The sequence below is a fragment of the Mauremys reevesii genome, linkage group 1 (genome assembly GCF_016161935.1).
Source record: "Mauremys reevesii isolate NIE-2019 linkage group 1, ASM1616193v1, whole genome shotgun sequence".
Lineage (NCBI taxonomy): Eukaryota > Metazoa > Chordata > Testudines > Geoemydidae > Mauremys > Mauremys reevesii.
In genome coordinates, this window is record NC_052623.1 from 107598228 (window position 1) to 107670316 (window position 72089).

Genomic DNA, 72089 nt, shown 5'->3' on the forward strand with positions numbered 1-72089 from the left:
CAGCCCAGAGCCCCCTCCTGAACCATGAACTCCTCATTTCTGGCCCCACCCCAGAGCCTGCACCTCCAACCAGAGCCCTCACCCCCCTGCTGCACCCCAACCCAATTTGTGAGCATTCATGGCCTGCCATGCAATTTCAATTCCCAGATGTGGCCCTTGGGCTAAAAAGTTTGCCTACCTCTGCCCTAGCTACTGAACCTGGCCCTTGTTGCTGCCAGCTCTGACTGGCAGAAGGGTTACAATAAAAAGAAAGCATGGAAAGAAGAAGTGGGACCCTTCCTAAGCACTGAGGATGAGGTGAAGATTAAAGATAATATAGGCATGGCCCAACATTTAAACAAATACTTTGCCTCAGCTCTTAGTAAGGATAATGAGAAGCTTAGGAATAGTGACAGGGTGGTTAATGGAAATGAGGATATGGAAGTAGAAATGACCACATCCGAGGTGTAAGTCAAAATCAAAGAGCTTAATGTGATTAAATTGGTGGGCCCAAGAATATTAATGGAATTGGCATATGAATTTGCAAACCCATGGTAAGAATTTTTAAGAAAGGGAATAAAAGTGATCTGGGAAACGACAGGCCTGTTAGTTTGACCTCAACTGTTTGGAACAAATTTGACAGAAAAAGTAGTGAAGGTAAATTTTAAATAGGATAAAATACAATATGGTTTGTAGTTTGTGCTTTGAGAAGACACCTGATTTTTTTTAAACGAAGGAAATGTAATAGATCTCATCTACTTAGATTTCAGTAAGGCATTTGATACCATTCCATGCGGGAAATTATTAGTTAAATTGGAGAAGATGGAGATCAATATGAAAATTAAAAGGTGGATAAGGAACTGGTTAAAGGGTAGTTACAATGTGTCACACTGGAAGGTGAACTGTCAGGCTGAAGGGAGGTTACTAGTGGAGTTCCTCAGGGGACCCATCTTGGGGCCTAGCTTATTTAACATTTTTATTAATAACCTTGGCATTAAAAAGTGGGGGTGTGCTAATAAAATTTGCAGATGACACAAATTTGGGAGGTTTTGCCAATATGGAGGAGGACCAGAATATTATGCCAAAAGATCTGGATGACCTTGAAAACTGGAGTAATAGAACTGGGATGATATTTAATAGTGAAAAGTGGTAGGTCATGCACTTAGGGACTGACAAGATTTTTTTCTATAAGTTGGGGTCTTAGCAGTTGGAAGTGACAGAGGAGGACAAAGACCTGGGTGTATTGGTTGATCATAGGATGACTATAAGCCACCAATGTGATGTGGCCGTGTGAAAAATGAAGGGGAGGGGGAAGCTCCCTTTTATGGACACCCAGCCAGCCAATTAGCTGTAAGTGCCTCTTGGTGGCTGTTCTCTGCTTGCTTTACCTGTAAAGGGTTTAAAAAGTCCCCCAGGTAAAGGAAAGGGAGTGGGCACCTGACCAGAAGAGCCAACAGGAAGGCTAGAACTTTTTAAAATGGGGAAAAAAACTTCCTCTTTTTGTCTGTTGTTGTTCTCTGGGAAAGAGGGAACAGAGAGCAGTTACGCTATGAGAAGCTTTAAGCCAGGTATGATCATAGATCATCAGATCATACTTAGAACTACTAATCTGGAACCCCAAATGAGTAAGTAGATCAGGAATGTTTAGAAAGACATGATTAGGTTTATTTCTGTTTATTTCTTATGGCTATTGGCCTCCTCTGTGCTAACCCCAGATGCTTTTGTTTGCTTGTAACCTTTAAGCTGAACCCCCAAAAAGCTGTTTTGGGTGCTTAATTTTTGGAATTGCTCTTTTAAAATCTAGCACAAGCCTAAATTCTGGATGTATTTTCTTTCTTTTTGTTTTTAATAAAATTTACCCTTTTAAAGAACAGGATTAGATTTTTGGTGTTCTAAGACGTTTGTGCATCTGTTGTTTAATTAGCTGGTGATAACAGCTAATTTCCTTTGTTTTCTTTCTCAGCTCTTCCCTTGGGGGGGGGGGTAAAAGGACTTGAGAGTACCCCACAGGAAGGAATTCCCAAGTGCGCCTTCCTGGGTTCCAAAAAGGGCTTTTGCATTTGGGCGGTGGCAGCATTTACCAAGCCAAGGACAGAAAAAAGCTATAACCTTGGGAGTTTAATACAAGCCTGGAGTGGTGAGTATTAATTTTTAAAAATCCTTGTGGGCCCCCACCTTCTTCACTTGAAATGCCAGAGTAGAGAATCAGCTTTGACAGGCCATGAAAAAGGCTAATGCAGTCCTAGGATGCATCAGAGGAGGTATTTCCAGGACAGACAGGGAAGTGTTAGTATCATTATACCAACCTCATTTGGAATGTGTGCAGAAACCTACCATATTGTTTTACCTAACCAAAAGAGGGCTGAGGGCAGATATGATTGGCTCTATAAATACATCAGAGGATAAATACCAAGCAAGGGGAGAAGTTATTTAAATTAAGCATCAATGTCAAAACAAGAACTAATCACTAATGGATATAAACTGGCCATCAATAAGTTTAGGCTTGAAATTAGACAAAGGTTTCTAACCATCAGAGGAGTGAAGTTCTGGAACAGCCTTCCAAGGGGAGTAGCAGGAGCAAAAAACCTAACCGGCTTCAAGACTATGCTTGGTAACTTTATGGAGGGGGTGGTATGAAGAGACTGGCTACATGCCATTGTAGACAATCTGCTACTGCAAAAGCAAGTATCTCCAACAGCCAGTGATGGGTCACTGGAAGGAGAGGGCTCTGACTTACTACAGAGAATTCTTTCCCAGGTGTCTGCCTGCTGGGTATTACCCACATGCTCCTGGTTTAACTGACTGCCATATTTGGGGTCAGAAAGGAATTTTCCCCAGGGTCAGACTGGCAAAGACCCTAGGGATTTTTCACCTTCCTTTGCAGCATGGGGCATTGGTCACTTGCAGGTTTAAACTAGTGTAAATGATGGCTTCTCTGCAATTTGAAGTCTTTAAATCAGGGGTTGGCAACCTCTGGCACGCGGCTCGCCGGGGTAAGCACCCTGGTGAGCCGGGCCAGTTTGTTTACCTGCCACATCGGCAGGTTTGGCCGATCGCAGCTCCCATTGGCTGTGGTTTGCCATCCCAGGCCAATGGGGGGGACAGGAAGCAGTGCAGGAGAGGGATGTGCTGGCCACTGCTTCCCACCACCCCCATTGGCCTGGGACGGCGAACCGCAGCCAGTAGGAGCCGCGATCCACTGAATCTGCCAACGCAGCAGGTAAACAAACTGGCCCAGCCCTCCAGGGTGCTTACCCTGGTGAGCCACATGCCAGAGGTTGCCGACCACTGCTTTAAATCATGATTTGAGGACTTCAGTAACTAAGCCAGAGGTTAGGGGTCTATTCCAGGAGTGGGTGGGTGATGTTCTGTGGCCTGCAATGTGCAGGAGGTCAGACTAGATAATCACAATGGTGCCTTCTGATCTTAAAGTGTATGAATCTATGAATAGCTTGACCTCCCTAAACTACAATCACCTGGCTTTGGATAATATTCTAAGCCCTTCATTTTGGCTATTTCAGACCAAAGGATTGAAATGGCATTATATAAAATTAATTGTTCATTTGAAAGTGGTTCATCAGTCTCACTCGCCAGAAGGGCACCCATAAAATATTTCTATGATTTATGTTCCTGTTTCATATTACCAGCAGCTTGAATAGCACCAGCTAATCTTATTGCATGCACAGAACAATGATAGACTTGCCTTGTCCATGGAATAGGGTGACCAAATGTCCTGATTTTATAGGGACAGTCACAATATTTGGGGATTTTTCTTATATAGGTGCCTATTACCCTCCCCAACCCACACACACACACTCTCTGTGCTATCTGGTCACCCTAGCATGGAATGAAATTGCAGAGCCATAGTGTTTTTTTAATATTGCCTGTAATTTGATATGGGCATAGCTTGTAGTTTCTACATCTGAGAGAAGTAGGGGTTTGTATCTATGTAGCAGCTTGGACAGGAAAATATCCTTCACTTCAGTCAGCTGATAAAATGCAATGTCATAAGGTGACTGTATTGTTGCAGTGTAACTAGATGGTTTTGCTTTAAGATTCATTTTACTCAAGGAGGAAAAAGGCATGCGAATGATAAACTGCATCCTTAGCAATCAAGTCTTCCACAGGTATTCTGTGCAACATGTCATCATCTCCTCTTTGAAGCACAGCCTCCCTTAGATTGGTTTCTCTCTCCAGTATTTCTGTTTTCTGAAGTTTCCTGTGTATTTTTCCTCAAGCAAACAATGTAACAGGACCAATTGCTAGAGGATGTGCTTGTTCTGGTGGTTATATGATGATCATTTAACAATATCAGATTCAGAGTGTCTTTTTTCCTGGGTTCAGTACAACTCTGACATGTGCAAAGTTTGACTAGATTGGGTATTTCCGAAAGCAAGCCCTATGATAGAGGACTGGTGGCACATCATCTACACTAGAAAACTCAGCTAGTGGCCATGAATGCAATTCATCTCTCCTGCCCATACCACAGAATTCTGTCCAGCACTGGTGGCTTCTGACAGCTTTACATTCTCTTGATTTTCTTGAAAATAACATATTTTTCAAAGTTTATGGAAAGTGTCTTTCTCTTTGATGTAAGCTTTAAGGGGCTTGTATTCTCCATGTCTTCATATGCTCTAACTTACCTGTAGAGGTAAGGTTCCTGAAGTTTGTTGTTAGAATTACCACAACCACCATTCTTCATTTTGTACAAGGATGCAGACTTGTACTAAATTAGATGTATATGTTAGTATTAAAATTACCATTTTTGTTTAGTGATCACTTTGATGGAAGCTCAATATGAAGCTGCATATTGTCACCTCGAACACTAATACTAAGCTGTGCGTAAGTATCACTGAATTAAAAAGCTGCTTTCTAAAATATTTCAAAGGCTAGTATTGCATGAATAGGCAATTACAAATTACAGCCTTTTTCCAGGAAGACTAGATGCTACATTGTATGTCCAAAAGTTTACCAATGGAGAAGCATTACATTAGGAAGTTACATATATTTGTATCTACCCACTACGCAGTACAAACTATGGGCGCACTACTGAACCTGGTGCCCAATCTTCACTGTGAGACTGATCTGGTCAGCAAATTTCAATGGGAAATATAGAAACCTATTATAATTACTTGTGAGATACTTTTACAATTAAGAATATGAAATCTTAAAACATTTCATGTTAGTACTTAGCAAAGTGTTGATATTTTCCATTTTTTGCCAAATACAAAGCAGTTTTAACATTTCTAAAAAAAATACTTGCCCATGCAAAGCCAATAAGAATCTTTCAATACATTATAATTGGTAGCTTTGACCAAAAGCCACCACATTAAGGTGTTGAAATCAGAGGTGGATTATGGTTTTGTGGGGTCCTGAGCCAGGTAAAGTGGGGGCCCCTCCCAACCCCTTCTGCCTGCAGTGCCTCCCTTCTGTGTTCCTGCCAGGGAAATGGGGTCAGAGCATAGGGACTTGTCCCGCTCCGCCCAGCGCTCCAACCAGGGTGCAGGGGTTTTCCCTGCTCTGCCCGCCTGCCCGCCTGGAGCGCTGGGTGGACAGAGCGGATCAGGGCACGGGGGTGCCCATTTTCAGGGGGGCCCCCAATTAGCCAGGGCCCCTGGGCATAGGCCCTGCTGGTCCAGTGGCTAATCCACCACTGGTTGAAATTAACTTAAACAGCAAAAAACAGTCATGATGCAGTGTTTCTGGACTTAGCTCCACATCAGACTTCATTTAAAAGTATATAAAATAAGATTTCAAATTATATATCATGTGAGTGTGTGAAGGGCAGGTACATGGAACTCCCAAAATATGGCCCTTTATGGAGAATTGCCACATGTGTCTATGTACTAAAGTATATACCCTATATGTCTCTGCTCGCCCAAGCAATTCTTGGCTTCCCATCTACACTGCTACTTTTAGTAGTGTAGTGTCTCACTGCCTCACTGCTCCTGGAGCCTTTCCCCCAGAAGAGACTTGGGCAGCAGAGAAAGGCTTGAATGGAGGGGTTGCCTCTGAGGTTTTTTCCCCACTTCTTTCCCACTGCCACAGTCTTTCCTCACTGCAGTGAAAGGCTCTGGCAGTGAGGAGCTGCTGAATCCTTTCCCTGATGCCTTTCCTTTGCCAGAGCTTTTCTCTGACACCTTTAACTACATACCAGTGTGGACATGGTGTGCTTTTCACTACAGCGTTCAGTTACGTGTACACTACACACTGCTTGAATTAGTGGGTAGCATAGATGTAGCCTCAGACTGAGGCACTCACCTACAGTGCTGATGGCTGTAGTATAAAAACCTACGTATGAAATAAAATTAGACAAGAAAAGACAAATTGTTCTTGAGTCTTGACCTTTGCAAGTCTGTGATGTTTCCAAGCCAAAGTCAAACAACTCTGGACTTTTGCTCATTAAAATCCATAATCAAACAGTTAGTGCAGCCCACTTAGGACTTGGTCTATTTCCCATTTGCAGCCCACTTAGGACTTGGTCTATTTCCCATTGAATCAGTGGTGGTTGGATCAAGGCCTCAATGAGCTCCACAGTTTGCTTTTGCAATTCTCCCATTTTTGATGGGTTCCTGAAAAGTGAAAGGAACAAGATAAGCTGTTAAAAGTTTAGGAATGATATCTTCAAACGTACACATTTTGCCTCTATAACTTTTATCTTCAGAATCCAACTCATGGCTCCACGTACCATAATCAATGTATTAATTGTCTGTCTGTTTCTTCTTTTCAAAAAGGCAGGTTTCCTTCAGTCACAATCAAATGTATTGCTAAGGAGGTGACTTTGTTATTTACAATGATCTGCTTGAATAATTTTTCCCCTTACTATATATACATGCAAGCAGATCACTGTAAATTCTAAAGTTACCTCCTTTACCAATATATTAGATTTTCTCGATCTACTTCAGTTGTGCATTAGTACATTCTCCTGCCCTGATATCATTTCCATTCTTATTTTCACATGGCTTTTGTTCAAATTAACCCAACATGGAGCATTGGTGTCCAATTCATTCCACATTTTTGTACAAAATGGCATAACTTAAAAGTGGTCTTTTCATGGGAAGGCGGAGTTTGAGGCATGTCTCTCCATAGTCTTATAGCCAGTCTAGTAGCTAGACATGTAGCCAATTACATCCTTGTGGTGCATTTGTCTTTGGGTTATCACAACCTCTGCCCCACAACTTATTGAATAAACAGCGTTCCAGTTGATATGATATCTCCAAGGAACAGAAATGCAGATCCACCTGGTTGGTTGATATCCTCTGGGCTGTGTTCCCTGTAAGCTGAGTGGTTGGGTGGCCACTCAGGAGAGATTCAAGTGCCACCCAGTTGATTACCAGAGCGCAGACATCTAACAGCATGTGTTCAGGTCCATCCGTCCTGCCGTTGTTTTTCAGCCACGTTGTTCCATCCTGCAGCTGCTCCTGGGACCCTCCTGCTGGCTGCGCAGTGTGGGTGGGAGAAGGGGGACCGATGTCACAGGATTCCCCTCCCCTCGCACCTTACCCCATCTCCACAGAGCAGGGGAGAGTGGACAGCCTGGCTCAAGACTCAGAGCTGCTGCATGCTGCAGTCTGAGGTCTGAATGGTGAGTGAGTAGTGCCTTTCTTAAAGAGACAGCGCAGTTTCTGAGACTTCCTCAGCAGACAGCACACACAGTCTCTCTTTATCTCTCTCTCTCTCTCCCCCCTATCCATGTACCCCATCTCCGCAGAGCAGGGGAGGGGAGATAGGGCTCAGGAGTCAGGACAGAGCAGGAGAGATTTCTGTCAGTGCCTTAAAGAGACAGTGCATGGCATCTCTCGGAAACTTTTCTAGCAGCCAGCACACACACTGTCTCTGTCTCTGTCTCAGACACACACACACACACACACACACACACACACACACACACACACACACACACACACACACAAAGTGTCTCTGGGTCACACACACTCTGGGGCACATAACAAAATTTATTCCACACAAGGATGGAAAAAATTAGGGGGAACATTGCCTCTCGGTTGTCTTTAACTTTGGCCTGAACTTCCCTCCCCTCCTCCATTGGAGCTTGTAAGAAGCCCTTTCAGAAACAGTAGAAAAGTGTGTGATTTTTGTGGACTTCAACAATTCATCTCTGTCCACAGTTCATTCCACGATAGGTCACTGAGCATCATTGTCAAGAAAAACTTAACAAGTTTGCCAGAACTACAGGTAGTGGAAACCTTTTTATTCTATTTAGAATAAGTACTATTTTATGTCAAATTGGTTTAATATATTAAATATGTCTTTCATATAGGGATTCTGGTTATGGTATATTGTTTGGTGAGCCTCTCCATTGCTGCTTATACTCCATCTCATCCCATTTGGGTAATAACCGGAATCTTTAAGCACTGCAAATATCACCTGGCACTGCCTTCACTAACATTTGCATAAAAATGCCATGTTCAAGTCTCTGAACATAGGCTTCTAATTATCTCACTATTTTATTTAACCAGATATCTTCCATATTTCCATAAATGGTTATTTTAGCATTTGTATTTTTTACCTTTCTAACCCTGAAATCTCTACTGCTTCTTTATTTTCTCAGAGCACTGTGTCTGAAAATTCCATCCTCATTGCCAGGTCTCTTTATGCTTCTCTCCACACAAAGAATAAAAACATGTATTCACTGCTCTGTATTTCAGATTAAGAAAAAAACACCACATATAACTTAACAAAACAGTTCTCTGTGGGTTTCCAGCCACTGACTATAGTAATGCAGTGGTTCTCAAAGCCAGTCCGCCGCTTGTTCAGGAAAAGCGCCTAGTGGGCCGGGCCAGTTTGTTTACCTGCCATGTCCACAGGTTCGGCCAATTGCAGCTCCACTGGCCGTGGTTCGCTGCTCCAGGCCAATGGGCTGTGGGAAGAGGCGTGGACAGAGGGATGTGCTCGCTGCCCTTCCTGCAAACCCCATTTGCCTGGAGCAGCGAACCGCGGCCAGTGGGAGCAGCGATCGGCCGAACCTGCGGATGCAGCAGGGAAACAAACCAGCCCAGCCTGCCAGGGACTTTCCCTGAACAAGCAGCGGCCCAGCTTTGAGAACCACTAATGTAATGGTCTAAATTAAAAATGCATATACTCTCCTGTTCCTATTATCCAGCTGCTCTGCATTGACTTGTGCTATCAAGAGTCATTCAGATCCAGTAGTGATTTGTTAATACAGAGGATGAAAGGAGCATGTCACAGAAAAAGTGGAACTTGAAGTATTAGGTAGAATGTCAACTCTTTTTGGCTATCACTTTTGTTATGAGAATAGCATGGTTAACAGGATTCAATAAAATTTGACATGATAGGTAAGAATTAGAGGTGGGTGAAAAATTTTACTCGCCACTTTCTGTAAAAGTGCAGATTCAGGTCATCTAAAATATTTTGTGTGTTAATGGCAATTTCACTGAATTGTTTTGGTTTTAGAAAATTTTTCTGGAAATGTCAAGTGTCCTCTGATTTTGTGGGTTAGATTCTCAAGGGAACTTAGAGACAGAGGAGGCAGTGCTGCCCGTCCCTATCCTACTCATGTAGGAGATCTAGGTTTGAATCTTCGCTCTGAAGCAGGGACTTGAACACAGTTCTCTTCTATCCCAAGTAAATGGCCTAACCACCAGGCTATTGGTGGGTGAAATGTGCTCAATCTCTCTTATGGAAGCTGTTCAACTTGGTACAAATAACCAAATATTCACTGGAGCAGGAACTCGAACCTGAGTCCCATCCATCCCCTCACCCCCGTGAGTGCCCTAAGCACCAGGCTATAAAGTTATTCTTATTCTGGCACAGAGAGTCGGGGAGTTATCATCATTCCATCCTCAGTTTGGTGACTGGCCCCAAGGCCCCCTGGTGCATCTACCTTTAATTTCCTTTTCTTTTATTTAAACAAACAAACAAACAAACAAACAGTTAAAGATCTCCCAAATCAGAATTAAGTGAAACATTTTCTTTGGCCCAAAACAAGTCCTTTCCAACTTTGTTTAGCCAAAACATCTCAGGGGAAATGGGTTTCAACTGACCAGGAACAATAATTTTCCAGTTTTCTGGACCTGCCAGCAAACTGAAAATCAATTATTCACACAACTCTAGTAAGAATAGCTTGTTTAATTCTGCCAAATTAGTGCGGAAAGTCACTGAAAGGCTAGAAAGTCTCTCTCATTTGAGTATTTCTCAGAGTAGTTTTGTAGTAAAGCATTCCACAGTAAGTATACTAAAATAGTCTCTTAGTAACATTCAGCCAAAGTAAAGTGTTCAAGCTTTCTAGATCAGGTTGGGACTTTACCTATTATATCTGGAGGAACAGAACAGTAGCAGTCAGTGTTATCCATAAGAGGAAGGGAAGGGGTAGACAAATTGCACTTTGAAAATCTGCATTAGTAAAAGCAGCAAAGAGTCCTGTGGCACCTTATAGACTAACTGACATATTGGAGCATAAGCTCTCGTGGGTGAATACCCACTTTGTCGGATGCATGCATCTTTGCTTTTACGGATCCAGACTAACACGGCTACCCCTCTGATACATTAGTAAAAGAAATTATTGTTCACTGAAACTAGGTCCTTAAACAGAAAATAAATTCTGGAGATGTAAAGCTAATAAATACATTTCCACCAATAAGTTCTTGGAATGTATTGGGGACAACTTTTTGTTTCAAAAAAATGAAGGAAGTAACCAGAGGGATAGCCATTTTAGACTTGCTTCAGACTAACAGGGAGGAATTGGTTGTGAATCTGAAGGTGGAAGGTAATTTGAGTGAAAGGGGTCATGAAATGGTGATTTCATGATCATAAGGAAAGAAGGGAGTGAGAGCAGCAGAATAAGAATTAAAAAAAAGACTTCTGGAAAAAAGCAGACTTTCAAAAACTCAGAACTGGTAGGCAAGGTCCCATGGGAAGAAAATTTAAGAGGAAAAGGAGTTCAGGAGAGCTGGTAGTTTTAGGGTGATCAGATGTCCCGATTTTATAGGGACAGTCCCGATATTTGGGGCCTTTTCCTATATAGGCTTCTATTACCCCCCACCTACTGTCCCGATTTTTCACACTTGCTATCTGGTCACCCTAGATAGTTTCTCAATATTAAATGCACAACTGCAAGCTATTCCAATCTGAAGGAAAGACAGGAGGAATAGTAAGAGGCAAATATGATTCTTTAATGACCTGAAAAATCAAAAAGGAATCCTTCAAAATGTGGAAACATGGTCAAAAGAGACGTACAAAAGAATAGAAAAAGTATCAGAAAATCAGAAATGCAACAGCACAAAATATGTTACACCTAGCTAGGGACATAGAAGGTGTGACAGTGTACCCCATAAAGCTTTATGGGAAGAGGGTGCTCATAAATTTATGTATGATATAACTGGAATAGAGCTTTGCTACATATGCCATGTAACATATCTATGTAAAGGTTATGTTCATCCTAGTTGTATGCAGGCACCATTTGTGTGTTCAAAGTTATGAACATTGACTGTATAATTGCTTGATTTCTAAGTAGCCTTAGTTAGAACATTTGGTCACTTCTTGGGAAAGGAATGTGCTCAATCAAGAAGCATTTAACAGACAAAAGAGCTTGGAAGACTCCAATCCACATAAGAAGTCTACCTGAGGACATTCAAGGTAGCATGTGGGTAATGACTGTTGCCTGCAAGTCCTGAGTCATGCATGGGCATGTGACTTGCCTATGTGATTCCAAATCTCCATTTTGTGACTGGATTCTACACAGGGTGAGGAGGGGGTCTCCACCCACAAGAGAGAATCTATTTAAACCCCTGGGAGACCCATCCATTTTGTCTTCAGCTGGCTAAAGAAGGAGCCTCTCCACCCCCCCTGGAACAAAGGACAGTAACTACAGAGGGTGTGAGTGATTGCTGGACCCAGGCTAAAAGGAGATTAGCCTGTAAAAGGGAGCATTCTGGAACTGGTGAGGATCCTATCTGTATTTAGTTTGATTAGACATATCCAACCCATCACAGAAGGTAATAAGAAAAGGTTCTTTGAATGCATTAGAAGAAAGCAAAAGCAAAAGCAACATGTAGGTCATCTACTTAGATGGGAAGAAGAACTAATAAGTGGTGACATAGAATCATAGGGCTGGAAGGGACCTCTGAAGGTCATCTAGTCCAACCCCCTGCTCAAAGTAGGACCAATCTCCAGACAGATTTTTACCCCAATTCCTTAAATGGCCCCTCTCAAGGATTGAACTCACAACCCTGGGTTTAGAAAGCCAATGCTCAAACCACTGAGCTATTATTCCCCAGGCTGAGCTGTTCAAAAAGGTTAATGGTGACCAAATGTTCAACAATTAAATATTAACAACAAGTTGGAAGGAACACAGACCAAAATAGGGAAAGATACATTTAAAGAATATTTAATTTTAGATGTAGTCAAGTTAGCAGGATCTGATTAAATTCATCCTAGAGTACTTAAAGAACTAGCTGAAGCAATCTCAGAAATAAGCAATTATCTCCGAGAACTCCCGGAGGACAGATGAACTCCCAGAGACTGGAGATGGCAAACATAATACCTATCTTTAAAGAGGAAAACAAAGGACTGAACACCATAACTTTAATACGCGGAAAGATACTGGAACAAATTTTTAAACAATCAGATTGTAAGCACTTACAGGATAATAGGGTTGTAGGAAATAGCCAGCATGGATTTTTCAAGAACAAATCATGCCAAACCAACTTAAATCCCTTCATTGACAGAGGTGCCAGCCTAGTGGATAGGGAAGCAGTAGATATGATATATCATGATTTTAGCAAGGCTTTTGATACTTGACAGCAAACTAGGGAATTATGGTCTAGATAAAATTACTACAAGGTGGGTGCACAACAGGTTGGAAGATCATAATTAAAGAGTAGTTACTAACAGTTTGCTGTCAACCTGGGAGAAAGTGTCCAGTGGGGTCCCACAGGGGTCAGTCCTGCATCTGGTACTAATCAATAATCTCTATTTACTTGGTTAAAGGAGTGGAGAGTATTACAAAGTTTGCAGATGGCATCAAATTTTGAGGGATGGCAAACACTTTGGAAGACAGGATTAAATATAAAATGAGCTTGACAAATTGGAGAACTGGTTGAAATCAACAACATGATTGCCACCTGTGTTGTCTAGGAACTATGTGAGAAGCAGCAAAGATGATATCTGCCTGCTTTTGTTAAGTTAGCTTTGTGGCCTCATTCCCATTTTAGTGGGAGATGGTGGACATTTTGAAAGAAAGAAAATCTTTATGGAATTCTATGAAGAAAATTATTCTTCAGCCTCTGCTTAAAGAGAAACTTTCAGTTAAATAGAATAAAAGAGACCATTAGTTCTCATTTTAAAAAATAATTCAGTTATCTCTCTTGTTGTTTATTTTAACTACCTGGGAAATTGGAAGACTCAGCACTACTCCATTAACATCATTAGAGAAAGAAATTAAATTGTCTAACACTAAGTACTAATTTTTAAAGGACCCATTATTAATTAAATTTCACTCAAATTAATTAACAATTTGTAAATTCTCAGAAAACTCATTGTGTAGTCACAGAGTAAGCATTATAATTTTGAGGAGGATATTTTTCCTTGATAACAAAAAGATTGAACCCTTGCTTGAAAAACAAAACACAACTTCCTTACCTATGGTGCCACAACTGGCACCTCCATAATAAAGACCAGATTTTCAAAATCTGCTCTTCTTTTTGTCACCTAATACATACTAGTAATAGCACATGGAATTTTATGGGTCATAAGACTTCAGCACTAAGTCGCTAAGTCACTCACTTTTGAAAAAGAGACAAGTGGTTTCAAAATTTTTACCCTCGGTATCCTAGGGTACCTGGAAAACAGGTAGTTAGACAGCTACGATTCTAAAGTAACACCTGCAAGTAATTTAGGATATGAAATTGCACCCACAGTTATTTACTGTGGAAAATTATGAGTAGGAAAAGAGAGGCCAGTTAAGACTGAAATGAAAATAAGTCCTTACGGGTGATTTTTTCACACACACACACACACACACACACACACACACACACACACACACACACACACACACACACACACACACCCTCATCAGGATAAGAATAAAAGATGTAACCTGGTCCTATAGACATGTAACTCCTTTGGGGTTTAGAGAGCATGGCCCCTTTAAATATTTTTCCTAAGGGGGGAGTGGGAGCAGTGAGAGAAACAGGCCTCCCCAAGCAAAAAAAAAATTTGGCCGCTCCCCCGCCCCTTTTTTTTTTTCTTTTACACATAGAATCATAGAATATCAGGGTTGGAAGGGACCTCAGGAGGTTATCTAGTCCATCCCCCTGCTCAAGGCAGGACCAACCCCCAACTAAATCATCCCTGAAAGCCAGCCTGACCCATGTCAAGCCTGATCTTAAAAACCTCTAAGGAAGGAGATTCCACCACCTCCCTAGGTAACCCATTCTAGTGCTTCACCCCCTGCTAGTGAAAAAGTTTTTCCTAATATCCAACCTAAATCTCCCCCACCGTAACTTGACACCATTACTCCTTGTTCCGTCATCTGCTACCACTGAGAACAGTCTAGATCCATCCTCTTTGGAACCCCCTTTCAGGTAGTTGAAAGCAGCTATCAAATCCTCCCTCATTCTTCTCTTCTGCAGATTAAACAATCCCAGTTCCCTCAGCCTCTTCTCACAAGTCATGTGTTCGAGACCCTTAATCATTTTTGTTGCCCTCCACTGGCCTCTTTCCAATTTTTCCACATCCTTCTTGTAGTGTGGTCTCAAAACTGGAGACAGAACTCCAGATGAGGCCTCACCAATGTTGAATAGAGGGGAATGATCATGTCCCTCAATCTGCTGGCAATGCCCCTACTATACAGCCCAAAATGCCGTTAGCCTTCTTGGCAACAAGGGCACATTGTTGACTTATATCCAGCTTCTCATCCACTGTAACCCCTTTTCTGCAGAACTGCTGCCTAGCCACTTGGTCCCTAGTCTGTAGCAATGCATGGGATTCTTCCATCCTAACTACAGGACTCTGCACTTGTCCTTGTTGAACCTCATCAGGTTTCTTTTGGCCCAATCCTCTAATTTGTCTAGGTCCCTCTGTTTCCTATCCCTACCCTCCAGCATATCTACCACTCCTCCCAGTTTAGTGTCATCTGCAAACTTGCTGAGAGTGAAGTCCATGCCATTCTCCAGATCATTAATGAAGATATTGAACAAAACCGGCCCTTGGGGCACTCCACTTGATACCGGCTGCCAGCTAGACATGGAGCCATTGATCACTACCCATTGATCCATTCATCCACCCCATACTTCTTTAATTTGCCGGCAAGAATACTGTGGGAGACCATACCAAAATGTTTGCTAAAGTCAAGTAATAACACATCCACTGCTTTCCCCTCATCCACAGACCCAGTTATCTCATCATAGAAGGCAATTAGTTTAGTCAGGTGACTTGCCCTTGGTGAATCCATGCTGACTGTTCCTGATCACTTTCCTCTCCTCTAAGTGCTTCAGAATTGATTCCTTGAGGACCGGCTCCATGATTTTTCCAGGGACTAAGGTGAGGCTGACTGGCCTGTAAATTGGATCCTCCCCAGATCCTCCTTCTTCCCTTTTTTAAAGATGGGCACTAGATTAGCCTTTTTCCAGTCATATGGGACCTCCCCTGATTGCCATGAGTTTTGATGAATACTCACTTATGTGATCTGCCTCCAGGAGGTAAATCTTGTTAATTTGAAGCTAGAACTACAGAGCCACAGTATTCTAAAATATACCAAATCAGTTTTAACCGTATCTTTTCACAGTTTTTTGAATGCCATCATTTACATTTACTTTATGCCTGAAATAATTGCTTGTTATTTAACAGCCCCTTGAGCTCAGAAATGGAAATATTGGCTTACTGCTAGCACTGACAGTTTTTCAAGTCTCTTCAAGAGATGCACATTTTTCTCTTTCCTTTTAAATCTTCTCTAATGCAATCAAGTTTCAGCATTTTGCGGTGTATTACGTTCCAGCCAATTTATTTTGTTCTTGCATGCCTTTGTGTTAGCTTTCAAATTCATACCTAAACATCCTGGAGGCAAGATTGGTCATGACAAGCTAATTTTCTCCCCCAAGGAAGAGTTTGGGAGACATGACATGCTGCAGGTCTTTCAGAGCATTTTTCCCCCCATAGTGCCATCATTTATAATTTATGTTGTGGTAGCACCTGAAAGACCCAATCAAGATCAGTGCCCCATTCTACCAGGCACTCTACACACAACAAAATGATGGCCTCTTCCCTAAGAGATTATAAGTCAAATCAGTGTTCACCATGTGGTGAAATTGCATTTGACCTTAAAGTGTGTTGGCCACTTTGAGAGGCAGCTTGACTAGCTAGAGGAGAACAGGGATAATGCCATTGTTAGCAGGGCTTGCTCCAGGCACCAGCGAAGGAAGCAAATGCTTGGGCCAGCCAGCCAGTGGAAAGGGAAGGCACGTCTGGGTCTTCAGTGGCAGGTCCCTCAGTCCGTCTCAGAGCAAAAGGCCCACCGCCGAATTGCCGCCAAAGAATAAAGTGATACAATTGAGCTGCTGCTGAAGTGCCATCACCCGGGGCTTTATCTTTTTTTCTTTTTTTCCTGCTTCGCCATTTGGGGTGGCGAAAAAGCTGGAGCCAGCCCTGATTGTTAGGAGGATTCTCCCTATTTTCCTTGTAACCATAACTGTCTGGTGATACACAACTCTCAGTTCTGGGCTTGATGCTAAATCACTGACGTAAATAAAAGGTTTTCCAAAGACTTCTGTAATAGCAGCCCATTATTGCTTTGGATTACAGCTTCCCACTTGTTCTGGATGGCAAAATTCAAATGGATGGCAATTTATGAAAAAGACCTATATAAACTATCACCCATATGTAAGTTATTTAGAAAACTTCAAATTTGCACTAGGAATCTTCAGAGTAAAATTGAGTTCTATGGATTTGGGGACCCATCTTGCCGTACTCAGGCAAAACTCCTCCTCTAGTCAGACAGCGCTTTTCCTAAATTAGATAACATCTTTGCTCCTTGTGATTTCATTATTTATAATGTGCTAGTATATTAGTGTGTCTATGGACAATATTCATGGGCGGCAGGTTTGTATAATTTTTGGTGGTGCTCAAAATGGGTCCAAGTCCCCCACCTCACACACACACACACCTGCCTAAGGATCTGGAAGGAAGTTTGGGTGTGGGACAGGGTTTGGGGTGCAGGCTCTGGGAGGAAGTTTGGGTCTGGGAGGGGTGCGGGCTCTGGGACAGAGTTTGGGTGCTTGGTGCAGGCTCTGGGCTGGGGCAGGGGGTTGTGGTGCAGGAGGAGGTGTGGGGCATGGGACAGGGCTGGGGATGAGGAGTTTGGGGTGCAGCAGGCAGGCAGCATCCCTCTCTGGCCTCCCTCCCCAGCCCTCTTCCTGCCAGCAGCAGCAAGCTCTAGGGGAGGGGAAGGGGGGGTTTCCACCCCAGCCCCCCCAGTACAACATTCACCCAAGCCCCCCCAGGCTGCTGCTCAGGAGGTCCAGCCAGGATAAGCCCCCCCCACTCAGAGTAGATGTGCCTCCTCCCCTCCTCCCTCCGCCCTCCAACCCCATCTCAACCTACCCCCAGCGCCACTCCCTTGTAGCTGGCAGCAGCTGGCAAGGGAGCACAGTGTGGAGCTGCAGGGGGCAGCTGCCTGCTGCTCAGGGCAGGCAGGGATGCTTGGGGGAGGCATGAGGGGGTGGCAGGCAGGGCTGGGGGAGAGACCCGGCCCTGAACATTGGTGGAGCCAGGTCCCCGGGGCCCTGAATTTGCTAGAGTCCGGGCACCACGGACCCATAAAACACGCTGCCCCTGACAATATTCTCTTTCCAGAAACTGAGAATCGGTTACTAAGACATGCATAAGAAACACACTAATGATCGGGGGTAGGTTTCCATTTCCCCCTCCCTCACCCTTTGCAGAAACTCTCAAGTACATTCAAATTCCAAAGACCTTTTTTTATGCCTTCAATTGAAATAGGTAAACTATTCAGTTTGGGGAAAAAAATCTCTTGTTTTGAAAAATAAGTACACTTAAATATATTGTGTTATATTCTATACTGCAAAAAGATAAAAGTAGACATGTTTTGTTTTCATTAATCACCTCTAAATTTGTGTTGGAATTACTCTTTTTACAGTATTCTTTAACATTTTCTTTCCTATAAATAATATTATAGCTTGTAAAATCTGGCCATTTCCCCAGATTTAGGGTAAACTACATCATGACTAGGTTTGGTCCAACTCCTCCGTTAACTTTGCTATGTTCATTATCAAAATAATATACAGGTGAGACTGAAAAATGTGTTAGTTTGACCAAAAATAAATAGATATGGGTGGCTCACTATCTTCAGTCCGCAATTTTATTTTCCTGTATTTACTATAGGAATGTCTTTGAATGTTACAAGTACTGAGGATAGTGAACTGTAAGTCTTATACGTTATTTAACAAGTTTTTAAGTATAACTGCCATATCGCCTCCATCTGCATTATCTAATCAACAAATACCCACTTTTTATAATGAAGATTTAGGGATATAGTCTTTCTTTATCTTTCAGGTTAACAAACAGTGAAGGCCATAAGAAAACTCTGGTTTCTATAGCCCAATGCAGTCCACTTCTAAGTCAGACAAAACAATGACAACACGCCATTCTGGTGATCTCTCTGATTCACTGGCCACCTCGGCAGCACCAAATCGACCTAAGGCCCAAGTCCTGGCCCTATTCTACAGAGCACTCAATGAATTGGGCCTTGACTACCTCAGAGGTCATGTTTTTTACTCTGACCCACCATGACAGCTGCAGCCCCTCAGGATCTTTGGCAAACAGAGCCTAGGGTTGGTTCTTGGGCACTGCCAGGACAAGGAATTCCATTCCATCAGAAATCAGAATAAGCTTTGAATTGTAGCACCTTCAGAGTGAAAGTAAGATCCCATCTCATCATTTGTCTCCTTGCAGTTACGTCAGAATAACCCAGCCACATTCCCTTGGAAAATAAACAAAGAGCAAAGCTAATATTATACTTTTCTTGTACACTCAGATGATGTAAGGAGACTAGTGGTTACGTGAGGAATTTGCTTTACAGAATTCTATTAGCAACCAGATACCATGACGTTGCACATAATATAAATGCATAGATTAAATATGGAGGCAGGCTTATGTTTCCATTTCATTTTAATACCAAACCTTCTACCAGTGTGTACTCGTGCAGCAGTTTCCATAGGAAAATTCGCCACAGAGAAAAACATGCCATGGCTATCAAATGCTTCTAAGTTCCCCCCGACACCTTCATTCCCTCTAGATCCATCAAGCTCCAGCTCCACAGATTCCAGTGCCTTTCTGCTCCATTTTGCGGCCTTCTGCACCACGTAAGAGCCTCAAGCTTTTTCCTGCTCTCACCCAGATTTCTGTTCCATATATTTATTGTGCTTGATCATATTCTTTAGGGTTATCACAGATAAACCTGTAAGCTAACAAACTTTCCCACTTCCTGCAGTATGAGACAAATGTCTATATTTATCTTTCCCTTTGTGTTATTTCACAGCCAGTTCTTCTGTGTTTCTTCTTGAATATAAGTGTTAAACATATCTAGGGTTTTGTAGCCTGCAATCTTGGCAATATATTAACTCTTCATTTCTTTCTCCAACACAAGCCTCAAATAATACAGAACTGCATCTGTTCTCTTTTGTCCTGAATCAACGTCAATAACTTTATTAGCATGACAAAAGCTTATGAGTAATTCCAAAGTCAAAATATCAAGCATGTGTGTGCATGACATGGCTCTTGGGAGTGGAGAGGATTCTGTATTTTTCTTATATGTTCATTGAGTTCTCTCATTATAAACACTGTAGTGAGCTTTCTCAGAATCGCTGTGACTATTCAGTTATTCACAGAAAATAAACAACTTTTTCCTCGGTGTGAGCTGCAGTTTGAGCAGACAGTTCATTGCCTCTCGGTTTTCAGTTGCTCTCACTATTTTTCAAATGACATAATCTGTCATCAGAAATGTATTTATGTTTGCTGTATCATCTTTTTTTTTTTTTGGTATTTACCTCGTCTTAATTAACTCCACCTGGCTTGAGACTCTGCCTTTCAACAGTCAGCATCAATGCCATTGTACAAGCACAGCAGGAGAAAGCCACAAATCTAGTGAAATTAAATCACTCACCATAGAAACATCGTGAACAATAGCATGAGAACATGAAACTAACCAATCATGTTAAGGCACATGGAAGAGTGGAAAAAAAGTTGCAACAAAGATAAGTGCATGGCAGCAGCAACCAATGCACAAAAAAGAGGGAAAAAAATCTTCAAAAAAGAATATCTCTCTGACAAGCCATTTTCCCCCTACCTCCTCTCATTCTATAACCTTCACCACCCCCAATACAGGTGAAAAAATAAAACAATTGAGGTTCTGGTCAGAGCAACAATACAGAAGTAATTTATACTTTACAAACGTTACATCTTTGGGGTCTAATCCAGCCCCATGCTGAGTACTGCTAATGCAGCTGAGTCCCCCCTCCTCCCACAGGAGGAATTCAGCATCTCAGAATCAGGGCCTTACAGGCCTTCTCCTACTATCTTTGGAATCAATGGCAAAACTCGTATTGATTGCAGTGGTGCAGGGTTAGGCCTATAGTGTGAGGGAAAGAAAAATATATGGTGGGCAGGTTGATTATAAATGTAGGTTTTTTTATGTAAAGTGTTTTTAAACAGAGGAAGGAGGCCGCAACTGCGAAGTGCAGGAACCTAGAATAAGATGCAATGCCCTGAATCTCAGGAAAACAAAAGCCATTTAAAAATGAATACCCTTTTTGATTACCCATTTCTCACTTCCCACCCAAATGTATTACAAATGTTTTTGAAAAAAAAAATTGTGCTGATTTTGCTTATTGTTCTGTTGTTTCTAGATAACTTAACCATTTAAACTCAGGGCGGTGCAAGGATGTTTCGTGCCATAGGCGAAACTTCCACATTGCGTCTCCCCCCCCCCCCCAGCCCTGTGGCAGATCTCTGCTCCCCTCTCCACTCTAAGGCACTCCCCCACACCGGCAGCTCCCCAACCCCCCGCCCTGAGGCACCCCCCCTGCAGCAGCTCCCCCCTCCTCCCTGTGGCCCCCCTCCCGGCGGCAGCTCCCCCTGGCCCAGGGAGCCGTACGGCAGCTCCCTGCCTCAGCTCACCTCTGCTCCACCTCCTCTCCGAGCATGCTGTGGCCGCTCCACTTCTCCTGCCTCCCAGGCTTGTGGCGCCAATCAGCTGTTTGGCGCCGCAAGCCTGGGAGGGAGAGAAGCAGAGCAGGGTGGTGTGCTCCGGGGAGGAGGCGGAGCAGAGGTGAGCTGGGGTGGGGAGTTTCCCTGTGTGCTGCTCCCGCCCCCCCTTACTTGCTGCAGGCAGCCCTCCCCGCACCGCCCTGCCCCACCTCCCTCTGCCTATTGTCGACGACGACTGGGGTGGCCGAAGATCCGGCCGCCGCCAAAGGACCCGAAATGCCCCCCAAATGCTAGTGCCCTAGGCGACCACCTAGGTCACCTAATGGGTTGCGCCAGCCCTGCTTAAACTGTAGCCTCATTGTGATGAAAGGAGACTAGTACTCACAGATAAAAGAAGGCATTAAATGCACAAATCTAAGGTTTATTCTTTCCCTTTAAAAGGAATGTGAAAAATTTCTTTACATACTACAGACATGCTTATTTTAGCACTTGATTATGTTGCACCAAGTCACATTATGGGCCAGTTTTTGCCAGACTTATTCATATTGATAGTAACTTAGTCTGCCAATAGTCCTACTGATATCGTTCAGACAATGTGAGTAAGGCTGGCAGAATTTGGCTCTAAATTACTATGCAGCCCTCAGCACCCACGCACTGTCTCTTGCCATTTTGACAATCATTGTGTATTCATTTTTGCTGATTTTTCCAAATCAGCAGATACTATGGACATTAATATATGGCACATATTTCTAATTCTATTTTATTGCAGAAGAAATGTAGTAATAGGCTCTGATGCCTGTTTACATTTCTCTTGTAGTCTGCATGTCTCCAGAGTCCCTAAAGAGAAGAAAAGAAGAGAAGCACACAAGTTACTAGAACTGCACAAGGTATTTGTAACTAGTATTTCATTCAGGAATTTGGCTATTTCTTCTTTCAGAGTAGATCTTGTTTTCCTCAAAGATGTTGGTTGTTCAATTACTGGTTTTGCAGATATATTAACTCTACTGACTGATCACAAATTTCTGGCATGAATACTCATGCCTGTCAGTATACAATTTGGGTTCCCCAAATATTAATGCATATTACTTTGAAATTCATAGTCTATGACAATTTGTGCCAGTAAAATTTGGTTTATCAAATGTCATGGAAAGTGAACACAACCAGGTCAGTAAATATAGATTAAGCTAATTCCCTTTAAAAACAAATCCACCAAAACATATGTGTATACATTGGTAGCAATATTCAATACAAGTTACCAGTAATACCAGTTAGAGTTCTGAGAAACATGGGCCTACACCCTTCACTCACACTGAATACTGATGTTGCTATAACAGAAAGGTGATCATTATAAAGATTGTGTTCAATAAGTGCTTTAATTTAATTTAATTTGTCAAAGTGCATTGGATTGTGCAAGCAGCCGCCCTACAACGAACAGTCCAGTAAGACAGGTAGATTTTTTTTCCAGCTGTATGTACATTGGAAAGTGGTTTTAAAAAAATATTTGTTATGTGTTGTCATCTACTGCCTCAGGCTTAACTATCTCTTACATTTTTCCCCTGATATTTTTAATACCAAATCATTTAAAAAATTGAAACATATGTAATGTTCCTACATGAATCAATTACATTTTAATGGTTCAGTGCCATGACCTTTTAGATTACAGAGTAGGACAATGAACACACTTTACATTTAGAAACTAGTGGGCGTGCACCTTCTGAGCTAAGTAGTTTGGCGAGGGAGAGGCAAAGTGAAGTTAGAACAAATATTCAACTCCCAAAGGACCTGTTACTGAAATCAGAGTATAAGCTTGGACTGATCATAACTTATTCCTTGAAAAACGTCATGTGTGCTAGAATATCTCATGCAGTTGGATAAACATCATACAAAGAACCAAGTGTTTAGCACCAAGGTGTCAATCAATCACTGTGGACTTCCCAGATGCAGCCCACACATTAGGCTTCATGCCACTTCACATCCCTAGAGTACTTTACTCTGTTGCACCAATTCACAGAATGCTTTCAAACCAAATCCAGCCAGCTTTTCAGTCCAGAAAGACAGGAGTGTTATTTCTGGATCTTCTAATTCCATCTACACTGGCAGCCTACTAGTTTTTAGATCCATTGGAAAATGATCACAGCTGCAAATTGCTTTTTAAATAAAGAAAGAAAAGAGGAGATTGGACTTGTCCATGCACAGTGATAGGAATCACATTGGTTTTGTGCGAGATCTCTTTAAGGAGCTTTACAATACGTTTGAGTCAAAGAGCTATTCAATGCTACTCCTTATAAGGGGCACTATATTTATACTCCTAAAGAAAATGTTATATTAATGGGACACAAAAAAAGCTTTAGCAAAATACCTTAGAACTGCACCTATGTGATAGGGGAGTTCTTTGTGCTCTTACCAGGGTAAAACAAATAAGTACACTCTTCTGAAGAAGACTCATCTACAATTAGTTATAACAAAAGGAACTAATTGACCTATTTGTAAAAATCTGGAAAAAGTGGCACCTTATGGCTAGACAATACATTTTACACTCATACAAGAATGTTCTGTATTGTACAGGTGATATCTTGATTCTTCAAAGTCGCTTAAAGATAGAAATGATTAACATTAGGAAGGCACCAATTGCAGTCTTCCAATTATATTGCTGTGCTACTTTGATCAATTGCCCACAGGTTACCTATAAAGAAAAACTGCAGTCTGCTGCATGATAGAGGAGAGAGGGAAGATCTGTTAATACACTGATTGTTTGTTTCATCCACCTCTTATATTCTCATTGCCTACATTGCCAACCATTTAGGGAAGGGACTACTAGAGTCTAGAGTAATGTGGGCCCCACTTCCTAATTGGAGCCTTAGGTTACCATAGCAATATATAAATAATAGTAACTGACAATTAATAACTAATAAATAATAAATACTTATACATGAGGATGTTTTTACAAGAACAGATTACTAGGATTTTCAGTTCAGTGAAAATAATTTTAAAAACATTTTGAAATAGTACATCTGGAGCAAAATATAAGACTTGTCTGAAAAACAAGACTTTAACAAGTCATTACCCAAATAAAATAACTATCCAAATTAGCTAAAAGCAAATATTTAAAAAAGAAAAAGCTAAGCATATTCTGTCATAACTTGGAAAGGAAGGTTTCCAAGAAGATCCTGAAAGAGAAGGATAATTCTGCTAAGTGCCAGAACCTCGTATTCTTTTCAGTAAACTGCAACTAAGCAATTGATTATGAAAAGTGAATACAACTTCACCATAGAAAAAAAAACCTTCTAGAATAAACACAGGGTAGAATTCCCTACCCTGCCCCTAGGATTTTCAAAAGCTTCTTGGATCATTACAGTGACCGCATGCATTGAACAAATATAATTTGCTACAGACTAGGCAGTCTATCCTTATTAGGAAATAGGATACTAAAAGACAACAATGACGAGGCCTGTTAAATAACCATAGCAAGGTTGCCACTACCCAAGCATCCCCTCGTGCCCAGGTGTGGCTCTGAAGCACTCTTCCTCAGTTTCCCCTTCTGCTCAAAGCCCCTTTTAGAGTTTCACATAGTCCAAAAGGCATAAGACAAAATTCTACCCAGACCTCAGCCTCTCTTCCTCAAAGGGCTGTCTCTTCCTGCTCCGTGAGCAGCTGGAGAAGGTGTAAGGCCTGCCCTGCCTTCTTCCTTTGCACTGTCAAAGCTTCTGGCTGTCACTCGAGCACCTCACTCTGCTCTTTCCTTGAACGAGGAGCCCCCAGCCCACCTTCCCAGAGCTGAGATTACAATCAAATAGACCTTTCTGCTCCCTGCAGCACCCACTGGCAGTTCCTTTTTTTTTAATTGGAGATATACCTATCTCCTAGAACTGGAAGGGACCTTGAAAGGTCATTGAGTCCAGCTCCCTGCCTTTACTAGCAGGACCAAGCTGCAGCTTCCCAGAATTCTATCCTGCCTGGCACTGCCAGACCTGCCCAGCTGCAGCATTACTGGCTTCCATTTAAGCCCCTTCCACTCCTTCATGCCTCTGTCTGGCAGGAGTTAGTCACTTGACCAAAATTATTTTGCCACCTGGGAAGATGATTTGAGATTGTCATAGGTAGTGCTGAGTCCTATCTCCTCTTAAGAGGCCAATCATCCTGTGACACTAACACTATGTTAGGTGCAACTTTGCAGTTAGTGGAGACAAGGCCAGTTGTGTTTAACATCATGTCAGCATATCATGGATAAATATGACTGGTAGCATAGGGTAACCAGGACTGACTGACATGGCTTGTCCCTGCAACAGTGGGTTTAACAATGTGCTATTTAACATGACTCTTCAAGGTCATATTTAACATGATTTAATTTTCTAATGAAGACAAGGCCAATAGTAGTAATATGACCAATGAATGTACCTGTTGCATGACTAACTATCACCTTTGAACGGTATATAGAAATCCCTTGTGGATTTACAACTCCTTTTAGTTGTAAATCCACAGTTCAGAGCATCAGGCAGGAAAGAGGCAAAATTGAGCCATCTCCTGTGTCTTTTCTATCCTCTGCCATTTGCATGGAATTTTACTGTCTCAAACAAAGCCTACAACCCAGGTGCCTTGAAAATCACTGACCCAAGATGGAGGCCAGGGTCACATGAGCATATCACATGTCCTTACATAGTTTTGATGACTCACAGGGGGTGGCCATTGGCCCCTTGGAGACTGAGGCATCTGCAGGAAGAGCTATCTGGGTGGGATGAGTTTCTTCTATGGCCCATTGTTAAGAGTGAAGTGTTCTTAATGGGCCATCAACACATACATGGCTCTAATGTAAATTCTATCGGTGGGTGTTACTCAAGAATACAATACATGTATAATATATCAGTGCACAGCCAATATTCATGTAATATTCATATTCATAAAGATAGAGATAAATATTCATAAAGATGATCATGCATATAAACAGGATACTCATATTTGATGGATTGTAACTTTTCCATTGATACATTACATGACATACTTTGTACAAGATTTGTTGCAATTGTATAGCAGTGATAATATCAATTATATAAATGGTCATATTCAATCATACAGCATCACATTGCCATCTTCTGAAACTTTCCTGATATATAGGTCTACAGTGCAGGACCCATTAGTGGGCAATAGCTTAACAGCTGAATTTATAGTCACATACAGTCCCACAATCTATGGCTACTGTAAAAATGCAGAAAGAGTCCAATGTTCAAAGATGAGCTACAAATTAATTTCTATCACTTTATATTTAAAGGCACTTATAAACCATATATGGAGCCAAATTCTGCCTGAGCTTACATATCAGTGAGATTGCACAGGGTGTAAATAATAACTTAAGAACGGGCCTATACTGGGTGAGACCAATGATCCATCTAGCCCAGTATCCTGTTTCTGACAGTAGCCAGTGCCAGATTCTTTAGAGCAGTGGTTCTTAACCTGGGGTGCATGCACCTCCTGGGGGTGCAAGATGCCCTTTCTGGGGGTGTGAGACTTGCCAGATTTTTTTAGAAGGTAAATCATTGAAAACACAAATTAAGCACAGGCATATAAGTACAACGACTTTGTTTCATCAAACCTATGTATTTATTAACATTATACATTTTGTAATGATTACTGTAATATACAAACAAAAATATCTAGCTTTAAGGGGTATGAGAACATATTTTGAGAACCAAAGAGGTGCAGGCTGCAATATCATAGAATATGAGGGTTGGAAGAGACCTCAGGAAGTCATCTAGTCCAACCCCCCCCGCTCAAAGGGGAACCTATCCCCAGACAGATTTTTGCCCCAAATTGCCCCCTCAAGGATTAAACTCACAAAAGTAGGTTTAGCAGGCCAATGCTCAACCCACTGAACTATTCCCCCCAAACAATAGCTACCAGGAGTGGAGCTTGAACCCACACAGATACCTGTCCATTGGATTTTAAATCTAACGCCCTAACCACTCTGGTGCAGGTAAAGATTAAGAACTACTGCTTTAGAGGGAATGAATAGAACAGGGCATCCATCCCCTGTTGTCCAGTCCAGTCCCAGCTTCTGGTACTTGAAGATTTAGGGACAGCTGGTATGGAGGTATGGAGTTGTATTCCTAACAATCTTGGCTAATAGCCACCGATGTACATATCCTCCATGAACTTATTTAATTCTTATTTGAACCCAGTTTACATATACGAGAGCAGAATTTGTCCCATTTGAGAGAGTGGTCTAAAAAGTCTTCTGTGTATAAAGTGCTAGATTTTTTCTTTTTCCTCATTTGCATTCAATGCTTACTTATGAACACCTGGATTCTCTTTGCCTTTTTTACTTCAGCCATGGATTGCACCGACAGTTTTATGATTCTGTCTCTTTTCATAGGTATCATTTCTAGGTCCTATTCACCCTTTGAATTTTACACCAAGTGCATGTTTGGCATCTATTTTTTTCTTCTATTTCAAACTGAAAAACTGAACTACGGGATGGTGAATTCCAAGAAGCTTCATTTATTGTGATGTCCACAAAGATCTGGGAACCCAAGTTTAGCCAAGCATGAAAGCAATTTCTGACTTTTCTGAAGTTGGCATAGGGCAGAGTCTTCCACTCCTTAGATACACAGGTAGTTTCCCCACACACTATTCTCACTCACCGTCAGACACACTATACAGTTCAAAGACTCCCAGGCCACAAGGGACCATTATAATCACCTAGTCTGACTTTCTGTATAAACACAGTCCAGAGAACTTCGCAAAATAATTCCTAGAGCATATCTTTTGAAAAAAAACATCCAGTCTTCATTTAAAAATTGGCCGTGATAGACAATCCACCACCACCTTTGGCAGTTGTTCCAATGATTATTTACTTTCACTGTTACAAACATACACCTTATTTCCAGCCTGAAGTTGTCTAGTTTTAGCTTCCAGCCTTTGGATCTTGCCATATCTTTGTCTGCTAGACTGAATAACCCGTTACTAAATATTTGTTCCCCATGTCGGTACTTATAGACTGTAATCAAGTCACTTCTTAACCTTCTCTTTGTTAAGCTAAATAAACTCAAAAGGAGTTCAGTCACTATAAATCATGTTTTCTAATTCTTTAATCATTCCCGTGGGCCTTCTCTGAACCCTCTCCAATTTATCAATATCCTTCCTTAATTGTGGACACCAGAACACAGTATACCAGAAGCCACCGCACCAGTGCTAAAAACAAAGTTAAAATAACCCTTCTGCTGCTACTCAAGATTCCCCTATTTATGCATCCCAGGATCACATTAACTCTTTTGGCCAAAGCATCACACTGGAAGCTCATATTCAGCTTATTATCCATCCACCATGACACCCAAATCTTTTTCAGAGTCACTGCTTCCCAGGATAGAGTCTCCTATCCTGTAAGTATTGCTATATTCTTTGTTTCTAGATGAATACTTATACATTTAGCCATATTAAAACACATATCTAGTTTGAGCTTAGTTTACCAAATCATCCAGATCGCTCTGAAATAGTGACCTGTCCACTTCATTAATTACCACTCCCCCAATTTTTATGTTATCTGCAAATTTTATTAGTGATAATTTTATGTTTTCTTCCAGGTAATAAATAAAAGTGTTAAATAGCATACAGACAAGAAACACACAGTTTTGGTGATGAGTTTCCTATTTTCTTCTGAAGGGACAGCTCTTCTTCACCAAAATACAAACAATACAAATAAGACAAAAGAGCAAATATTAAAAAAAATGTAAATATAAGGCAGAAAAATTATCTGAACAGTTATAATTATTCCACGGTCCTCCCACAAAAATAAGAGGCACTCCATATAGGAATCGACACACACACTATATATACATTAAAATAATATTAAAATACAAAGTCAAGCACCCAAACGTTCAGAAATGCCAGTATTAAGTTTATCCATGCAATGTTAATTCTGTTCCCTTCTGCATATAAATTCTGACACAGTCTTTAAATATATGATTGCATGCTATATTTTCCACCAGTTTAAGAAGCAGGATTTAAGACCTTCAGATCTACTGTGCTAACTTCTTCCACTTGAGCAACAGGAGATACCGATTACAATATTAGCTTCCTATATAGAGGCCATACCCTTAGATACTGATACGACACACACTTTAACAATGAGTTTGACAAATATATGCTAGACTTCATGGAATGCCAGTGTGAAGATTTACTGTAACTCTGTGTAGCTTATTAATTCTGTTGGAAATGATGAACTCTCTCTCTATATATATCTTTATCAAACTACAAACTTCATTTTGATTGTAAGGCTAATCTGTCTTTTCTGCTCTCTTTTTACCTCCATCTTGGGATGAAATTTCAAGAGGTGGAGACACAGAGCCAACAGTGGAGGGTTGTTAAACCGTAATCATCTTCTATTCATATAGAAGCACCCTTGGACAAAGAAGGTGGCCAACCCCAAAAAACTGGTTCTGCCATGTTGGCTAGTATCCAAGCAAAGGATGGTGGGAGACTTCAAACCACCTGATTAGGCTGATCAGGTGGGAGACTTTTAACCACCTGATTAGGCTGATCAGGGAGTCACAAGACAGAAGGGACTGCCACTTTATGAAAAGAGGAATCACTCATCAGACTCTGTAGAGAGAGGTAAGCAGGAAACAAAGCTGTGCAGGAGAAGAAAGGGACAGTTTATGTGTTATATGCTTCAACTATCATGTGTCCCTAGAGAGGTTCTGGAAACCAGAGTAACCACAAGGTTGGAATTCTGTGCAAAAGGTGTAACTAAAAATTGGGGTGACTTAGAGGATCAAAACTGATGCTGGGGGCCTAAAACAGCTGGACCACAAGGTTCTCATCTGTGAAGGAGTAACAAACATGGTGACTTGCCTGCCTGGTATGAAGGTTGTGGATCTCTTGAGACATCTAGTTAGACTTATCTGTAGTGCTGGGAAGGAGCTGGTGGTCATGGTATATGTACATACCAATGACATAGGGAAGGATAGGAGAGAGGTTCTAGAGGCCAGATACTAGGTAAAAGATTGAAGTCCAGGACCTCCATGGTAGCATTCTCTGAAATGCTTCCAGTTCCACACACAGGGTCAGTTAGACAGGCAGAACTGCAGGGTCTTAATGTGTGGATGAGATGATGGTGTAGGGAGGCAGGGTTTAGATTTACTAGTGTCTGTTACAGCTCCATTTTGTTTCTTAAAGCTGCCCCCTTACTCCATTTTGTTCTTGTTCTCCTCTGTGGCTGCCCCTCCCTGGCTGTTAAGTTGTTTACCAGGGCCTCTGCCCTTCTCAAAGGGAGGGCCCCTTAAGTTGTCTAACCAGAGCCATTGCCCTTCTCAAAGGAATGGCCACTTATGCTAAGTGGGACCACTGCCCTGTTCAAAGGGTTAGTCCTGTTATCACCTTGTTAAAACCTGGGCTTGGTGTAGGGTAGGCTCTGTCCAGAGCTGCAAGACCTATTGTGTTTTTAAGATCCTGGGCATGAGTCATACCTCTGGGCTCAGGACTATTCCAAACATGTCTTGGTGGCTGCCTGCAGTTTTTTTTTCTCTGCCTTCTCTCCTACCTGTAAGAGGGGGAGCCAATCAGAGTTACTGGCGGGAAGCTACCAGGGTTTGCCTTTATAAACAGACATTTTCTGAACAGACTTCAGAAAGGTTCTTGCATTGCTGCCTGGTCTGATCAACCAGGGGTTCTGGGGGTCCTTTCTCCGCTCTCGTTTTATTTTTGAGCATACCCCTGTTTTTGAAACCCCCCTCCATGAAGAACGTATTGCTGCCTGAGAGATCTCCTGATTATCAAGACTGTACCAAGCCTTCTGATGTGCTTGCTGTTTCTGCCTCTGCTGCTGCCTTGGGGGATGGTAAGAATCCCTCAGTGAAACTTTCTATACTTTTATTTTATTATTTTAGCTGCTGGCTCTGTCTCTCCAGCACACAGACTCAAGCTAAACCTTAGTCTGTGTCCTAAAACCTCTCTTACCCCCCCCCATCCTGGCTGCTGGCTCTGTCTCCCCAGCACACAGACTCAAGCTAAACCTTGGTCTGTGTTTTAAAACCCCTCTCTCTTAAACTCTGTGGCACTCTGCCACTAAAAGTAAGTTGGTGCTGCTGCTAAGCTCTGCTCCTGTGGGCTTTGCCCTGGACTCACGGTTTTCAGCTGTATCCACTGCTGCAGCCACCTCCCTTGGCTTCCTTGGGGGCTGCCTTGGGAGCTGTATTCTGGGGCACATACCACTCTGCCCTCTGTAACTTCCCCCTAGCATAAAGTGCACCATAGATTTTGTTTCTTTAGTTTAATAAGTCATAGTTTGTTAAGATTGTAAAGCTTGTAAGTCTCACCTGCCTTGCTATAGTTCGTTGTTTTGTTGCTCCATATAGCTGCTTGTTGCAGTTTGCTTAGAATTGTGATATTTGTTGTTTTGCCTAGTCATTGGTTAAGATAGATTTAAAAAGCCATTGCCTGGTTGTATTCTGTACCTGTTTTGTTACTTTGTAGAAGCTGCTTGTCATTTTATAAGTTTGATTAAGTTAGAGGATAGATAAGGTTCTTGCTGTTCCAATCTCCCCCTCTGAACTTTTCAAACCCCTTGCTGCTTTTTTCCCGTTTGAATGAAGTTTATTTGGCCAAAGAAGTGGGTATTCACCCACGAAAGCTCATGCTGCAAAACGTCTGTTAGTCTATAAGGTGCCACAGGATTCTTTGCTGCTTCTACAGAACCAGACTAACACGGCTACCCCTCTGATACTTTTCCCCCTGTGTCTGCATCACCCTCTGAACTTCCCAAATCCCTTGCTGCTTTTTCCCCCTGTGTCTGCATCACCCTCTGCATCTCCCCCTCTGAACTTCCCAAACCCCTTGCTGCTTTCTCCCCCACGTCTGCATCACCATCTGAACTTCCCAACCCCCCCCACACTGCTCTGTTGTCCTTACCTCGCAGGGCTTCAGAGTCTCTCGCTGCTTGCAGCTGCATCTCTCATCAGTTGCCACTATCATTTCCCCCCACCCTCCTGTTTCTTGACCCAGCCTTTGGGTACACTCTTGCTATCACAGCCTCACAAATTAAGTGAGGCTGTGATAGCCTCACTTAAGTCTACACTACATAATTTCACTTACCACCCATATTGTATTATTGCACTGTGATTCACATATTACTTCCACCTTTCTGATATACTTTGTATTTGCATTAATACTATTGTGTTACATTGTGTATAAGGCCACCTACCACTTAATACATTCTATCTAAGATTGTTGACCATTCTATATAGAAGCTACTATTTTATTTTGCATTTCCTTTTGGTATGTTTTACATTCCACATTGTATCTAGAGCTGTTCCTATATAAAGTTGAGTTGCTTATTAACTGTACTGTATCCCATTGTGCTAAACCCCACTTACTGTACCCCACTGTTAGAACTCCCTACACTGTTCAATAAGAACCCCCCCCATCATTGTCTATTGTAAACACCCTATACACCCCATCCCATCGTATTTCATTGTTAAATTCTCACCACTCCCTTTTTCCTTTTAATAAAGAAATTAATTTGCACCCCACCCATGTGGTAATTGCTCCCCAAGATCCCATATACCTGCAGGCAGGGACAACTAGGAACTAGAAAACATTTGGGAAAGGGGCAGCCTATACAGGAAAAATGGGCTCCACCTAAACTAAAATGGAACCAGATTGCTGGCATTTAAAATAAAAAGGGTCATAGAGCAGTTTTTAAACTAAGGGATGGTGTCCCTTGCCTGTTTGCCAGAAGCTGTGAATGGGCGTCAGAGGATGAATCAGTTATTATTACCTATTCTGTTCATTCCCTCTGGGCACCTGGCATTGGCCACTGTCGGAAGACGGCATACTGGGCTTGATGGATCTTTGGTCTGACCCAGTATGTCTGTTCTTATGTTCTTAGAGACTGTGTCCAGGAAATGTGCCACAGAGGTTAAAGAAAGAGTCAGTGCTGGAGCCTACCCAGACCAGAGAAATTTAACAGCACATGGGTCCAGCATGGTGAGACTCAAAAACAAAACTTCATGAATAGTCCAGCAAAAGGAGCCCAACAAGGGACATGCAAGCCAGATAACAGGATTTCAGGGTTCTGTTCCTGACGCTGGGAGATTAGAGAGCTGATTGCAGAGTGGATAGCCAGGCCTATAGATTTGGAACATTAGTTCTGAAAGAAAGAGTGAAAGAGACTTGGCCTTGTCATATGGAAGACATGCATTCTATTCTCTGACAAAAGTGACATTATATAACCTCCCATTTGCCTTATGACTGTCTGCCCCTTGGTTAGGGACAAGAGTCTGTGGTCGGGAATACAGATTGGGAACACACAGAAATATCAACTGCAATTAGCAAAAGAGTGAGACTGTACCCATGGGTCTGGCTTTAAGCCTAGGGCACCTTCTCCCTCAGTTAAAAGGCAGTCTGTCTTGATGTTCTTATATATGCACAAAAAATGTGAGATATTACCCAAGATGCTAAATTCACGAATATCCCCCAAGATAAATGACACTTAATGGGTCTGGGTCCACAGTCCCGTATTTGTTCTGTGAAAACTTTCTGAGCAGAACCTCAAAACGCTAAGACTTTCCTTATAAAATCTTATATTTTATAAAGCGATTTCACAAAGAAAGCCCATAATTATGTTTTCAAAAAATAGTAACATAGTACTATCATTAGTAAAAATACTAACAGTACAACAGTGAATTTCAGATATATTGATATTTATATTATGTGCCAGTTTCTGAAATCCTTATTCATGCTGAGTATCACCTTCCTCCACATACTCTCCTACTGACGTCAGTTGGACTGCTTATGAACTAAAATACTATTCAATGTGAGTAAGGGTACCAGAATCTGGCCTATATTCCCATGTTTTAAAAAAATCAGTCTTAAAAAAATAAAGTTAAATGTAGAATGGAGGGAAAATTCTCCTGCAGGAATGAACACATAAAATATTAACTATCCCACTGCAAAGACCCACAGTACAATTGTGATTATGTCACACACAGGTTGGTTATGAGTTCTATATAATCATGCTCACTATCAAAAACAGAGATGGAAAGTGTGACAAACACACCCTCCAATTTACTACCATTGCTATGAAAATATACAATCAAGAGGCCGAGGGGAGTGCATTGTTTTGGCTGGAAAAAAATGAAAAATTAATTAACATGCAAGAAAAAAGACTAAAAACATACTGCTAAACATAAGTGAAGAAACATGATCTGGACCAGATCGACAGTTGTAGTTACCGAAGAGGGATCTTTAGCTCAAACAGCAATTCACATTCATATAAGGAATATGAGGTTTTTAATAGGAACAGAAACAAGGTATAGATCAGTACTGCCTTTACCACATATATAAGATAGTTGATTGATATCAGTTTACAGAGTTGGAGTGGATTGCGAGTGTCACATGATCCTGCCCCCACAACCCTTTTAAACCAAACATGTTCCTAGAATTCAGCCTAAGCATAAGGATTGTTTAAAGATGGTTTAAGTAAGGTTAAATGTTATTTAATCATTCCCTAAAGATGTGTAATACCTAATAAATACGTCAATAAGCATTTTTTATTTTCCTAGCACATTGCTGGTCATCTAGTGTAGCAATAAAAATGAAAAAAAAGCAGAAGTTGGCAAGAAAACCTTAAGTTCTAATGTTGTTAAGATATACTCTTATACAGCACCAATTCATATAACAACTCTATATGACTAAACATAAAAACCTATGTAAGCTTTTAAGTAATACTTTATATTAAAGTTCCTAAATATGTATTACATTGAGATTTATTGAGATTACCATTGTGCATTATTTAAATACTAACTATTAAAAACATACTTATTGGAGGTTTAACCACTATCTAGTTGAACCCTATATTCAACATAGTGGTTAGACCTCCAATAAGTATGTTTTTAATAATCAGCTGGTAGTTATGTAGAAATTCCTTTACCACAACAGACCAAAGATTCATCTAGCCTAGAAACCTGCCTCTGGTTATTGTCAAATGCTTGAAAAGATGGTCTAACATGTCCAAAATACACCCAATAATACAATGCTGTATTAATGGAAATTATTTCTTGAACCCAGCTACTGACCAGTTTATACCAAGGAAAATGAAAATTAATACTATAAACAAGTAAACAGAGTCACTATCATTACAGCCAGACTTTGGGCCTTCAAACTTTGAAAAAAAAAAAAAAGACCAACCAGCCAAACCACACTAGACTTACTAATAGTATCTGTGTCAACCCGGCAGTGTAACTTGGGGATCCCTTTACAATGCCTTTCTGGTCACAAACAGCCTCCAGCATGTAAGTCACTCTCAGCTATGTCTGTGTGTGCTGCAGCCAGCAAGACACACCTTGATTCTTACTAGCCTTAAAAATTACCACAGGCAGAACCTCGATACCTTCCCAGTCCTCAAATTTTCCTATTATATACAGCCAGGCCTCTTCTGGGCAATACAAATTGTATTGTCTGTTATTCCTTGAAGGGAATAATGTGTAACAAATTGTTGCACCAAATGGAATTACCCAGACTCTTCAACTTGTACACACTCAATGAGACAAAACAATAAAACAAGTTTATTAACTAGAAAGAAACAGATTTTAGATGAATACAAGTAATGAGGCATAAAAGTCAGAAATGATTACAAGAAAAATAAAATATATTTACTAATACCTAATTTAACAAATTATATCAGATTCCAGCAAAGCTTCTCACCACAGGCTTTCAGAAGTCTTACTGACCAAACACTTTAGCTCAGGAACCCTCCCCAAGAGTCCAATGAATGCTTCCTTTGTTTCTTCAGGTTCACTGAATGTGATGGGCAGGGAGAGAGAGGGGTGTCCCTTGGGGTGTATGTCCCTCCTTTTTATAGTTTCAGTATCCCTCTTGAAAACATTTCCAGCTGAGAACCAGGAGCCAAAGAGTCTATGTGGAAGGATGTTCCCTGCTGGGTTTTTTCCACCTGCTTAAACTTCCTTTGATTTTCCCTTCCTGCTTGATGACTCTGTTTACTGCTTAAATGCAAATTAAGCAAAGCACAAATTCCTTTGCTTACGATAGATCTGTTTGCCAATTTCTGTTTGGGCAGGGCTGTGGGTTTTGGAACATGTTAATAACACCATGCAGGGGAATCTTACAACTAAAATGTTGCCATATATATTTTACCAGCAATTTATGAGTTTTCAAATGATACTTTACAAGGAATACTTTGCACAAAGATTATTAAAATAGTGTGTAAGCTGTGAATACAGAGGTGTATTCTGTCACAGGATGTTACCATTGTCTGTGGCTGCAGGAAACCATAGTCCAAGTAGCCCTCTGGACAGATCACTGATAGCACTAATGCAGGCTGGGAATTCCCTTTGGCCAGCTGCCTACATCCGTGCTGTGAATGATCTTCTATTCAATAATCAAAATGTCCACTAGCCATAGTGGGGTGAAGCAGCCGAGCAAAGAAAACACATGCTGTACAGCTGAGATCAGTGGGGTAGCCTTATGGAATGCAGCTCAGGCATCTGGCATCTGAGACTGATTGTTGCTGGAGACAGGGCAACTCTCTTTACACATGCTGTTCAAAACCTACCCCTTCTCTGGTGTGGCACATCTATATCTATTGAGAGAAAATATAGGATGGTGTGGGATAGAGGTTTTATCACTGTGAATTAAATATATTCTCAAAAAATTGTGTGTAGACATATATAATCAACCTATTGTACAATACTAATCACAATTATACATATAATAAAAATGGTGTTATAATAAAATGCCGAGGTAACATTATTTAACAGGTTTCAGAGTGGTAGCTGTGTTAGTCTGTATCAGCAAAAACAATGAGTATTTTCCACTCCATGCATCTGATGAAGTGGATTCTAGCCCAGGAAAGCTTATGCCCAAATAAATTTGTTAGTCTCTAAAGTGCCACAAGGACTCCTCATTGTTTTTATTATTTAACAGGTCACTCTATGCTGTGTCTAAGAAAAAAAAGATAAGTTTGATTTTATCAATACTATACAAATATAAATAATGAAAAAGTATACTAAAGTACATTCATTACTCAAAGTCGCGGAGGTACAGCTTAGCTGTGCTGAGTACAAACCTTCCTGAAACTAGTGGTTATGTATTCGGCATGACTAAGCTGTGCCACCACTGCTACTATGTCTACACTGCTATTTGTACCTGTGCTAGTGTAATGCTGGGATCAACTGGAATCAAACCTGGGATCTCTAAAGTTTAATGCATGAGCTTCTACTGCATGAGCTAAAAAGATACATCTCTCTTATTCAAGGCTGTAGCAGATTTGTCAATCTCTAGCTGCCTCTACAGGGGGACAGAATGCCACACCAAGCAGGCATGGGTTATACTCACTCAATGAGAACTAGCAGCAGGAGGTGTACATGGGCAGGGAATCACACCTCTTGCTTGTTGTGTAGACATAGGCAGAGTTTAGATAGAGTGTAAAATCCTGACCTTGTAGAAGTCATTGGCAAAATTCCCACTGACTTCAATGAAGCCAGAATTTTATCCAGACTCTGAGTACTGATCATGTCTTCTATATATCTGTAAAGCACATGGATATCTGCATTGGTAATATATTGAACATGATCCAAAGACCATTAAAGTCAAAGAGTGTCTCTCTGCTGACCTTAATGGGCTTTAAATCACACCCAAATTTGCAGAATAGATACAAATTTAGGTCTAACAGCTAAAGCAGTTTGCCTTCCTATTTTGTATAAGACTAACCTATATTTTTGCAGTACTGACTTTTTTCTAAATGTGTTATTTCAAATGTTATTTTGTCTAAAAAATGAAATATTTTGGGAAATTAGTCATCAAACACCCATTAAACTCTATTTGTACAATTATCTGTTATCTATTTCAGAATTTCCTATAAAGTAAATGGAGTGACCAGTGTCAACAGGCAACATTTTAAGAGTTATTTCTTTCTGCTCTAGAATGGTTTTTGCCACCCCTAGGGACATTATTTGTATCTGGCAAGAACATTAACTGATGGTGCTATTTCAATCTGACAGTTCCTGATTTTTAACAGAGGGGGAAAGGCAGAACTAATGGATGTGAATGAGCTTAAAAGCTAACAAACTTATCAATCACAGTAAACAACTGTATCTTAGAAAGCAACTACGGGTACATTTGAAAAGAAAAAAGTCAATAGGTAATTTCTGGAACAATAGTAAGTACAATCAGTTTTCCTTTATTTATTTATTTTTGCATCATAATACTTTCATCAGTATGAATTAATACATAAAATTCTCCAGACCCTATATGTAATGCACCACCTTGTAGTAACAAAGAGAGCAAATCAGGAGGTCCCAACTTAGCTTGCTTCAATAAGAACAGGGAATCTGAACTCCAGGATTCAGAGTAGAGTATTTTATGAAAAGGGATTTTTTAAAACAAATAAAAATAAATAAAATCTAATTATAAATCTCAGTGAAATCTTTTTTCTTACTTGTCTCATTTTATAATATATAATGTTACAGGACTAGATTTTGCAACCTTTCTTCACTTTGCTGGGCACTTACACGAGTGGATATCAGTGGGGGTATTTGTGTAAATATGTGCTCAGAAATGTTTGAGAGGCTATATAATTTCATTTACAAGGTATCTGATACTTGTGCTGCTTTCTTAAGCAAAGCTCACCTTGACCTTAGTGCAAGACGTAATCATAGTTATGATGGTCTCATTCATTTACATGTTAACATCTATAAATATGGTAATAGCCAGTTGTTCTGCAAAAACCTTAAACCTGTTTTCCATTGGCCTGATTCTCTGTAACATGAAGGCCCCTTTATTCTACTGTGGCAGTATAAAGGGGCATTAATGTGCGTGTGTAACTTCCAGTCACTTAAGGCCATTTTATTGTGCCAAACTGTGTAAAAGGATTCTCGTCAGAACCATGTATCTGGATTAAATAATTGGCAAGAGTTTAATAGTGGCAGATACTTGTTACACTGCTACATTTGTTACACTGGAAAAAGAGTACTGGTAACCGTATTACAGTTCTAGGAAACAAATATAGCATTATTTTGGACATAACCATTTACAATGCAATGGTCATATACTGTATTTTGTTCTCCTAAGCATTCATTGTGCCAGCCCTAGAACTACATAACAAACAAACTTCTGACAGTAAATTGTTATTTTTTCCCCTGAATCAAAACTGTGGTAACTGGGACATTTACCAAATAGCTAAGTGCATTTCAGTCTTACCTCTACATTTGAGATGAGAGGTGTGATTCCCAGCTCACATAGATTCCCAGCTTTGCTGGATCCAGCACCTACAAATAGCAGCATGACCAGGCTAGCACAAGTGACAGGTCAGACTAGCCACTCGAGTATGTACTCACCCCATGAGTGCATATTCAGGGCAGCTGGCCTGAGCTGCCACCCACACTACACACATATTTTTAATGGGCTCTTGAGCAACCTTGTAATCACACACAATCAAATGTAGACATAGCCTTATTAATCAACTGTTTTCTTTTATTGTAATATATAGATTCTTAATGCTTTTCTTTGATCGTGAAGATACATGATGGAATTGGGACACCCACTATACAACACTCTACAGCTGACACCAGCCAGTTCCTGGAGAGGTGTATCAAAACAGATTAACACTCAAGTGAACACAGAGATACATATTTGAGTATTGCTTGGTGCCTGTTCAAGGAAAATACTCTTTTATTACTAAGAATAAACAGAATTCCTGGTTACTGTAGCTAAAAGAAATCAATCATCAACATGATGCCAGACAGTATCACTCACTAGAGTCACATGTCAGTCTTATAATTCAGCCATTGCATTCTACTGTAAAAAAGACAATGCACCCATGCATTACTTTATATATGGCAAGTCTGAATGAGGTGGGCTTATTTTCTGGGCATGCTGTACACCTCTACTCAACTCCTTGTGATCTGAATTGATTTATATTTTAAACTCAAAGTGACCACATCCAACTATTCTTTTTCCAGATAATCCTTCAGAGATCCAAATTCCCAATGGAACAAATGTCTTATGGCTCTACACATATGAGGTTGGAAGGACCTTTACAGCAGTACAGAATTACTCTATATAGTTGTTTCCCCTGCCCCCACCCCATTGCCAGGGGTGCTACTGAATTTTTGTGCAAACTACTTCAAGTAGAAGCTGCAAAATAAATAAACTGACAAAAAGAAAAAAGTTGAGAAAAATCAAAGTTTGCTTCTTAAAACAAACCACAACAAAGTTAAAACCAACAACAAAGTTGATCATTTCTTTTAATGGAAATATCCAAGTTAAAGTGATATCAACTCAATTTACATTCTCTACAAGCTTTATTTTTCCCTGTTGAGCCAGTACAATATTTATATTAAAGCCACTTTATCAACACCATTTTTGCTTCTTTTAGTGGACAATCTGACTGGAAATTAAGGCCAAGAATTTTTTAAAAAAATAAATGCTAGCCTCATAAGGTCAAGATTCTGATTCCCTCACTCATATTGAATACCATATTCCAAAAGTAGCCCCATTGATTTGATTGGGGCTTCATGTAAAGGAAAGGTGAAAGGGAGAGGCATATAAGCAAATGTACATAAATAAGAAAGCTCCAAACTTTTGTAGGGCATGCTAATGTCTAGCAAGCAATGAGCATGCTGCAATGTCCTAAGGAGGTGGAATGTTGACTTGCTTATCAAATAAGCTGTGTTTTGTGGTGACAGGCTTACTGTTACTGCTATCTAATGGCTACTGGTCAGTAAGTGATAGCAGGCCATCTCCAAAAACTACACCTGGCAAATGTTACTGTCAGGTTTTTCCACGTGCCCCAGGGTTTAATTATTGACCTTTGCTAGTGATCCCATTAATCTGAATATGTCTGTCAAACAGCATTGCAGACATTCCCATCTGAGAGTCAGATTAAGGGAAATATTAGTCACTTTCGCTTATTTGAGAAATCTAACTAAAGTATACAATAGTTCAATGTTTCCCAAACTTGGGACGCTGCTTGTGTAGGGAAAGCCCCTGGCTGGCCGGGCCAGTTTGTTTACCTGCCCTGTCTGCAGGTCCTGCTGATCACGGCTCCCACTGGCCACGGTTCGCTGCTTTAGGCCAATGGGAGCTGCTGGAAGCGGTGTGGCCCGAGGGACATACTGTAGTTAATGGACTCTAAGACAAACCAGGCTAGGCTAGTTATCACCCCTACAAATAGGTCAACCTCAAGGTGTTTAAAGTTTTCCAAGCCTATCAAATACATTTTTATGTTTGCAAGAGTCACAAAGCTAGTTAGAGTTTGTGAACAATTTCCCTCCAGTAATTTTAAAGCCATGTTTATCCATTCACTTCTCCCAAGTATGGCTTATTAAAAAAAGGAAAAAAAGAAAAACTGTGCAAACACATGCTTTGCCATCAATAGAGGATGGTGCAACGTAATAGACATAGCTGAACCCTGAATTCCCAAAAGTTAGGCTAGTAAAAGTGGATGGCCTGTATATGGCATCCACACAGTATTGCATAATACCTTCAGCGGCTTGCCTGCGGGAGGTCCCCAGTCCCACAGATTCGGCGGCTTGCCTGTGGGATGTACGCCGGTCCAGTGGCTTTGGCGGCTTGCCTGCGGGAGGTCCACCGGTCCCGCAGCTTTGGCGTACCCACTGCCAAATTGCCACTGAATCTGCGAGAGCGCAGGCAAGCTGCCGAAGGCTGCCTGACTGTCACCCTCTCAGGTACCGGCAGGCCGCCCCCCGCAGCTTGCCGCCCCAGGCATGCACTTGGAGCGCTGGTGCCTGGAGCCACTGCTGGGCTGGGCATGGCTGTTAATTCACAGCTAAGTGGACTCAATGGTTAAAACCCATTGTAGAGAAGAAGCAGAAAGGCCATGGATTCTATTGCAGCCTTAAGGGCTTGAGTGAAGAGAGGAGAAAAGAATGTCCCTCCCATCTGACCTCCTCAGAGAATTCTTGTATAAGGCCCATTTACTTCCAATTTGGGTAAGTATGAAAATTTGGCCCTTCTGAAGCTATCTTCATCTAGCCCTCTTTATCATGAGGAATGGTCCTCATGGATTGAAGATAGGGAAGCAGAAAGAAAAAAAAAGGCCCTTCTGAAGCTATCTTGATCTAGCCTTCTTTACCAAGAGTTTACCCAGAGGAAAGGTCCTCCTGGATGGCAGATTAGGAAGCAGAAAGAAAAAGAAATCCATGAAGCTAGAGCACCTTCAACATGTAATGACTTTGAGTACTTGGCATGTTGCAGTATTGGGCCCTTCATTACTATTTATGTTGCTAACAAATACAGGAAGTGCTGTGTGTGGCTGAGTTAATCCTAGTTGATTTCCTGATATGGGACAGGCCCAAGTTCTAGCCAGTTGCTGGTTCTGCCTGCTTATTTGCAGCTAAAGTCTAAAGAAATGTAAGTAAATAAGATGATGAAGAATTAAGGAAGTTCAGGGGAGAACAATAAATAAGATAAATGGGAAACCCTGACATGAGAAAATATTAAAAGTGGTATATATGCATTAGCATTGTTAAATAATAACTAAGGAGGCAGGATAATGGTTCATATGTACTTCAAAGATGTAAAGGCAGTGAAGCCGTACTACCTGTTGGTGCACAATGCACTATATAGACTCTTGGGTGTACAATCTCTATGCAACCATTTTATCTGTTCTGCATGTAGCCAGGCCTCAGTTTTCCCCAGTGGAGAAATCTTGCCTGGGCTGTTGGGAAATTCGATGCTTTGGCCTTGAGGCCAAAGCAAAAGTTCTCTTGGTTTGCGAGCATGTACAGTCCAAACAGAAGGCAAATAACAGAACACTTCCTCTTGCCTCCTCAGCCTAATGTCCTTCCCCTTTGGCTCTAGGGGTATTTATAATCCCTTTATCCCCAACATCACAGGGGTTTCCAAAAGTTCTCCCCTATGATAGGGCCCATTTATCTTTTGCCTTCCCAAAGCTACAAAGTTCCTTCTGCCTTTCTCTAAGTGACATGGTTTTTCATCACCCCCTCCAAGGCCCTGTCTGTACTCTGGGGTCCAGTTCTGAGGCTTAAGCTGCTCACCACAAAGTTCAAACTTCCTCATTTCCTGCTTATGCCTCTTCCTGTCTCTGTCAGGCCTTCTCACTGGACCCCTTTCAGTCAATCTTCCCTCAAGCCCTGCCTAGGCTCATTTTACTCACACTTTCTCCATAACTGGTTATTCAAGTGCCTCCTCAGTGCTAAGATGTTCTTCCCCCCCAAAGTCTCTTCCCTGGCTTCCTTTCAGTAGGAAGCCACTGCTGGTCCTTCACCAGATCCCGGTTATTGGAGAGATCCCAACTCAGTGCTAGTCCTGCTAGTCCCCTCCTACTGAGAACATGCTTTCTGTTAGATATCACATCAGGCCTGGCTCTCAGTCACAGGTTCTCCAAGTCCCATGATCAAGGAAGAAACTAGGCATAGATGGAGCTGTCCTGAATTCACATGGAATGTCAACTTACTCTGTGACAAAACATCAAGAGGCTGAAGCATGCAACTCATTCTGACTGTTCAGCTCCATTGGCCATTACATTGGGTTGTGCCAAAATATTGGCTTTTTATACAGGTGAATTCCAACAACAGCACCAGTTTGAAGTCTTTGTGGTCTGAGGCGAAAAGAACCATTCATTTCTCTCTCCCTTGAAAACTTGTGCAAGAGTGGAACACATACTAACCTCCAAAGAAGGAGAGAAATTGCTTACAAAGGGACATAACTAGGAGTAACAGGGTGATTAATGAAGAGACAATTCAGGATGAGTACTATTAGATGGTGAAATAGCCTCTCAAGAGAAGAAATGACAGCACCATCGAGACATTTAAAACTAGACTATATAAATCATTATACTTTGAACTGTAGGGAAGAATCCTCCACTGGCAGGGTCATGGACTGGATAATCTAATAGTTCTTTTCCATTTCTAATTTATATGCTTCTCTCATTTTTGAGATATGTATGATAGGCAAGTACCACACACTCCATACCCACTGATTGTAGAACTTCTATTCTGCCAGCAGCCCAAGGAAATCTGTAAATAATCAGCCTGATTTATTTAAAAATAAATTGCTCCTGAGCTGAGGCCTTGAGCATAGAGCCAATTTTTGCATCTTTTGTCTGAACTGCATGGAAGACGACAAAGATCATTAATGATAGTACAGACCCAGCCTTTGATGTCATTCATATACACTGTATAGTATTCCTGAATACACAGATATTGTTTTCCCAAGAACAACTTCATTTTACAAATATATGTATTTAAAATGGAATTTTCAATGAACTTAACAGAGTTAGGTGCTTAACTTGAGAATCTGAAGCTGGGCACCCAACTCCTTAGGCTTCTTTGAAAAGTGTATCCTTTATCCTGAAAGAGTAGGCTTTTTCTAGACACACAAATTTTAAATGTATAACCCCATTCACATAATTTAGAGATCTCTTTGAATGGCTTCTAGTTGGCAAACTGCTGTCACAAGAGATAGTACAGCTTATTCAGGAATCAGACCATAGCTTTTTGAAGTGTATTCATTTTAACTTATTCTAAAGAGTTATTTCTTTATAAACTACAAACATTATATTAAACAATCCCAGTCTCAGTTCTTTTTCTCAAATCCAGCTACTATTAATTATAAAGTACTTCCAGTAAAAAAATATATGTATCAATGGTTATTCTTCAGTACCTGTAATATAAAACATTTCTGGCTACTGCTCTGAAAATGTCTCCGCTTGAGTATTCCACATGCACAAGACATTTATCACCTCTTTCCACTTGCCAGAAAGATTAATTATTACTCAAATCTCTTGAATTTCTCTCAATAAAACTGGCATCTAAGGGCTTGGTATGCTATCAATGTGCTTTAAAGTAAGTCTATAATAGAGATTAGTACCTCTTGTGTAATATTGTATGCATTGCATTTTGTTACATTTATTATACAAATTGAAATGAATAATAATATGCAGTTTAACATCCCATGAATTTTTTTTAGTATTCTTCAGCAGTAGTTAATATGCTAACCAACTTTACTGAAAGGCATACAGATGTGGAAGGAGTCTATCTGGGGACTTTAATTATCACCTTGTCAAATTCAAATTATTATCTTGTGAGTTCATTTCCATAAAGTATCCCCTTTGCTGTTAGATGATTTAACATGTGTCTGCTTTTTCTTATGTTATTTGTATCTATCTGGAGGCTCTAAACCTTTCAAAGTAGGATAGTTCTCTGTCAGATCATGAGGTTTACCATAACTGATTTTTGTCAAAAAGATTTTTATAAACACTCAATTTTGGCAAAAGATGGGCCTGTGAAATGTGCAGAGGAACTAGCATGCACTACCAATAAAGTTACATAAATCAAGCTATGACTTCAACTATTTCTAAACAGGATCAACTTAAGGGGAAAAAATCAAAGAGCTAGGGGAATGATTTACTTGACTAAATTTTGGAGAAAACCATTCTTGGTCAGTAAATCATTACATGGTTCAGGAAGCCTGGAGTTACTCCAGGCTTAAGAACTGGGTAGACATGATAGTCTGGACTGGTCCATATCACCAGGGGGAAAAAAACAATAAGGAATGCTGAACTCAGTGTTTCTGTAACCTGTTCAAAGGTAATTCAGGCTCAGGGCTGGGGATTGGAGTACATGATTGGGGCACAGGCTTACCTCCATCGGTTCCTGGTCAGCGGCGGAGCCAGGGTGCAGAGGCAGGCTTCCAGCCTGTCCTGGCACCGCCGACCACGCTGCGCCCCGGAAGCAGCCAGTAGCAGGTCTGGCTCCTAGGTGGAGGTGCTCAAGCGACTCCATGCAGCTCTTGCCCACAGGCACTGCCTCCCCATTGGCTGGGAACTGACCAATGGGAGTGTGGAGCCAGTGCTCAGCGAGAGCCAGCATGTGGAGCCCTGTGGCCTCTCCCACCTAGGAGCCAGACTTGCTGCTGGCCACTTCCGGGGCGCAGCGCGTTGTCGAAACAGGTAGGGACTAGCCTGCCTTAGCTGGGCAGCACTGCCAATGAGACTTTTAACAGCCTGGTCAACAGTGCTGACCAGTGCCGCCGTGACCCAGTGCCTTACATTCCGCGACTCAGTACTGGGTCACGACCCACAGTTTGAAAACACTGCTTCAGCCTACATTAAGTCAATCTGATGCCAAAAAGGAGGGTAAAAGAAAAAAAGCTCAACATAAAGTGGAGCTTTACTGATTTAATTTTAGTTTCAATAGATATTTGATTTACTCATTTAAAACTACAGAGATTACTATGTAAATGCATGCTTATAAATGCTGTTCTAGACGAAACATCTGTGGGTGCATGTGAAAGGGCAAAAATGATTTTTCAGAATAGTGCAGCAGGTCATATTTTTAGGGTATATATTGGAGACACAGCAGTAAAATACTTACTTTACATGCACATCACTAAGTTACAATTTTGACCCCCATTTCCTTCTTTCTTCAGTGGTGTAAAGGGAACCATTGATTTCTGCCAACCAACAAGCAGTCAAGCATAACAAAAAAAAAAAAGAGTAGCAGACTTACCCATACAGTAATTCCTGCTAATTCTTTCCCCGGGGTTTGCTCTGTAAAGGAGCCATTGATTTTGACTTATTTAGGTGGATTTTCCAAAATGATTCTCTTTTAAAAGCCTTTTATTTCCCAGACTTATCCCTGGGATAAGAAACCAAAAATAAAAATTGCATGAAACTAGGTGGAACAAATCAAACTTCTTGAGTTTCCCAAGAGCAATTCTGCTTTACAAACATTTTATTTTATTTTATACAGTTCTTGTTAACTCTAGACTGTAAGATTGTTCAATCCAGGTTTATTGATAGAGGCTAATTAATTAAATGTAAAGTGCAGTGGAAACCTAATTTGTCCAGGTAGCTTTTAACAACAATTGAATGAGCCTAGTTGTTTCTCTTCTCTCTTTAAACAGGTTCTCCTGGTTAATAAATGAGGACAGGAAAGAAAAAGAAAAGACAAAGAAATGGAAACACTGCCCACCACAGTCATTATTCTGGAGGAGGTAAACAAGCAAGCAGGAGAAAACTTTGGAGTCAGATCCTCAGCCCCATTTCCAAAGCTGATTTATACCAGCTGATGAGCTGGCCTTACATCCTTCTTTTAAAGCAAACATATAAAAATACCACAGCTCTGCCATCTCATTACTACTCCTCTTCTCCACAGACTAGCTTGGACCATTTATACTGTCAGTTACATATACACAACTCTCACTGAAGCCAATGGGAATTGTGCACATATGACTGATAAAGTGATTGGGTGCCTTCATTCCCCCATTAACCTAGTGGGGTGTCACACACACAAGACTACAACTTCTGGTATGGATAGTACTAGGAGCTTTTGGGTCCAGATGTTGCCACTGGTTGAGGTGTTTGGCTCCTTTTTTCATTCATAGGGGTTCTGCAGTGGATCAAGGGGAGTATACAATGATAACAAAAAAAAATTATAATAATCCTAACAAGCTTCAAGTGTTATTATGTATGCCATTAACTATATGTATGCCCTTTATTGATCTTTTGAAATTGAAAATTTTCCTACTTACTCTTTCTTCCACAGTACGTGAGGAAACCTTTTTTGCAGTAAGATTGTTCTAGCCCTACTTCTCACACAGTTTACCCAATTTTTCTTCCCTATCAACTCAGTTGAGAGTGCTGGAACAAAGCAACAGCGATGTTATGGAGTAGGTCTCCTCATCTCTTCTATTGACACTATTACACTTTTTATAAGTGATGAAATAGTCATTGGCGCAGGGAATTGAACTTAGGTCTCCCACCTCCTAGGTAACCACCTGGGCCCATTGGTGAACTTCCATACTGGAATTTCTTGCCCCTCCCCCACTGCTAGTAGTTGAGAGGTTCATTGCTGGTTAATTTTTAAAAGTTGTGGCCTCCTCATTTAACCATACTCTGGCATGTGTATCTCATTGTTTCTGCATGCGTACAATTACCAGAAACAAGAAAATAGAAAAAGAAAGAACATAGAAAAAGAAAGAAAATAGAAAGTCAGTAAAGACTATTTAATAGGGATTTGGAAATGAATGACTAATTATGTAGATTATCTGCCTGCCAGACTTCTAAAACTTCATTCTCTTTTCCTGGCACAGTGACTATTCATTGCCATTATGAATTATATGAATTATTACTACTATGAATGACAGTGAATAGTCATTGGCCAATGGAAAAAAAATGTGAGAATGACTCTACAGTTTGGTAGGTAGGGCACTCACCTAGGATATGGGAGACCTATATTCAAGTCCCTGTGCCAACGACTAGTTCTGAAAAATAGTACAGCTTCAAAAGGAGAGATTAAGAAAGACCCACCCCCGGATATCATACAGTCCAGTGGTTAGGGCACTGTCCTGCAATATGAAAGACTCAAGTTTAAATCCCTTCTGCATATCAGGCAGAGGTGGGAACTGAGCTCAGGTCTCCCACATTACAAGTGACTACCCTAACCACTGGGGTAAAGGTTACAAGGGTAGTTCCTCCTTTGGCTGTGTTGTGAATCTAGACTTCTAAAAATGCCTGAAACAAAACATTTGAGGTCAAATGACATATTTCATTCAACCCAAAAGAGAATATTCACATTTGGGGGGGTGGTGGTGGATTGTTTGCTTTGGGGGGGGGGGGTTGCACAATTTTTGGATTCATTTCAGCCTGAACAGATTTTTTTTCCCCATTTTTTTTAAACTGACAAACAAACCAAAAAAATCAGTTATTCACCCAGGTCTAAGCATCAGACATTTCTGAGGCAGCTACAGATGCCTTGGTACACTGAATGCATATTACCCTGAAATCTCAGATTTTAAATGTTTCCCTTCTTTTTTCCACTGGAAAAAGGGAACAACATTTTTAAAGTGTTCCTCTATCTCACAGACAGACACACACATACCTTCTCTAACTTTCTTCTTCTTTTTTCTACCATTTTCCAGTGGAAAAAGATTTTATAAAGTAAGAAAAAGTGGGATTTCCCCACCAAAATGACATGAAATTTTTTTTAAATGTCAACATTTATCAAATTTTTGTTTCAGATTTGTTTAAAAATGAAACTTTATGAAAAATGATTTTTCCACAAAACAATTTGTTACCAAAACCTCATTTACCAATGAAAAATAATATCACAAAAAACATTTCAACCAGCTTAATTCCCCTGAGCCTTATGTGAAAATTGATCTCAACATATTTGCCATCTTTTAAAACCCAACACCTTAAACTCTACAGTGTATAAGCCACCAAATGAGTGACATGTGGCAGTGGCCATGCTTTTGTGACAAATGTCAAATGCTTCTAATTATGGAGTTGGGAAGTTTAAGAAAACCTGCTGGGAAAGCAGACGATGTTTAAAAAAAGAGCGCTAAAAGTTCACCACTTCTACAAGGCAAAACTGGAAAAAGTAAAATCAATAGCAAAACAAGATTGTTTAAATGGCTGCCAGTGGCCCAGCTCTGTACAGTAGGCTCCAGGTGGCGGGTAGTAAACTAGCCATTTTACAAAGCCATTTTACAAATAATGAAAAAAGAATAACAACTCCAATATCTCCTGAAGAGTTTCTATGCAATGGTTATAAAGCAGAAAAATTGCTGGCAATAACAGCATATGATGCATGGAAAACACATGTCAAAGAGGAAAGGATTTATCTATATTGATTCCAAGCATACTCAAACATATTTTATATATTGTGCGAAAAACATACCTATCATCTCTCTCTCTCTCTCTCTCTCTCTATATATATATATGCTATTAACACAGAAGAATAAGGGCTTGTCTTCACTACCATGCTACACTGGCATTACTGCATCAATGCTCTCTTGTCAATGTAATTACTCCACCTCAATGAGAAGTGGAAGTTATGTTGGTGGGAAAGCATCTCTTACATCACTCAGAATGTGTGTGTTTTTTTCACACCCTGAGTGACATAAGTTACATCAATGTAAGCAGTAGTGTAGACAAGCCCTATGAGAGAAGTCAGAAAGCCAGCACATGTGACAGGGAGGCAGTTAAAAATGAGGTTGAGAAGCTCAAAATCCATAATTTCTATATACATGTTTAAATTTTGTGATAGTGCTGCATTGCCTGATGAGAGTTGTAGTTCAGGAGCCTGATGCCCCCAGTCTACCCTATGAGCAGACTACATTTCCCATGATGCTCATTCTGGGAAGCTCTCCTAATGCTCCCTTTCCCCTTCCCCAGTTCAGGCACTCTCTGTGAGAGGGAAATGTATATTTCATTATGGAACATGTAGCCTTCCGGGAATCTTGGCCACAGAGAAAATACAGGCCTGAACTACAACTCCCCCAGAAGGCAAAGCACTGATGATAGAATGCAGTTTAGTTTTGAATCAGTTCAATAAAACAAAATATTCCAGTTTAGGTCAAACTGACCTGAACTTAAATATTTAATTTTGATTTTCCTGATGGTAAATCAATTTTTTAGGCAACATTGACATTTTTTCTGTGGAAAATTTTGATTTTGCTGAAATTGCAACTCAACATAAAAATTCCTGACCAGCTCTAACATGGGGTATGCAATTGATAAAAGCATCAGGCCCTGCCAAGTTACTGAAGACTTTTTGAACTCTTTGGCCCTGAGCAAAGTAAAGCACTGGAGCACCTGAACAACTTTAAGTATATCAGTAGTCCCACGGATTTCAAAGGTAATTGAAGTTATCAGCTGAGAGCTGGATTCTCTGCCTCTTCTTCCAATCTATTAATTTTTTAAAATAAATAAATAAATACAGAAAAATAGCATCAAATTTCAAAATTTTGGTCTATATCCAAATAATTCCAAAATTCATATCTGGGGTATTGGTCTGGGCCCACTGATATTTGGTCTGAAGCCTTCACACTCAGAATTGATGAGTAAGTTAAATCCCTGCACAGCTACTTACACCCAGTCTACCAATATCTAAGGGAGTATAAATAGATTTCAAATTGCACAAAACAAGCTAGAAGGCAGTATAAGTAGATGTAAAGTAATATAGGGCAAAGGGTGTCTTCTTCCAGTCCCTTGGCATGTAAATTTCACCAATGAAAGAATGTGTGAGCTCTAAAAGATTTCAAATCAGAAATATAACTTACACATCACCTCTCAAGTTGCCTTTCTAAAGTAATAAGTAACAATTCTAAGTGCCTCAGGGCATCATAAAAAAAGGATAATTTATATCAAGTTAGACTTCATTTGACACCTCTCTGTATTTAGCCCCTATACTATCAGAGCTTTTCAGCATGCAGTAGGGATCTTTAGGTACAACACTATCATTCATGTTATGGGAGTTGCATGGTTTGGCATGCACGTTGCATGTGGACTTAAATAATTTTCATTAATATTAACAGGGATCACATGTCCAAACTGCAGTACACCAAAGTGAAAATTTCCCCTATAGATTTACTTTGGTGAAAAAGAAGAGAAGACAAGGGGGAGGCAAAAAGAAAAGGAAAAAAAAAGCAAGCGCTGTTTTATCACTCAGTTCATTCCTCTGCATTCAATCATTCTTATGCCGTAACTAGTTCAGCCCCAGGCTCGCCTTACATGCACAAAAGAAAGGCAATCCCATTCTGAAGAGACCATGAGTTATTGATCTCATGCTGAACGTTACGTTCGGTTCAGCAGCACTGTCAGCTCCCTCACATGGAAATCTTATGTTTCCCATCAACTCAGTTGCAGGATATTCAACTTGTTTGGAAATGGAGGGTCCAGGGGCATGGGTCAAGGGCAGAGGCATCTCAGCTTTCATCCTGGGACTTCAGGACACATTCTGGGTCATGATGAAGAGTAAGCCTGCCAGGCATTAAGTGTCTGAGTTCTGAGGATCTTGTTCACCAGAGAGGCAGACAGTTCATGGCTGCTGTTCTTTCTAATATAGTAATTAGAAAATGAGTCATAAAGCCATAATTTGTAAATGTACATTAGATTTATTTTATCCATTCCCATTAATGAACAAAGTTTTTTACTAGCATGCTTTATGGTTCATTTATTTAGCTTAATGTCCTCATTTGCAGAAATATGCAGAGATTTGTTTTTAATCACTGAGAAGATTAAAGTCAAAACTTAAATTAAAAATGTAATTTTTTATAATCTGCTTCATTGTTAAAAGTACATACAGTGTTCCTTTATGCATGCTGATAATTATGCATTCTACTATTCTATGTGTAGACACCCTATAGTCTCAATTAAATGTTATAACTACTTAATGAAAGGCAACAGGGATTTCTCAGTCAGTAATTATAACAATAACCCAGAATCAAAACTCTCGATCCACATTCAGACTGCATAATAAGGTAAGAAATGAAATGGTTGGCCATTATGTCTCTAAGAGACCTTTTTGTGACAGAAGACTAATTGTGATATGATGATAATTCCCCATATATGATGCTGTAAAAGTATGAAGCCAGTCCCCGCCTCTCATACAATATTTCATTTTTCAGATTCTTCAAACCCCTGTTTTGTGATGGTAGGGGGAACGCTTCGTATGTGAAAGAGTGGAGCACACAATTTAAAAGAAGGGTAGCAATGGAGGGAAAAGAAATTTCTGAAATGATCACGGAAATAACATGCATTCAAGGAACAACAAAGGAGAAAAACAATGGAAGTGGGTGTGCATATTTTACTGCAGCCCGAGGATTTCAGTAGCTGATGCATTCACAGAAAGTCTCTTACAGTCTTATGTCTTTTACTACAATGCAAATTTATTCTGCCTGAGTAACAACTACCACAATACTGTCATTCCCCAATTACGTTGATATAGTCAGTCACATGCTGCTGAAATAAAGAGTCAGAAACAGGAAATAGGATGCTTTTTTTTTAATTCTTAAGTAGAGTTGGTAGAATTATTCACTGTGAATAATATTAATTGTAAATGTATTCTTTTTCTGTTCTTTAGAAAAAAAATACTGAATAGGATGAAATATGTTTGCATAATCTATGTATGGTCTCATATTGTACGCTTGACCTACTACCCTTTCCTGGTATGTGATTGGTCACCTAACTATATGAAGTTGTTTCTGTCTGTAATTTCATGTTCTCTGTATGTATTTATATCTCCTCACTATATGTTCCATTCTATGCATCCAATGAAGTGGGCTGTAGCCCACAAAAGCTTATGCTCAAATAAATGTGTTAGTCTCTAAGATGCCACAAGTACTTCTGTTCTTTTTGTCTGGAATTAGATGACTGAAATTTTCAGACAAGAAAATGAATTCTGAATAAATAAATAATGAAGAAGGCACCTCTAATGTGACTATTTAGATGAATACTAAATACATGAGCATTATCATGTAAAATTGTGAATACTAACCAAATAATAAAAAAATCTATCATCCAACAAACCAGAGCAAGTCAAACTCACTGATTGTGTCAATGAAAACTATAATAAATCATTGCATTATTCAATCTTATCTTAAGTAAAAATTCTTCCACCAGTTCCACCAGATGAATCTGAGTAGAAATAAGGACTTGTTTCTTGTGACATAGAAATGTAGCTTCCATGCTCCAAATTCCATACTCTCCCACCTACTGACCATACCTATGTAGTACACACAGTCAATCTACATGAAAACACACCTATTTAATTGTTACCACTTCCTTCCTTACCCCAATGTCCACTTGTTTGTTTCATCCACCTTTTGTGTCTTTTCATTAATCAAGATTGAAAGCTGTTACAACAGGGCCTGGCTTTTTATTACATGTTTGTACAGGAGCCAGGATAATGGGGCCTCAGTTCCTGACTAGGACATCAAGACACTACTGTAACATAGAACAACAATATCAGCATTGACTTCAATGGCTATCCAACGAAGGAAGCATTTTTAGCCAAACTTATTCTACTGTCTTGACTAATTTCTTGAGATAAAAGTCAGGTGAAGTGGAAAAGATATTTTAGTCGACCAAGGTGCAGTATATGATATTCCAGGGGTCGGCAACCTTTCAGAAGTGGTGTGCCAAATCTTCATTTATTCACTGTAATTTAAGGTTTCGCGTGCCAGTAATACATTTTAACATTTTTAGAAGGTCTCTTTCTATAAGTCTAAAATATAGAACTAAACTATTGTTGTATGTAAAGTAAATATGGTTTTTAAAATGTTTAAGAAGCTTCATTTAAAATTAAATTAAAATGCAGAGCCCCCCAGACCGGTGGCCAGGACCCGGGCAGTGTGAATGCTGCTGAAATTCAGCTCATGTGCCGCCTTCGGCACACGTGCGATAGGTTGCCTACCCCTGTGATATTCTATATCTGATAATATATTGTGCTACTATCCTATGGGTTAAAATGTGACCCAACCTTCCATCACAAAACTATTTTCCAGATATTAACACTGGTCATTATGGTATTCTGTTCACATTTAAGTAAGGAGGAGCTAAGTGAGGTCTGTGTTTTCCAGATGGATTAAGGCATGTGAAAATATGGGACTAGCTAATGTTTAAACAATAATTTGAGAGAGAGAGAGAGAGAGAGAGCACGGATAGGAAACAACTCCCAAAGCCAGATCTACACAGATCCAAGCAGCAGAGAAAACAACCTTTGAAAGGATATCTTCCAACTCACCTGTGGGCAGTGATCAGCAGGCAATAGAGATAAAATGCAGGACTTTTCTCCTAGTAATGAAACAATTATGTAACTAAAACTGGAGAAGAATGTCAGGGAGGATGTATAGTAAACACATGTCTTCAAAAGGAAAAAGTAAGAGAGAAACATTTAAGGTACAAAGAAAAGACTATATGTTACCAGACCAAACCCTTAATACTGTGTGTTTTTCTCCCGGCCCACCCCACCCCCTACCTCTGCCCCTATACTGAATCATTTCTCTGGGATTAGTTTAAATATTCACATACTTTACTATCATCTTAATTCCTAGTGCCTTTCCAGAAGGCTGTAACTTTCTGAGTCAGTCATTTAATTTAAATATATCTATTTTTTTCAGTTCATTGTTTTACTTGCTTTTTTGTTGTTTCTTGGAGCTTTGTTCTACATTGGAAACATTACTATATAAAGAAAGACTTTGAATTTTTTGTAGGCTAGTGCTCTCTTTAACTTCAGACTCTGACTTCTTGTGTTTCAGCTAGTTACTATCTCAGATGGCTTGATGGCATCAATTTGTTCATTCTTTGCTCGGGATCAGTCAGTTATTTGATTTCTTACAGTGCCCTCCCTGTGAACATCTTTGATCTCTTTAAAAATCATAAAACTGAATGAAATTAAACCAAGATAAGTAACAAAAAAGTGATACCAAACAATTGTGTCTTCAGAGCTAATTTAAATGTGAATAATGATGACTCACAGGATAACATCTAATAATATGGGCGCCAGTGCGGTTCTTGTGGTTCTTCCTTTTCAATGGCCAATCTTCAGCCCATAGATGTCAAGTGTATGTCAAGTAAAAGGTGTTATTGTCTTATATGTGCTGTAGTAAGAACATGCTGAGCTCTGTAAGGAAGCAACAGAATCTTAAATCCAGTCAGTTGTTATGCTTCAATTGTAAGAAACTCATCACTACAGAGTTAATGCCTGGAGAGATCAGTGTTACAGAAATCATCCTCAAAGGAGAATCCATGAGTTGATGGTAAAATGGTTTCAAGTTCTTACTGTGAATAACATGAACTACAATTAGTTCTGATCAAAAATTGCCCCTTGAGAAGAAAACTTGAAACCAAGAACACAATGAGTGTTTGGAAATATATATGTGAATTCATATGCTCACACCTTGTGGATTCAGTTTCCATGAACATTTGTGACTGGATTTTATTATCAAATATGTTGGCAGAAAGCATATTAAATATTGCACTGTCTAATATTTATGCAACATAAATATGACATTTACTGTCCATGAGCATTCATGCAATAAACCACTGAGGTAACAGAAACAATCCTAATTCATGTAGTGTCAAGTATCAGAGGGGTAGCCGTGTTAGTCTGGATCTGTAAAAAACAAAAAAGCACAACCTAACAGACTTACACCAGCATGACTAAAGCAGCACTTCTTCAGATTAGATGCAAGTGGTCTCTTCTTGAAGAAGAGTGTGTATTCACCTAGCGAATGCTGCTGCTGCAGAATGCTGTTAGTATATATATACACAGGATCTTTTGTTGCTTTTACTAATTCATGTATTTGACCAATCATAGCTATGCAACAAAGCTTAAACAATGAACAATAATCCATAGAGCTAAAACAACAAATATATAAAACTAATACATTCGAGAAAGTAATTGTTTGCTGACATTCTGCTACCGCAAAAGATGAAATTAGCTGAATGAATAATTCATTATGAATTATTTGCTCAATTCTAATAACAGTCCTGTCAGAATTCAGCCTGGGAAAAATTACCTGGACTAATAGGATTTGATACACCTCATTGAATTCCCTTTTAGTTTCTTATTTCAACCCTCCCACCTTTTCCCCAGCTACAGAGGGTTAGACTGGGTCTTTTTGATCATTTGACTACACATTCTCTAAAAATCATTAGATTGCCATCTGATAAACATTTCATTTTCTGCATGATTTTTATGGTGACAGACACCAGAGCTGCACACAACAAATAAGTGTATCACTAGTATTACTGACCAACATAATACATTCACAGGCATATACACAAAACAGTGTCATGTTATCAGTATAGGAGTGACTGTATTAATGTGATGATATAATAGTAGTTCTGGGGTGATTATTCTAATGCCTTCGGTATGCCCTCAGGTATCTAGTCCAGTGTGGACTAGATATTTCTAGACATTTAAGCACAATCATGCTGGCTTACACAATCAGGAAAAAATTCTGTGGCCTATTTTGACAAAGCCATATTTTGAGAACTTACCAATACAGACCAATGAATTAATATTTCTTAACGAAAACAAAAGGAATAAAAAAGTTTACTGAAAATGAAGAAAATTATAGTTCACTACAAAAGCTAAACTTCCTCAGATTTCTTTCCTGATTTCTGACTTACATCAGCATCTCTGCATCAAATTGTCATCCATATCTTAATTAACGTATACTTTGCCAAAATAAATTCTGTGTTTTATTTATTCACCCCCAGGGCAAAATCTCTCGATGATATTAATGCAGCGGTGAGTGCCTAGAGACCACAGTCAGGACGGGGACCCCTCTGTGCTAGGTGCAGTACACACATTAAGAGTCCCTTCTCCAGCACTCAAGAGTTTGCTGGACTCATTTTCATACTGTACTGCAAATGTGGGAAGTTCTGAAATGGCACTGTCTGAAGAACATGTAAATACAAAAATGTGTCTGACACAGTCAAGTGCATAGATTCTATTTTTCCATTTACAAAGGCTCACGGATTAGTTACCCCGGTGCAGGTTTTTGCCACGGTTTAAAGTCCTTTCTTGTAATTCTGCCAAATCAATAACAGGACCAGCCTTGTAGATGCATTTTTGTGTGGTGCGATATAAAAAGGTTTCTGAAATCCACATTAATTATTTCCACTACTACCTCTTTGTTCACCAGTTCAGTAAATCTGCTGTACTGAAGGAGCTCAAGCAAATTAATCATGTCCCTTACGCGTTATAAACTATACTTTTAAATGAGTCATAATCCTATCTCGTGTGCTTCCATCCAAAACAATTCTCCCAACTGTAGTCAGGCTTTTAAGTCAGTAGATCTGAATACTCCCTTGATCATTTCTTAAATACTTCAAGAAAAATACATTAAGCCACTTCTGTTACTTCCTTACCCTTAGTGAGTTATCAAAAATCTCTATCAGGGCTTTTCTATTTCCCTGAACATTCCACAGTGCAATTTATCTGAGCTTAGTGCTTTGTCATCCTTTAATTATTCTAATTTTGTAAGCATTTTATATGATCTGGTGCTCATAAAACTCCTGTTGAATTTCACTTTCCCAGCAAATATATTCCAGACTTTGGGTTATGCCCTACAGCTGCTCTCATGAATACTGAGGCAAAGAATTCATTCATGCTAAATTACCTTCTAGAGATGTGCAGAGTTAGTCACACCACTCTGAAGAACTCCAAAATTCATAATTCTGCCTGTTCTCCAAAATATGCTAAATTGCTGGATCAACTGCTTTGTCAATATATTTTGAAGTCACGGAAAAAGCAGTCAAACTTGATCCGAGGCTGGTTTTGAGTACAGATTCTAATGTTTTGCACAGCTCTACTTGTGGCTGTCAAACTTTAGCACAACCACTTTATCATGGCTATCTGTTCATTTTCACTCATAACCAGGGTCCTATAAAATTGAATAAAAATTAAATAACCTCAATGAGTCATGAGGAAGTTACCAGGGTAACTATTATCACCATTGCAAGTACCCAATCTTCATCCCTCCAAAAACTCCATCCAGTATTTACTGTGATGTTCCCCACCTGGTAAGATTAGCCACTGCAGCCAGTGGCTATTGACTCTGCCATGTAACAGGGTTAGCAGCCTTTTATAACCCTGACCCATCTCAATTAATGGGAGCCAAGAAATGAAGACCAATCTCTGACTAGCACTCCTGTGTGTCATCCTCTCATTAGTGGTGCTGGAACAGTTTTTGGAGTGGGGGAGCTGAGCTGAGCTGCACACACCCCTTATCCCTAGGGGGACACTGGGTGCAAAACCTGGGGGTGCTGCAGCACCCCCCACACGCTTACTTCCTGCACCTATGCCTCTTATTATCTCTCCTCCTGCCCACTGTCAAACTGTGAAATTTGCTAACAAATCTCCAACATGCACTCAGAATTAGTCTTGTCTCTGCTTCTGAATGAACTTGCAATCCTTCCAGTTGTATATGGTAGTACCACATTTTAATCCCAACTACTGAAACTTAAACAAATAAACAAAAAAACACAGAAAGGAAAATCACATGGTTTTCACAACATGTACTCAATGTACTCAGGTGGACCATACCTGGAACATCCATACCTAAATTTGACCTGAAGTGTCATGGAAAACGCTTCTACATTAGAGAGAGGACTTGTGATCGAGGGAAAAATCATTTATTAATTCCACCCCCTTTCACTCAGAAGATAGTAAAGATATAAGAAGCAAAGGGTAGATAAAAAGAAGATAATGAATGGTGCCAAAATTGATTCCAAACCGCAGAATATGTAGAAACAATACAAGTGGCTTATAAAACAGAAAAGAGAGCCTACGGGGGGGGGGGGGGGGAGAGAATGTTGTTCTGGTATTAGATTTCCTCTACTCAATGCTCTGCCTGGTTTTCATACCTGGAGCTTTGCCTTAAACTAACTAAAAGAAAGAATTAACATATTGCTTAATGACATACATAATTCACTATATACTAGTGAGGACAATGTATATAATCCTATTATTCTTACGGGACCATTAAAATGCTTATAAAGGAATAGAAGAATGGAGGGGAGATTATTTCACATAAAAATAGCCCCAAATTTAAAAAGAAAAACCTTTGATGTAAGCTCCTGTGATATAATCAGCCTATTCATATGGTAGTGGATGGATTAGAGAGGAAAAGGTTAGCTTTTAAATATTAAATAACAGGGCTTTCTATCAAGTGTGTGATCATGGGGTTCACACACTTTTAAAACCACACCTGCAATTTTTCCATGACGACAGGTGAGGCAAATCGTGTTCAGCAGTAAGGCCAGCTAATTCCATGCTGAATCAGTTGCCCATACATTTGATAGTACTAAGGGTTTATTTGTACAGCTCAACTGCAGAGCCATGTGGGTAGAAGCAGGAGTATTATGTTGAGTGGGAGCCGCAGCTCAGGCCCTACTCACCTTCTCTAAGGTCGCTGACTAGGTGGCCCAATTTTCCCTCTTTTCATCTTTCTAGCTGCAGCTATTTGCTATTCAAAGACTATGTCCTGTTTCTGCTAGCCTCATCTGCAGCCATCTGACAGCACCACTAGTCTGCCTGGCTCCTAGTGTTGCTGCCTGTGTCTGGGTAAGAGGCAGGCAGTAACATTCAGCTGGAGGAGGCAAAAAAGATATCAAAAGGGAATGCAGATTTTTTTTCCCCTTGGTGCAAGGTATAGGCAATCCCCCTAATGAGGAGGAAGCAGAATAGGATGCAAAAGTAGAAAGTGGATGTGGCTCAGGATGGGAAAGGGAAACTCAAGATGAAAAATAAGGGTAAGGAATGAAAATGACAGAGGGGAAAACTATGATGGGAGAGAAGAGGAAACAACCCAAGCTATGGAGCCTCTCCACCTGCCCAAAATTAATAAATAAATAGAGATATCCTAGAACTGGAAAGGACCTTGAAAGGTCATTGAGTCCAGCCCCCTGCCTTCACTAGCAGGACCAAGTACTGATTTTTTGCCCCAGATCCCTAAGTGGCCCCCTCAAGGATTGAACTCACAACCCAATGCTCAAACCACTGAGCTATCCCTCCCCTCTTAGCAATAAGACCATGGAAGAAAATACTGCCATTCCCTTCAAAATCATGATTAACCCACTGAAAAAAAAATCTTTTCAAGTTCTCCTCCCACCAAGGAGATCCTCAGTTATGTACTGAAAAAAAAATAAATAAAAAGAGCAAATAATCATATTCTCCCAGGAGAAAGAGTAAAGTGGAAAAGAGGATTAAAAAAAAAGTATATAGAAGTTAGTTTCTTCCACTCCGGGTCTTCGGCGGCAGTTTGGCGGGAAGGGCTCCTTCTGCTCCTTCACTCGCTCTGTGACCCACCGTCGAAGTGCCTGGAAGACCCGGAGCAGAAGGACCCCCGCCGCCGAAGATCCTAGGCTCCCTGAATCCTCTGGATGGCCCCTCAGGTGTTTGTCTAACCTGCTCTTAAAAATCTTCAATGATGGAGATTGCTCAGCCTCCCGAGGCAATTTATTCCAGTGCTTGACCACCCTGACAGTTAGGAATTTTTTCCTAATGTCCAACCTAAACCTCCCTTGCTGCAATTTAAGCCCATTGCTTCTTGTCCTATCCTCAGAGGTTTAGAAAAACATTTTTTCTTCCTCCTCCTTGTAACAACCTTTTACATACTTAAAAACTATCATCATGTCCCCCTGAGTCTTCTCTTCTCCAGACTAAACAAACCCAGTTTTTTTCAATCTTCCCTCCTAGGTCATGTTTTCTAGACCTTTAATCATTTTTGTTCCTCTTCTCTGGACTCTCTCGAATTTGTTCACATCCTTTCTGAAACGTGGCACCCAGAACTGGACACAATACTCCAGCTGAGGCCTAATCAGAGTGGAAGATTACATCTTGTGTCTTGCTTACAACACTCCTGCTAATACAGCCCAGAACAATGTTCGCTTTTTTTGCAACAGCGTTACACTGTTGACTCATATTTAGCTTGTGGTCCACTATGACCTCCCAGATCCCTTTCTTCAGTACTCCTTCCTAGGCAGGCATTTCCCATTTTTTGTGTGTGCAACTGATTGTTCCTTCTTAAATGGAGTATTTTGCATTTGTCCTTATTGAATTTCATCCTATTTACTTCAGACCATTTCTTGAGTTTGTCCAGATCATTTTGAATTTTAATCCTATTCTCAAAGCACTTGCAACCCTTTTCAGCTTGGTATCATCTGCAAACCTTAAAAGTGTACTCTGTATGGCATTATCTAAATCATTGATGAAGATATTGAACAGAGCCAGAGCCAGAACTGATCCCTGCAGGACCCCACTCATGATGCCCTTCCAGCCTGACAGTGAAACACTGATAACTACTCTGTGGGAATGGTTTACCAACCAGTTTTGCTCCCACCTAATAGTAGCTCCATCTAGGTTTCATTTCCCTGGTTTGTTTATGAGAAGGTTATGCGAGACAGTATCAAAAGCTTTACTAAAGTCAAGATAGACCATGTCTACTGCTGCTCCCGTATCCACAAGGCTTGTTATTCTGTCAAAGAAAGCTATCGGGTTGGTTTGACACAATTTGTTTTTGACAAATCCATGCTGACTGTTACTTATTACCTTCTAGATGTTTGCAATTGATTGATAATTAATTATGTGCTCCATTATCTTTCCAGGTACAGAATTTAAGCTGACTGGTCTGTAATTTCCTGGGTTGTCCTTATTTCCCTTTTTATAGACGAGCACCACATTTGCTCTTTTCCAGTCTTCTGTGTCCTGCTGTGTTATTTTCCCAAAAGATGTCTGGGTAGTTGAAGTCCCCCATCACCATCAAGTCCTGTGATTTGGATGATTTTGTTAGTTGTTTTAAAAAAGCCTCATCCACCTCTTCTTCCTGGTTAGATGGTCTGTAGTAGACCCCTACCATGACATCACCCTTGTTTTTTACCCCTTTTATCCTTACCCAGAGACTTTCAAGAAGTCTGTCTCCTATTACATGTGTAACTACAAATTCCATCTTCAGTGGAGTACAAAATTTTACACAAGTATTTGTTTTCCTACCATGATGAAGAAAAAGGGAAAAGAAACATAATGAGAAAACTGAAAGTCTTACAGTAGTTTGTTCCTCTTCAGAGTCCATCTAGTTCAGGGGACTGGACTAGATGACATATTGAGGTTCCTTCCAGTCTTACATTTCTATTATTTCTATGCCCTCCATTGTATTATTATTCATAAAGCACCATACATTGAGATGGGCCCAAGCTGGAAAGTTTGGGTCCAAGCCAAGTCTGAAGGTCTCCAATTTAGCAGGAGACGACTGGATTACTTCTTTCCATTCATCTCAGATCATAAGCACATACCACAATTTTTACAAATAAAAGATCCCTACACCAACCAGTTTACCATCTCAAAGCCCAACCCATAGCTTAACGAGATCAACTGGAGTTTTTCCACCGACTCCAATGGATGCTGTCAGTCCCTAATGAATCAATTTGTTGACTAATGAATTGGAGGGAAAACCCACCACCAATGACAATATGTGGCAAATCTTCAGTTGAGGATCTGCCCTTATGCAGGGAGAATAAATTGGAAAATGAAATGGTAGGATGGCATCTCACTTGGTAAAATGAGTATTTCTTTTACTTTGTCCAAGAAGTGGCTTCTGTAAATTTTGTTATGAATGTCCATATAACTACCTTTGTTTTTTAAAGGTTCAAAGAAAATATAGGACCAAACCTAAATTATTTTCCTGAAGATTTTTTTTTGTTATTTATAAAGCTGGTTAGAAAATGGAATTTCCATCTCACAGGAATTTCCAACATTTTAAAATTGTTTATTCTTAATTGCGAGGAAAAGAATTTTCAAAATATTGCATGGAATGGAAGTGATGAAATATTTCAATCTGGAATCACTGAAATGACCTTATCACAACATTTTGTTTCAACAACATCAAAACACAATACAAAATACTATATTAAAAAATATTAAAAATTCTACCATAATATCAAGTAAACAAGAAATGAGAAAGTCAAAACAAATATAGGAACAAAATATTCCATTTAATTTTGAATAGTTTCTAATGTTTTATAGAAAATGTTGAAATTGACAGTCACAAAACATTTCCATTTTGCTGAAACAGGATTCTCCAATTGAAAAGTATTCTTTCAAGAAATGTACACCACCTGTAGTGACTTAGCACTATTTGCTAGTGTTACAAATTCATTTTTGAACAATTTTGCCATAAGGATTCCCATTAGCTTTAATTTTTTAATGACATTTAAAAAATAGAATAAGACAACATTATAGTGTATATTAGGGGTCGGCAACCTCTGGCACGTGGGAAGTCACGGACAGCACATCTCTCACCCGCGCCACTTCCCATCACCCCCATTGGCCTGGGATAGCGAGCCATGGCCAGCGGCAGCCGCGGTCAGCCGAACCTGCCGATGCAGCAGGTAAACAAACTGGCCCGGCCCACCAGGGTGCTTATGCTGGCAAGCCGCGTGCCAGAGGTTGCCGACCCGTGCTGTATATAGTGTAATAAGCCTTTAAATTATTTATGAGCCCTCTAGTGGTACTCACAGTGTCCTATGTTTTTAGAAGCTGCAAGAAACCAGCATGTATGCAGCTAGTCCTTTCATATTTGTATATATTTAGTAAACACAATTATTTGGGACTCAGCTGTGCCCATGTGGTTCCTTCATGTTGTTTTTCTGTAGTAAAAAGCAAAAGACATTTTAAAAAAACAGATTTTGGTTTTGTTATTCCAAACCACATCAAACATCCTATCACTCCTTTCTAGGACTCAGATTAGTTCACAGTTCCTCCCATAGTGCACCCATAGGGCAATAATTTGACAAAAAATAAACATTATTTATAACCACACTGTACACAGAGCATCATCACTGGTGATAGGCAGCACATCTTGCTTTGCATGGGATCTGAGGACACAGCATGACCCTTTCAACTTTGTAGATGGAAGTCAGGTCTCCTCCTCCAGTAACGGTGGCTACCAAGTTTCATGGTTTCCATCGCGGCTGAATCCACGATGTTCTCAATGAAGAAACATGTTCTGAGGGGCCAGGTGAAAGTGAAGCTGCAGGGATGGGACTGTAGTGATTAACCGAGGGGAAATGTGATAAGAAACAGAACACAAAGATACAGAGAAACAGAGGAATTTGGGAAGCAGGAAGAAGACTGATGGGAAATGTGGGGAGCAGGAGTCAGACTGAAGGGGGTTCAGAGAAATGTGGTGCAGCAGAGAAGGAGAATATGATGGGTAGGAGACTGAGAAGGAATTGAGAGTTAAGGGAACAGAGAGAGAGTAGATGAGAGACAGAAGGCTGTAGGGGAGCATTGAGACAGGTTGGAAGTTGAGTACCTTGCTATCCTGCCAAGATAGAGAGGTGCATTAATCATCCCCCCAGTGATTCCAGTCATTCCACTCCCCAGTGGGCAAGGAACACGCATCACCTGTATTGGTTTAAAGGGCTATGAATATTGCACAGCTCATGTCTGGCCCATGTCATTTTGATTGTTTTTGGTATTGAGGTTTTCACACTTTTGAGATAAAATACTATATGGTCCCCATAGATATTGCATGTGGTTGCAATATCTGTTACATATGGATCTTAAATTTTTCCAGTAGTGAAAATACTTATGTCCCAGCAATGTACGTTATAGAAATATCCTGCAGTTTCTTATTGCTATTGGTAGGTAATATCATTGATGTTACAGCAATATGAATAAAGATTATAGTATTTGATATTGTTTGAAATAAGAAACTTTGATTCTTCTCTGTCCTTACATTTAAGATAGTTAGAGCTGTCAATCACAGTCAACTCAAGCGATTAACGCAAAACAAATTAGATTTTAAAAAGTCATGAATAATTGCAGTATTAATCACACTGTAAAACAATAAAATATCAATTTAAAATTATACATATTTTGAATGTTTTTCTACATTATCAAATACACTGATTTCAGTTACACAGAATACAGTGTGCAGTGTGCACTTTATATTTTTATTACAAATATTTGAACTGTAAAAAATAAATAAATTATATTTCAAGACACCTCATACAAGTACTGTTGTTCAATCTCTTTATCATGAAAGTGCAACTTACAAACATAACTTTTTGGGGACATATCTGCACTCAAAAATAAACAATGTAAAACTTTATAGCCTACAAGTCCATTCAGTCTTACTTCTTATTCAGCCAATCGCTCAGGCAAACAAGTTTATTTACATTTACAGGAGATACTGCTGCCTGCTTCTTATTTAAAATGTAACCTGAAAGTGAGAATATGAGTTTGCATGACACTGTTGTAGCTGGCGTTGCAAGGTATTTACATGCCAAGTATGCTAAACATTTGTATGCTCCTTTATGCTTTGAATTCACTGTACCCTTTGTATTCTGTGTTGTAATTGAAATCAATATATTTGAAAATGTAGAAAAAATCCAAAATATTAATAAATTTAAATAGGTATTCTATTATTGTTTAACTGTGATTAAAATTGATCATGACTATTTTATTATTCTCATGATTAACTGATTTTTAAATTGTTTGACAGCCCTTATAATTATGAAAATAATAACCAATATCATTTATGCAAATCCCAAAATTATGCTATACTTTTGAGACAAATAAGAAGAGAAATCCTCTGCCCCAAAAAGCATACATAGCTAATGTTCTTGTCCATCATGCCCTCCTATCTGATTGTCAGCAGAGTGTAAATCATACAGAAGAGAATGCAGGTTTGAAGCTTCAGACCCAATCCTGATTCTATCCGCATTAGAGGCAAATCTTCCATTTACATAGGCAAGAACAGGATTGGGTCCTCCTCCTACAGTTAGATATAGGCACAGTCCTATAGGACCTTACTTATATGAATAATCCTACTGAATTCAAAAGAAGTACTTGCAAAATTAAAAACATCTCTCGTAAGTAATAATTGTAGACTCGGGTCATTCTTTTTTTTAAAAAATGATTAAAAATGTAGAGAGTTTGGAGTCTCGACACAGTGACTAGTCTTGAAACACTAAGAAAGAATAGAAAGAGAAGAACAACTTTTAAATCATTTCCCAGGATAATTGGAACAGTCTATATAAATATGATGTTCTTTTCTAGTCACACTACACTCTTAGAATTGTGCTGTAAGTGAATTCATTTTTCTTGTTATAGTCTTGGTCATGAGAATGAGATATATTTCTGAAGCTGATCTATCATGTTCTAATTCTCTGCCAAACAGCATGAGAACAGAAAGTGGATAAGAGTAAATCCATTTGCATAAAAAAAGATTGTAAATGAGAAAAAATGGGCAAAATTAATCCATTCTGATGATAACTTTAGGACTGTAATGAGAACTGAAAATGGCACAAAATTCACCCAGTCCAGGATAAAGATGATAAGAATAAGAAGTTCTATAAAAGGAGACAAGTCTCATGAGACTTAAGATTTTATTGGTATGGCCTTCATCAGATGCCATACTACAGAAGAGGATTCTTGAAGTTGTTGCCTTAAAAAAAAGAAGGAGCAGTCACTTCAGTGTCTGCAAATTATGGTTTTCCAATATTTAGGGCTCTGCCAGCATTTCCAGTATAAACCAATAATCCAGTGATATATGATGCATCCAAACATTTCCTACAGCATTACATTTCATACAAAGTGTCTATTTAGGAGAGATGTTTCCAGAAATTACAACCAAAAAATTGGCTATAGACGAGCAGTTGGAATGCAAAAAGCAGTAGCAGCAGCAGCCAACAGAAGTTTTGAAGCATTGTTATACACATATGATTTATAAAATCCCTGTTTTTCTTTTTGTAGTGATGCTTTGCAGAACACTGAAAATACTGTGCTCAATCCTCATATGAGCCAGAGCTGTGCTCTTTGCATCCAAGGACAGAAGCAATATGGCTTTATGCCACCTCCCCAAACTTAGAACCAGCCATTGACCATGTGGGTCCCTGGGGCAAGCTGACATGATTTAAGGAATTCTCTAATTTGTATCACGTATGGAAGAGAGGGGAAGGGTTTATGTCATTATAGTTCATTAGAACAGCACCACAGCAGCACAAAAAAGGGCATAACAAGTCCAGAGTTTGGCTCTAGACTTTAAAAATGCTTGGAAAAACCCCACAAACAAGCCCAAATACAGGTTAAAAAAAAATCATGTGCAAAATAGATGGTAATATTTGTTATTCCTGGAAGGGTTAAAATTTAGGAGCCAAATATTTACACCATTTTCAGTTCTTACAAAATGTGTATGTGCATTATTATTTGTAATGACATTAGTGCCTAGGCATCCCAGTCATGAACCAAGGCCCCAATGTGCTCAGCGTTGGAAGCAGGAGGTGAGAAGAGTTGGAAGGGGGAGGAGTTGGAAACAGCAGGAATGGGAGAAGCCCAGTGCTAAACAAAAAGTTGATTCCTGGCCAAAGGAGGTTACAGTTTAAGTATAAGACAAGAGACAACAGATAAATACAGAAAAACAATGAGGAAAATGAGACAACGTTGGTCAGCATGACAGATTGTGGTGGTACACACCTGCAGCCTCACCGCAGTCAAGCTAGATGTGGGCATAGGTGCTGACTCTGTGGGTGCTCCGGGGCTACAGCATCCATGGGGAAAAATTGGTGGGTGCTGAGCACCCACCAGCAGCTCCCCGCCCTGCTCCCTCCCCCCTGTCCCAGCTCACCTCCGCCTCCGCTCTGTCTCTGCCTCCTCCCCGGAGTGCACCACATGCCTGCTTTTTCCCCCCGGCTCCCAGCACTTGTGCTGCAAAACAGCTGATTTGCGTGGCAAATGCTGGGATGGGGAGGAGGGGGAACACGGCACGCTTGGGGAAGAGGTGGGGCTGGGGCGGGGATTTGGGGAAGGGGTTGGAATGGGGTGTGACCACCCACCGGCGCCAGGAAAAGTTGGCCCCTGTGGATATGGCCATCACAGAAAGAGATTTTTGAGGAGGGTTTTGAACAAGGATAAGGAGTTAGATGTGCAGGTGTTTATGGGATTTTACATTATATCTGTCTGTACACACACACACACACACACACACACACACACAGGCAGGAGTTGATGTCTCAATAGTAAATGTGAGATAAAAGATAGGGTGGGATAGGTTGTGAAGGGCTTAAAAGTAAAGACAAACAGTTTATGTCTGATGCAATGGAGAAGAGGGAGACAGTAGAGGGATTCAAAGAGAGGGATGACATGGGTGAAAATGATGGATTAAGAATATGATTTTAGCAGCAGCAGCAGCAGCAAGGGATGTTGCAATAATTAACACAAAGGATCATGAGAGCCTGGATTAGGGTTTTGGTTGTGTAGACAGATAGGAAAGCCTGTATCAGAGATATCATGTAGAAAGAATTTTCAAGATTTAGATATAGCTTGGATGTGGCAATCTAGAGAGAAGCCCAAGTCAAAAATGATGCCCAGGTTACAGGTCTGAGTGACAGTCAGGGTGGTGGTGTTGTCCAGAGACAGGGCATGAGAGAGGAGTGGATGTGTGATCCTGTAAGAGACCAGATAATGGCCAGAGATGGGGAACTCAAACAGATATCAGAGAGAGAGCAGTGCTTGGTGAAGACCAATGCAAGTGAATGCCCTTTTTGGTGTGGGGAAGAATTGAACCAGAGCTTCTGGTCAAATGAAGACAAGAGGGTAAGGAATCATGGGGTCAGATGGGCCTTCAGAGAAGCTAAAGTCAGAGAGGATGAATGTGAAAGATTATGAGGGGAAGAGAGAAAACCAGGAGTCAAAATCAGAGAAGAATGCCAATAGTGAGGTGGTGGGTAGACAGTAGATGACAGTAACATGGAGGGGCAGAGGAGAGAGAAGTTGGAAGGGGGAAGAGTTGGAAGCAGCAGGAATGGGAGAGGAGAAGCTGAACACCCAAACCTGGCCTGATCTAGGGCAGGGAGTGAGAGAAAAGAAGAGACTTCCAAAAGAGACAGCATCTGCAGACAGGTTTCTGTGGGATATGAACAGGTAATGGATGGATCTGATATTTTTAGAAATGGAGTGGGCATTCTAGAAACAGCAAGGAAAGAGTAGGAAGAGGATGGACATGAGGTTAGGAAGGGTGTTATGAAAGGTGAGGGGAGAAGGAGGGGGACTTAAAGTTGGGGCAAATGTCACCAGAAGAGAAGATGCAAAGGAAGAAGGCTTGCCCACTACAGGTCCAGTTCTTTTGGCCAGGGATTTATAAGGAGACAGCTAACTTTTGAGCTTCCCTCACAAACTTCTAACAGGTTATACAAAAGAGTTCAGCACATGCATTCTTAGTTCCCCTGCCTTAAGAAGACACCTTTCAAAAAGGGTAGGGTTTCACACTGTGGGGCTATATATTTTTTTTATTTTTCATTTCAGCTACCAAAAAATTAACGTAACTGTAGACATGTAAGTGTGACAGATTGAAAAACTTCCCTGCCACTAGGGAATTACAGTGGTCTTCACTTTCAGTCCTCACCAGTGAGAAGCACTCTGCTTTTTCAGTTTCCCACTGGAAGTCACCTCCTTTCTTCAGTGGACTCCAGGAGATTTCGCAAAAAGGAAAAAAGGGCCCCCAAAATGTGACTTGTAGCACTATCACACGTTGTAGGCTTTCAATTGCTCTTATTCTTTACTGCAGATTTTTTGCTTGTACTCATGCTGCAGAAAGAACAAAAACTAAAAACTTGATGCAACATAAATACTGGAAAGAGAGACTTAGGGCAGGTCTTCACTACCCGCTGGATGGTGGTGATCGATCTATCAGGGGTCGATTTATCGTGTCTAGTGTAGACGCAGTAAAAATCGATACCCAATCACACTCCCTGTCGACTCCGGAACTCCATCTTGCGAGAGGCGGAAGCGGAGTCAACAGGGGAGCGGCAGCAGTCGACTCGCCGCCATCTCATGGCCAGGTAAGTCAACCTAAGATACGCCGACTTCAGCTATGCTATTTGTGTAGCTGAAGTTGCGTATCTTAGGTCGACCCCCCCACTAGTGTAGACCTGGGCTGAAAGAGAAAGGAGTACATCCTGATTGTCTGAATGACCAAAGTTTTCTATTGGTTCCCTGTCAGCTGAATTAGCATAAAATACAACTCAGTTTATCTATGCCAGTGACAAACCAGGACCCAGAAATGTTAATCAAAGTCAGAAAAATAAATCTAACTACACTATTAAGAAAATTTCATACTTAGCCTAAATGATGCTTAAGGTAATGGATGAGCCAGTAACCAGAGGATAGGTAGATTAGATCCTACAGGCTGTAAATTACCTGCTGGAGCAAAATCTAAGGGAAATAAATCATATTCCCACTGTCCATGCAGATTGTGAAAATATCTTTTAAAGAGGGGAAAGAGGCCTAAAAGGAGCCTAGTACTGAATTCCTGTAGTTGGAAATGAAGAGAGAATCTTCTGGTAATTTAGAAACCATAATATAACACATATGAGGGGTTATGGTAAGTATTCCAACTCTGTAGGGGTTGCAGGTTAATTGCAAACATAAGAGCAGCCATACTGGGTCAGACCAATGATCCATCAAGCCCAGTATGCCATCTTCCAACAGTGGTCAATGCCAGATGCTTCTGAGGGAATTAAGAGAACAGGTAAATCAAGTGATCGGCCCCTGTTGTCCAATTCCATCATCTGGCAATCTGAGGTTTAGCAAAACCCAGGTCATGCATCCTTGACCATCTTGGCTAATAGTCATTGATGGACCTATCTTCCATGAATGTATCTCGTTCTTTTTGGAACCCAGTTACAGTGTTGACCTTCACAACATCTCCTGGCAATGAGTTTCACGGGTTGACTGTGTGTTGTATGAAGAAGTACTTCCTTTTATTTTAAACCTCTTGCCTGTTAATTTCAGAGGGTTACCCCTGCTTCTTATGTTATGTGAAGGGGTAAATAACACTCCCTTATTCACTTTCTCCTCTCCATTCATAATTTTATAGACCTCTATCATATCCCTTCTTAGTCATCTCTTTAAAATGAATAGTCCAAGTCTTTTTAACCTCTCCTCATATGAAAGCTGTTCCATATCTCTAACCATTTTGTTGCCCTTCTGTGTACCTTTTCCATTTCTAATGTATCCTTTTGAAGACAGAGCAACCAGAACTACAAGCAGTATTCAGGGTGCAGCCATACCATGGATTTTTATAGTAGCATTATATTTACTGTTTTGTTATCTATCCCTTTCTTAATGGATATATTCACCTCTTGGACCAGACCCTGTGCTCCATTTTGGACTAATTCAGGAATTGCCTCTCTCCTTGTGGATTCCAGAACTAGCTGCTCTAAGAAGCAGTCATTAAAGATATCTAGAAACTTTATCTCTGCATCCCATCCTCAGGTGACAGATCTAGTCAATATAGTGATAATTGAAATCCCCCATTATTATTGCATTTTCAATTTTTACAGCCTCTCTAATCTACCTGAGCATTTCAGTCACCATCATCATCCTAGTTAGGTGGTTGGTGGTATATTCCTACTACTATATTCTAGCATGAATTTCTATTCATAGACATTCTATGATACAGATTGATTCATTTAAGATTTTTACTGTATTTGGCTCTATGCTTCTTTCACATATAGTGACACCCCTCCACCAGCACAACCTACTCTGCCATAATCTGTACCCTGGTTTTACCATGCCCCATTGATTATGATTCTTCTGACAAGTTTCTGTTATGCC

The 72089-nt window shown here is 40.3% G+C and overlaps 1 long non-coding RNA gene across 1 annotated transcript; it reads left to right on the forward strand.

Moving 5' to 3' along the window:
* The first annotated feature begins 29730 nt into the window (after positions 1-29730).
* Positions 29731-52925, forward strand: LOC120381312. Its single transcript, XR_005588030.1, has 3 exons — positions 29731-29781; positions 47077-47166; positions 52585-52925. It is a non-coding gene; the product is annotated as an uncharacterized LOC120381312 (long non-coding RNA).
* The last annotated feature ends 19164 nt before the right edge of the window (positions 52926-72089 follow it).